We start from the raw sequence: 72,089 nt of genomic DNA on the forward strand, positions 1-72,089 counted from the left end.
TAAAAAGTGCCGCGTAAAGTGCAAAGTGCTGGAAAGGAGTATGTAAAATTAGACAGTTTTAGCAACCAACTGAAACTTCCGTTTGTCATATAACCGATACTGCTAATGGGTCGGAACAGACTCATATACATAAATCACATGGTATGTCTTACCACAGGTACTTCAGCTACAGAGGCGCGTATTCAGTAGTCAACTATTCCATTCTGACTGTTTGGGACAGCTGAAAGTATAGAAGAACATTCATTAAAGCCATTATTGATGGTTCTGTCAACAGTTGGACTATTTATACACAATTTGAGTACAGGACAAGGCGATTTCAAGGTGGTCACGCATGAGGTGATGTAGTAGTGATTCTACGCTATGAGACGCTATTTTAGTAGGACTACGCAACTGCTTTTTACAAAACTTATTGGCTAAGCAAACGATATGTATTGTTTTTAAATATTTTATGGATGTAGCCTATATGTATGTAGGCTTTTGAAAGGCAGCCATCTGTATGTACAATGCAAAATCTGTAATTGAGCAACAAATGTGATTTGTTTCATCGTACTTTGTATTACATGTGACTGGATAATACAGGCGCTGCGATACACCCTATTCGACGCGTCTCACTGTGGGGCCAAATCCTAACAAGCTGGCAAAAAGTCGAAAACTGAAATTCAAGTTCCGGTAATTTCTGGTCGTGAGTTAGATTGGGTGAGGGTCGAAGGTCAAATTCCGGTCGCCATAGCCCCCTAGCCTCTATACCTGCTGTTGAAGGGCAACCATCCAGCAAGTTAGACGCGTCGCGCAGTGAGCAAATATGAGCAAATATTTCAACGCTACATTCAACAGGGTGCCAAATCTCTAAAAATTAATCGACTTCAGTTCTTAAGGATGGAAGCAACAGCAGCTTGTAAGCAGAAAATCATTGTGTAACATAAAATTAATAATAATAGTCCAAGCGATAACAATAAATGATTCATTTATGGGTAAATAAACGAAAATTGCAACGGAAAATTTGAAACACGAAGAGAAAAGTTTAAAAGTTCTGCAGAGTTCAACCATCTGACAGATCCCACGTTGTAGATGGAACTATTACTGAATGAAAGAAAATTAAAACTAGCTGCATCTTGCTGCAACTGTCTCGTTGGTACGAATTCTTCCAACGTAAAACATAGCTTGCTGAATTTCGTACATCAACGATGCAGAATGTTGCTCTTTTTCTTGCATTTATCTGCGGTCTTCATTTGATTTCGTGTTCTATGATACGTAACTCGTTTTTCCGAATATACTTTTCTCCTTTTAAAATAATATTTTTGGAATGACTAATAGTAACGAGATAAAATATGGAATTATCCACCTATATAGATATTACATTTTCCAAAACAATGAAAGACATTTTTCATGCTTATTATTAATATCCGATCCATTTATTTCAAGTTCGCTCGAATTGCCTCGAAAAAAAAAAAAAAAACTCGAAGTCGTTGCTCCCAGAAGGAGTTTCATTGTTAGTTGTGTCACGTATACCACCAGCAAGTATAGTAAGCTCCAGCGATTCAAAAGATGGATCAACTGATTATGAATCAACTTATCCTTCGGATGTCGATCTGTGATCTTTGAATCAATCGAATGTATGTTTTATTGTATTATATAACATAAGTATATATTTTGTTTGTACTCTATAAAATTGATTAATACTAAATCCGCCATTTTGTTTTTATTTCAAATTGTGACTTTGAATTCATGATCAGTGACCCCGGAAACATCCTAGTACTAACTTTCAGCTGAATTTACAATGTTTTCGACTTTTGGCCAGCTTTTAGGGTTTTAGCCCCTCTGTGCGTCTATGGGCCGTGGACGCGCACTTGAACATGAAATTATTGTCGTCTCTAGAAATAAGAAAATTTGTATTTGTGTGATACCTGTACATTCGCTGTTGTCATTCACTGTATTGATGTCAATTTTAATAAAAGTGCTTAGACACATCCCGATTATAAAAGCAGGACACGCCCATTGGTTGGAGGGGCAATCTTGTACTTGAGGCACGACGCTAGCAGTGGCACCGAACGTTTCCTGGTACTGTTTTCTATGTTGAGTTTGATTTTGACTTGGTAACAGGCACGAGTGGACTGTGGTATTCATCCTGAAAACATTTGTTGAACATGTTTTGCCACTCAGTGTTTATTATTAAGATCAGACTGTCAGTGCAGATATGTTTGTACTCAGATAATTAATATATGTTACATTTTAACTTTTTATTGTAATTCCACTGTTCACTGACAACTACGTGTTGTTTTTGTAGCCTCTGGAGGACAGCCATGAAAATGAATCTGTGAGGGTTCGAAACTAGTTGCCTAATAAATACTACAAGTGTTGAAACAGCCATGAATAAGCGTTTTAAGGAATGTAAGTACAGCTGTTGTTGCCTGTCAACGAAATGTGGAAACTGAATAATAGAAAACGTTGCTGGTAAAAGAAAGAGATGAACGTTAACGTCGAAGAGAATATAGCGCTTCCAACAACAGGACCACATCGAGTAAACTGATGTGAAACACAGAGGTTTTTACCATTTTTACCAGCATATATCGAGAAGCTGCAAATGATAGCTATATTTTAAATTACACGCCTAATTTTGAAGTGCCAGTTGTATTTCACACTCTGATTCCTGTGCTAATGTTATAGATATGACCCCAAGCACACAAGTGGAACTGTACACTATAAAAAGGTGAAAATAGACACATAACTTGCTCTAAAAAAACCAGCAAACATGGAAAACTATAAATAATTTGCTAAGGCTATTTTATCACACAAGAATTTTAACATTAAATTTCCATTTATAGATTCTTGTGTATCTAACAGACGAATTCATTTAATTGGAGAGCAATTTGCCACAAACTGAAGCACTAAACTGAAGCACTAAAACTATGAATGAGACGGAATATCAAAGAATGCACGAACTGTACCATTTATATGATTCTAAGACGGGAGGCTCAGTATACATAATAATCGTGAAGTTCGCTCCGCTCTTCCATTACTCCCAGAAAAAATAATACCTTCGTCAAACAAGCCAGGAGTTTAAGACAATCTGATTTTACTGTATATGAATCACGAATGTTATTCACTGTAGGAATTTCAATCACTATTTGAGCAGCAATTTTGTTATTTTGTTAATTCGCAAGGTGTTATTATTCTATTAAGCTTTCTCGAAGAAAACATCCATCGAAAGAAATTCTAAAGAAAGCAATAAACCCGAAAAATTCTACAAAGAGTTTTTCTGACGGTAAAAGAATGGAGAACGTTCAATAAATGGGAAGCGCGAACCTAGTTACGAACAGGGAGGGTGGATATGAAGCTGGTATTTTGATTCCGAAATCTAGCGTCCAGTCAAGTGACATATTTAATGAGTATCTAGTTTCTGTTGAATTACGTAGACCTGAGGAATGGGTAGCTTTGAGGAATGAAATAATGAAGGCACCAGAGGATCAAGTGGGTAAAAAGAAGAGGGCTAAGCAGGGATTGCTAGAGGACAAGTGTAAGGATGTAGATGCTTATCTCACTAGGGGTAAGATAGCTACTGCCTACAGGAAAATTAAAGAGACCTTTGGAGAAAAGAGAACCACTTGCATGAATATCAAGAGCTCAGATGGGAACCCAGTTCTACGCAAAGAAGGGAAAGCAGAAAGGTGGAAGGAGTAAATAGAGGGTCTATACAAGGGCGATGTACTTGAGGATAATATTATGGAAATCGAAGAGAATGAAGATGAAATGGGAGATATGATACTGCGTGAAGAGTTTGACAGAGCACTGAAAGACCTAAGTCGAAACAAGCCCCCGGGAGTAGACAAGATTCCATTAGAACTACTGACAGCCTTGGGAGAGCCAGTCCTGACAAAACTCTATTATCTGGTGAGCAAGATGTATGAGACAGGCGAAATTCCCTCAGACTTCAAGAAGAATATAATAATTCCAATCCCAAAGAAAGCAGGTTTTGACAGATGTGAAAATTACCGAACTATCAGTTTAATAAGTGACAGCTGCAAAATACAAACGCGAATTCTTTACAGACGAATGGAAAAAATGGTAGAAGCCGACCTCGGGGAAGATCAGTTTGGATTCATCAGAATTGTTGGAACACGTTAGGCAATACTGACCCTACGACTCATCTTAGAAGAAAGATTAAGGAAAGGCAAATCTACGTTTCTAACATCTGTAAACTTAGAGAAAGCTTTTGACAATGTTGACTGGAATACTCTCTTTCAAATTCTGAAGGTGGCAGGGGTAAAATACAGGAAGCGAAAGGCTATTTACAATTTGCACAGAAACCAGATGGCAGTTACAAGTGTCGAGGGGCATAAAAGGGAAGCAGTGGTTGGGAATGGAGTGAGACAGGGTTGTAGCCTATCCCCGATGCTATTCAATCCGTACATTGAGCGAGCACTAAAGGAAACAAAAGAAAAGTTCGGAGTAGGTATTAAAATCAATGGACAAGAAATAAAACATTAAGGTTCGCCGATGACATTGTAATTCTGTCGAGACAGCAAAGGACTTGGAAGAGCAGTTGAACGGAATGGACAGTGTCTTGAAAGGAGGGTATAAGATGAACATCAACAAAAGCAAAACGAGGATAATGGAATGTAGTCGAGTTAACTCGGGTGATGCTGAGGGAATTAGATTAGGAAATGAGACACTTAAAGTAGTATAGGAGTTTTGCTATTTAGGGAGCAAAATAACTGAGAATATAAAATGTAGGCAGGCAATGGCAACGGAAGCGTTTCTGAAGAAGAGAAATTTGTTAACATCGAGTATTGATTTAAGTGTTAGGTAGTCGTTTCTGAAAGTATTTCTATGGAGTGTAGCCATGTATGGAAGTGAAACATGGGCGATAAATAGTTTAGACAAGAAGAGAATAGAAGCTTTCGAAATGTGGTGCTACAGAAGAATGCTGAAGGTTAGATGGGTAGATCACATAACTAAAGATGTGGTATTGCATAGAATTGGGGAAAAGAGGAGTTTGTGGCACAACTTGACTAGAAGAAGGGATCGGTTGGTAGGACATGTTCTGAGGCATCAAGGGATCACCAATTTAGTACTGGAGGGCAGTGTGGAGGGTAAAAATCGTAGAGGGAGACCAAGAGATGAATACACTAAGCAGATTCAGAAGGATGTAGGCAGCAGCAGGTACTGGGAGATGAAGCAGCTTGCACAGGATAGAGTAGCATGGAGAGCTGCATGAAACCAGCCTCAGGACTGAAGACCACAACAACAACAACAAATACTATACTGACGTGCAATACTTAGAAACGAAAGGTTCTTTCGTATTATGTGTCCATGCCAGGTAACATAGCTCGACGAATTTTCGGCCATACATAATGAGTGCTACAGTGTAGTACAGAATGGATGAAAATAAGCGGCAACATGGAACAGCGCAGTTGGAGGGTCTCTTGAAAGGAGAGTGTATTCAGCGAATGGAGTAGCCTGCTTCTCCCCCCAAACTCAATCCCATGAATCACGTGCGGGAGATGCGTTGGGGACACACATCACATCATGTCTGCATGCTTCAACGAACATCCTGCTGTTGTCAATCGGACCATCCAAAAACTGATTTCATACGTCAATGAAAACAAATTCTGTGCACTAAAGGTGAATTGTTAGGTGACTCTTTTACAGAAATCGGGTACAATGAACTGAGGAAAAATCTCAGTGCGCTTGAAGCTGAAACACACTGTCTAATGGGCAGAGTGAAAGATGAATAACAAACTTCGGTTGAAGTGTTGACTATATATATGAAGTGTTTGTTCTTTCGGTCATGTCCAGAAGAACACACATCATTTTGATCCTACAGCTACAATGAATCAAGATACGAACGAATTAAAGACATTAGCGTATTTATTTGTGCCAATGGGGCAAGTGAAAAATATATGCTGGACCAGGATATGAACCAGGTCTCCTGCTTATTAGGCCAATGTGTTGACCACTACACCAGCAGGATACACTAGTCAACACAACTGCGCATACACACACACACACACACACACACACACACACACACACAGTGATCCCTTCAGCGGAAATCCGCACCAAGATCGAACTCCTATGGGAATATGCCAGATGCTGCGAGTAATAAGGCTAATGAGCAGCAGAACATCAGTAGTGTGAGGATAACTCGAGATTTGGGTCTGGTGGGAGGCATGCTAGGACAGTCAGAAGTGTTGTCTTAGCCACTGTGCCCGGATGGCGTTGTGGTCAGTGTAACTGCCTAAAAAGCAGGAGGCCCGCCTACGATTCCCACTCCAGCACAAATTTTCTACTTCCCTCACTGATATAAATCAATACACTCTAGCAGCTGATATCTTTAATTTCTTTGTGTCTTGATTCATAGTAGCTGCAGGATCGAGATGGTGTTTTTGGATGTGACCAAAACAACAGATACCGTATAAACGATGACAGCCAATGATTCCTTCAGTGCAGATGCACAAGCTCGAAATCTTACGGAAATCGGCGAAATGCCGCAAGTAATGAAGCTAGGTAGAGAATTTTAGTCTGATGTGGGCTGTGCTAGGGTAGTCTGTGCCGTTGTGTTGACCACTGGTCCAGACGGTGAATTGGTCAGCGCACCTGCCTAGTAACCAGGATATCCAGGCTCGAATCTCGGTCTGGCACGAATTTTCATCGTTCTCCATTGGTATAATTCGATGCTCACTGGCAGCTAATGTCTTTAATTCCTTTGTGTCTTGATTAATGGTGGCTGCGGCATCAAAATAGTGTCAGTTCTTTCAGATATATTCGTAAGCACAGACACCACACATTCAGTACATAATTAAGGCGACGACGCCCAATGATACCTTCAGTGCAGACGCACACCAAGCTCAAACTCTTACGAGAATCGTCGAGATGCCACAAGTAATTAGGCTAATGAACGTGGACACCACATCAGTAGCGTGTGGCAAGGTTAGAATTTGCGTATGAGATGAGGCGTGCTGTGGTGGTCCGTGTAGTTATGTTCATCGCTCTGTCCGGATGGCGTAGTGGTCAGTGAATCTGCCTACTGAGCAGGAGATCTGGGTTCGAATGCCAGTCCGACACAGATTTTCATCTTGCCCCGTTGATATAACTCAAAGCAGCTAACATCTTTAATTCCTTTGTGTCTTAAAACGTTAACATGTGATGATTAATGAGGAACTGTATGTGTGGTGGGTGTAAAGGCGACTGTCTGATTAACAGTGCAGTCAAAGCAACATACTTTACAATATAAAACGGTACAAATTGACATTATCTGCAGTGAGACATGGTACTCACTGGAATTAAGGGAAACGTGGAAGAGAGGACCAACAGACCAACCAATATAACTTTCTTTTCATACAACCTGTTTATTTAACGATATATAACCACCATTGTTTTTTTACAGAATGAAAAAAATTGTAAAATGAATAAGCTTTTGCAAGAGAAATCAAAACACCAAACAATGTTACAATAGTTACAAGACGACCCGACCTGCAGCCCACCTGCAGGGGGTTGTGGCCGAGCGGTTCTAGGTGCTTCAACAAAGATGGGACTGGATCCCAACCCGTCCATTTTGACAGTCTTGTTTTACCTACAGCCCTGATGACAGTTACTGTTAATATTTTCCGAGTTAAGCTGATTGTCAGTTATTAAAATCGGTCTGAAGGAAGGTCTTAAAACGTTATTTGTGAACACTTATTACAAGAGAACTCACTCGGCGGAACCACAAGATCCAATAAAAATACACTAATAATGACCTGGTCTTTCAAAGACAGCAACGTAAAGCTTTGTACAAGAGCTTGTTCAGATTAAAATTAATGCAGCTACAATCAAAGAACTGAACCGGTTTACATCTAAGTCTAACCAAAAGATCGCTGTTTTGTTTAACGGCAACCTGTACCTTAGTACAGTTGTTACGGCTGTACTTAAGACCAGGAGCTATTCATTAGAACATTAACGATCGAGTATCAACCAGAAAGGAAAGGCAATATAATAGGTGGACAAATTTTTAAACCACAACTAGTGTCTTAGTGCAATACTACGGTCTATATTTACGACCAAAGAGCCAAACGATATTCCATATTTGGTTTGTTCAGTATGAGATACTACACATTATTCTTGACCATAGAAATGAATTTCACAACCTGACCGGTACAAGTCCATGCTACAACGCCATTGCCTTTCAGAAACAAAACTCCTACAAAATTGGTCGCAGATTTACATAGATGTTAAAGATTTTACTTTCACTACCATAAATGTTAATCTATAAATAAACTATTCAGAATCTAGAATCTTTTATGTCCTTAACCTGTATTCAAACGTATATAAACAAAAATGAGGTAATTATGCGAAACATTTTCATTTTACATTACAATTCGAAAAATGTAAGGAATATTGATTTTCGGTTCAAATGCCAAGGAGACGTAAACATAAACTTTACTTATTCAAACATTGCTTCCAAAGGTTATCTATTAAAATGCAACTGAATACATAAGAAAATAGAAAATGAACTGATTGGTACCACACTACGACACCAAATGAAGGACTCATACTCGACTAAATGAACTCCCATATCTCCACTAATTTTACAGATTCGGTAAAGACACAAATCTGAAGCACTCCTCTCATTTGTTTTCTGTCAAAATTGATAAACCAATTTCTTTCGGCCGAATTCAAGCATTGTCTGCAGGAAACTATTCATCACTCAGAAGATACGTTTTGCTGACTGTTGTTATAGCAGAAGGACACAGTTGAAGGTCGCAACACAGTAAGACATCAATACACAATGACAGACAATAACTGGTATTTTCAATTGTCTCGTTTTATGTGTCATACCTCGTAGACGATGTCTATTCTTCAGTATAAGTAAGTCATTTTCTCCGAGTATATTTGTGGCATGGTAATATGTGTAGGTAAGTTCTACAACCAAATAATGAAGAAAGTTGCCTTTCTTTATTGCGAATTGTTGTTCAGAATAGTTTGTTTTAACGTTTGTGTACCTTTCTACCGTATATAAGAATTGGCTTGAATAATAGATTAATTGATAGATGACCGATTTATTAAACATATCAGTCTTATTAGTAGTTGCGTATATTAAAATTTATCGGTATAAGATTTGCCTTTCAGGTATACCACCTGCATACTCCGGTGGTATTAGAAGTTGTGTATATTAAAATGAATTGGTATAAGATTGCCTTTCAGGTATACCACCTGCATATTCGATTTTCTTCTGTTTTCCCAACCCTTACTGTAAATAGGAACGTATTAATTACGTTTGTGTGTAAGGTCTTGTTCCTTGTCGTCGGCTATGTTAACGTTTATCCCCAACTCTTCTGAGATATTACTGTATATTGCGCTGTGTCAGCCATCCACGTTGTGTCGTTAGCGTACCTGAATATTGCAACAGGCACAGAAGTTTGTCATTCTCTGATTGCAGCACGCTCTTCATTATGCGGCGTTTGCCATTGTATTGCGATTGAGTTTACCGAAGCGCCAAGTCACGGTGTTCTGAAGGCAATACTGCAAGCGTCGCATGTTGATTTAACTGGGCCCGTATACATTTTCGAAACTTTCTCTGAGCTCAGATTTCTTACTTTAAGATATCCACGTGGACTCTAAATTTTGAGTATAAGCGGAACGTGTACAATAGTTTATAGTATATCGTACTTCTACAGCCTTAAGCGTTTTTTGTATTCGTAAATAGACGTTCATTGTGTATTGCACACGTCTATTAGCAAAATTCCCTAATGTTCTTCTTAGGCAGTTTATGTAATTTGCTGTCACATACAGGAGAAAATCACAGAAGACTCTTTGTAACGTGTGAAGTCAAAGTCACACTGGATAGTTTCGAAAACGCGTCAGATACAGTCATCTAAAAAGAACGTATAATATCAGTCACAGCGTCACTTGATACTAGGTATATTTGTAGTAATTTTTGGTGTTTCATAGTAATTTTGCATGTCATTTCTTTTCTAGAATTTTAGTTCCGATGACAACTCAACAGACTCAGGACCGGTTGTCTATAATATATCTAACAAATGTGAAGAAGGCATTTCTGAATAAAAGAGGATTTTGGGAAAGAAGTGTGTTTCCTTAGGCTGTGTACACAAGCGTGAAAAGCTATGCTGCATAATATGAATGAAGCAGCAAGTAACGTGGGCCAAAGAAGCGCAAATTTTGTTGTACGCTCAATAATCGTAATTTTTAATGCGCAGCATATCGATGAATGCGTTGTAATACAGTTAACCAAGGAGTATTAGAGGAGAAAATTCTGTAGTAAGAAATTTTGTATAGTGGTAGGAGGGAAGGCAATGAACAACATTCTAATAATCCTGACCGTCGGCGCGTGGACGTGAAGGTGTAAGGCGGTTTAAAGGCAACTTTTTTATTTTTCCTTAAATAACACGAAAACAGCGGTTTACAAAAATTACACTACATTAAAGATACTATTTATTTTTTCTCGAAGACTACTGGTTTTCGCATTACAGGAGATGGAAAAATCAACATAGCATAAAAACAGTTTTTAGTGATACAAAATTAATATATATAGGTAAATGAAGTACAAATGTCTAGTGTCTGTGGAACATCTAAATACAGTAGAGTCGCATAATTAAATGAAGTACAAATATCTAGAGTCTGTGGAACATCTAAATATAGTGGAGTCGCATAACGGGTAAAACCGTGTGCTAGGGGTGTAACATGGTTGAGGGGGGGGGGGGGGGAGGGGAGGAAGGGAGGGAGGTGGTGGAGGGTAAAAGCGTGAGTGAATGAAGGTCGCCGGATTGTGATAATCTATTTCCCTTCTTCACAGGTCTGCAAACTAAAGAGCGACGAGTTGATACCCCATTCTACCTACTCAAGTACGTCACGTGAAGCAACTAAAGGGTATTTCGCAAAGTTTAACGCAGTCTTTTATATTCAATTTTTAACTACTGGCAGGGTAATGAACAAGAGTTTTTGAACTGGAATTGTCTTCTGAATGTTAATTGCGACGTCATAAATGGAAGTTAATGAAATATTTTTACGGCTGGCTCCTGAATGGACGCCATGAAATACATTTCAAATAAACTTTCTAGGAAATTTAGTAGTATATGGTCTTAGTTGTATTTTTTTCTCAGTAGGAAACGTTACCTTTTTCTTTCTGCTCCGATAGCCGTCTGGAAAACAGCCGTCGTAGAAGTTGCTAATTGTTGACTGTATATCCTTATGAAGGAGTCTCATATATGGATGCGATGAGATGAAATGTTTCTGAAATAAATAGTCAGACACTGTAATTCACTTCATGTTATTTATGTTAATCTAAAATCCAATACTATTAACAAAACTGTTAAAATAAGAACAGCGTTAAAAATTTTGGCGTCCTCTCTTCATCAAGATACATCACAGACTCCTCTCTTTTTGCTGACTTTAAAAAAAGGGAGAGTCACATTACTATCACTTAACAGCATCTCTGCTGCAGAGCATCGCTTCATTTTTTTTCTTACGTATACCCCTTTGGAAACGTCTACCAAGTGTCATTACAACAGTGCACAGACATGCGCAGGGGGGTATTCATTTTCGGTAGAGTGCATCAACACAGCGTCGAATGCAGATGTGGGTTACAAATAATAATGACGCAAGAAACACATATGGACAGAATCTATATAAATGCCCGCAAACTGGTTTACACTATTATAAAGGAAATTAACTCTTAGGCGTCCTTTACTGCAGTTGTAACGTTCTTCCAGGGAAGGTGACTTTTCCCACTACGAGCGCTGCTTGCTTTTCAGTTTACAGATAGCCTGTACTTCGAGAGCATTCCCTGTCCAATTCTCTTACGCGATTAGGCCAAATAAGTACATGGAGCTCGAGCTTGTATAGTGATTTTCAGTTTATTAAATGAGTACTTATTTGCAATCGTTAAGTGAGGTGTTATGTAAAGGGAGCTCAACAACTGGCGCTGTTAGCTGTCTACCACACTGAGTAGCCTGACCCACTTGTTTTCAGAATGTATTCGACAATATCGTTTTCATTGTCTCCAGTACAAATATCTAAATACGTTTCACAGCATGAGGTGTATCGAGTTCATCTCCCCAACCTCAGCACTTCCAACACCTGAAGGAGCTACATGTCCCCCTCAGCAACAGATGCAGGTCATCTACTTGTTGAGGAAATCCATATACTTTAATGTAAGTCAAGCAATGGCCTAACGCAGGTTAATGTTGTAGATGTGAACAAGATCACTCCCATTCCATCACACATATTCACACACACCTGCGGATTTATGATAAGTGATTCGACTCAGTTCGTCCCACTCTACAAGTGCCAGGAATTCCTGAGCTGAAGAGACTGATGTCATCTACCAGTGACGCAATTAATAGTCACGAAAATGCTCTAATTTTTTGATAGTTCATCATTTCACCACCAAGTGACTAGGTTTCCGCAATATGCTGTCAACGATAGGCAACAGAATGTTGGCACATTTAATAATCCCATCCATTTCACGCCAACACTACATAAGTCATACTTACAAATTAAACACTTCCCAGCCATCGTTTATAGGGACTTATTTTAAACAAAATTTCACTTAATAATTGCAAATGAATACTGTATTAATAACCTGAAAATAATTTCTCTATGTATAAGTGAGCTAAGTGAAGCTATTTTCCCTATTCAAATAAGGGATCTGAACAGGAAATGCTGTCTGTAAACTGGAAAGTGAGCATCCGTAGAGGTGAGAGAGATCACATTTACTGGAAGAACGCTACACTTGCCGTACAGGATGACTAATAATCAACTTCCTGTTTAGCAGTTTAAAACATTGACTAGAGATGTACGTAGAACCTGTCCACATGCGTACCTGTGTTGACGTTATTAGTAACTCATACCCCTGTGTTCATTATCGGGTACATGCACTTAATTAAAAATAAACACACCAGGTGTGTAACCACACTGCGTAGCCAGTGTTTCAAGAGGCGAGATACAAAAGGCTTTGTATAACTTTGTGAAGTGGTAGGGTAGAGAAAGTGAGGAATCGTCTGCAAGTTCCTGCTATTGCAAACCTGCGAAGGAGGGAAGTACACGACCAAAATCCGGCGAACCACCTTCCCTCATGTGTCTATTCTCCATCTTGCTAGCCTACCACTCCCCCAGAACACAGTTCATTCCTTCAAACGGTTCTACTACACTTAGGTGTGTTACATATACTTAATATTTGCTCACAATCAACTCCAGTTAACAATAAACAATAAACTGAACAACATATTTGAAGTGAAAGTGTGTAAATTGCATGATTTTGAGTTAGTAATGTTTATTTCAGTATAAAGTGATGCAAAATCATCATCTTCTTAAATATTTACCTCTAGTTTTTTTAAAGAGTAATCTGCATTTTTGTATAAACAACTCACTAACTAGTATACCTGTTATCTGGTCGTAGTGCACAAGACAACATGGAGTCGCCAATCAACTCACTAACTATATATGCATTCATGTTCCAAGATTCAGCAGAACGTATTTTAAATGTATAATTTCTTGAATTATGTGTTATACAGTGATAAATTTCTGTGCCTTTCTGGAAGTAGAAAAGTAAAATTTTAAGAAAAAACTAAAATAATATTACATCAGTGAGAATACTTTCTAAGTCTACTTTGTACCAGAACTAATCACAAAATAAAATATATAAATTAACTGGTCACAAACATATATAAAGTAGTAGAAATGTTACATATCCATTCTATATGTACAGTATAAGCAATTACATATTTTGTTCAGAGATGAATTCAGGCATCACTTAAGTAAGGGAATTTTTGCCATAAGTACTTAATCGTATCACCACCTTTATTCTAAGAAAGTTTTTCATGAGACCCAACATGATGTGCAAGGGCAGGAGCAGAAACTTTATATGGTTTACTAGAGGTTCACTCTTAATGCTCTTTATACCTGGTTGAAGAGATTTTCTGGTGGGCCATTCATGTTTACTGTGATAAGATGCACGAGCTTGGCTATCCCATCCACAGAGAAAGCAGCAATATCTAGTACACCCTAACTGCATACCTAATAACAGTGCAACCACTTTCAAGTCTCCACAGATCTGCCATTGAGAGTCATTATACTTGAGGGCTTCTAGTAAAATATTCATCTTTTGGTATGACTCTCTCATATGCACCCTATTCCCAAATGGAATAGGGGAAAGCTCATTGACAGTATGTAAAAACACTGCTTTTAAGCTGAACTTTAATGAATCAATAAAGAATCTCCACTCATCAGCGTTGTAATTAATTCTGAGAGTCTTCATAGACCATTTATGTCTACACATATCACAAGACTATCTTGTACGTAAGGAAAGCGGTGAATTGTTCCTCTCTTCTGTGGTAGAATGAAACATTTACATTTCTTTCCAGAAATTTTGCGCCACTGCAATCTTGATGATAAAAGCTCAGGCTTATCTTTAGAGAGCTCCAAATTTCTAATGAGTTGACGTAACTCATTTCGAGACATTTTTTATGGATCATCAGTTGATGATTTATTTGAAAGAAACTCTGGATCTTGTGATGTACATGGTTCAGGACATTCAGAATCCCCATCAGAAGTAATCTCGTACTCTGTAGGTGATTCAGGTATTGGTAATCATTCCCCTTGTGGAACTGGACATATGGCAGATGGAATGTAAGGATAGATCACTGTCCGCTTTTCTTCTCAAATATTCCCTTCTTGATAGGAGGAGCCATACAAAACCATGAAAAAGTCACTGTCATGGTTAGTTGGCTCACGCCAGATCATGGGCACTGCAAAGGGCATTGAATGTCCTTCCCCATGCATCCAATTCCTGAGGTTGCTGGCACGAGTGTTGCAAATCAGATGTGGAGCCCAGGGTTTTTCCTGATCACCTACTTTTGTTTATTGTAGTACATTTATACACTCCTGGAAATGGAAAAAAGAACACATTGACACCGGTGTGTCAGACCCACCATACTTGCTCCGGACACTGCGAGAGGGCTGTACAAGCAATGATCACACGCACGGCACAGCGGACACACCAGGAACCGCGGTGTTGGCCGTCGAATGGCGCTAGTTACGGAGCATTTGTGCACCGCCGCCGTCAGTGTCAGCCAGTTTGCCGTGGCATACGGAGCTCCATCGCAGTCTTTAACACTGGTAGCATGCCGCGACAGCGTGGACGTGAACCGTATGTGCAGTTGACGGACTTTGAGCGAGGGCGTATAGTGGGCATGCGGGAGGCCGGGTGGACGTACCGCCGAATTGCTCAACACGTGGGGCGTGAGGTCTCCACCGTACATCGATGTTGTCGCCAGTGGTCGGCGGAAGGTGCACGTGCCCGTCGACCTGGGACCGGACCGCAGCGACGCACGGATGCACGCCAAGACCGTAGGATCCTACGCAGTGCCGTAGGGGACCGCACCGCCACTTCCCAGCAAATTAGGGACACTGTTGCTCCTGGGGTATCGGCGAGGACCATTCGCAACCGTCTCCATGAAGCTGGGCTACAGTCCCGCACACCGTTAGGCCGTCTTCCGCTCACGCCCCAACATCGTGCAGCCCGCCTCCAGTGGTGTCGCGACAGGCGTGAATGGAGGGACGAATGGAGACGTGTCGTCTTCAGCGATGAGAGTCGCTTCTGCCTTGGTGCCAATGATGGTCGTATGCGTGTTTGGCGCCGTGCAGGTGAGCGCCACAATCAGGACTGCATACGACCGAGGCACACAGGGCCAACACCCGGCATCATGGTGTGGGGAGCGATCTCCTACACTGGCCGTACACCACTGGTGATCGTCGAGGGGTCACTGAATAGTGCACGGTACATCCAAACCGTCATCGAACCCATCGTTCTACCATTCCTAGACCGGCAAGGGAACTTGCTGTTCCAACAGGACAATGCACGTCCGCATGTATCCCGTGCCACCCAACGTGCTCTAGAAGGTGTAAGTCAACTACCCTGGCCAGCAAGATCTCCGGATCTGTCCCCCATTGAGCATGTTTGGGACTGGATGAAGCGTCGTCTCACGCGGTCTGCACGTCCAGCACGAACGCTGGTCCAACTGAGGCGCCAGGTGGAAATGGCATGGCAAGCCGTTCCACAGGACTACATCCAGCATCTCTACTATCGTCTCCATGGGAGAATAGCAGCCTGCATTGCTGCGAAAGGTGGATATACACTGTACTAGTGCCGACATTGTGCATGCTCTGTTGCCTGTGTCTATGTGCCTGTGGTTCTGTCAGTGTGATCATGTGATGTATCTGATCCCAGGAATGTGTCAATAAAGTTTCCCCTTCCTGGGACAATGAATTCACGGTGTTCTTATTTCAATTTCCAGGAGTGTAGTTTCTGCTTAGCGTTTCATTTCTGCATATTCAAGTGGGAATTTGTGTGTTCTGGTTACTATTGATCAGTATGCGGCTTTTTTGAGCTGTGTGCTCTGATTATTGAGCAACTTTTCGAGCAGGGTTGTGTGTGTAGAGGAGATTGATGTATTGATCTCTGTAGAGGTAGGATACCTGTCAACACTGATAGACACTAGCTGGTTCCGTTTTGGTACTTACATGCACAGAAAAGTTATGTATTGGTCACGTCATTGTCAATGGTAAAATTGATAATTTTATGCAGAATAATCAAGTTATTAACAAGGTTTGTTACTTCATCAGCTCTTACACGAAATAGAATGAAGGTGTCATCCTTATGCCTCTTACAGAATACAACGTTGTTTATGACACTGCATTTTAGTGTCAACAATTTATTGTGTCTGTGATTCGTGAATAATTTATCTATTAGAGTCTAAGAAGTCATCCCATTGCCAATTCTAGGTCTTGATTCTAAATTTTGTTGGTGAGAGAGGAGTAACCAAGTGTGAGTACTAACTTAGCTACATCTACAAACTTCATTATTTCTGATCTGCTTATTGTCTTAATTTTCATGAGGTTCCTTCTTATTACGACAACTGTCTCATCTACAGTTATAATACCTCCAGCTATACTGCTGTGTAAATTTACATAGAGAATAAAATTTAGGTTGAGGTGATAAATTTATATTGGCAATTAAATTTAGCTTGAGGTGGTACAGTAACTCTTTTGCGCTGTTAACAAGCTATAACTACTTGTTGCAGAATAATAATATTTGAATGTGTATCTCATAACTAGTAAATCGTGTACTTCCATCAGTAATTTGTAGGCTGAACTATTAACTGAGTTCACAAGAAACTTAATAACAAGTGCTGAACTTACGAACATTTGACTTTCATCTAAATTTAGGGGTTGTGTAATACGTTTAATAAGACACTATACTTCATTCTTTGTGAAGAAGCTACTGTTGTTGAGGAAATTTCCTATTTCCGTTTAGAATTTTGCTGTGGAGACAACATAAACCTCTTGTATGTTGTTATATGAAAGGAATCCAGATATTTTCGGCATACAGTCATGTCAGAGTGTGGTTATGGATCATTTACCAGCTCTTATTGCTAGTGTATCATGTCTTTTTTTACTTTTTATTAGTGGATTTAAGTACAATTATTTCAGCATTCTTTGTTTTTGCTGCTTTAGTGGCAATATGTTTTCATGTAAACTTGTTATTCTTGTAGCCTGGTAGTTTTTGTTCAATTCTGTTAATTTCTGCATCATCTGCAGCTACCTGTAGTGGGAATATGTTGTCATCTTTATTATTTGGATTTAGATTGAGCTTCATGCCCTTACTTAGCAATGTGCATCTTTTTTATTGAACTGTATGTCAATCGTATTTACAACTTGTGGAAAATTTGTAAGGTACTGTCCTTGTTTACGTATGCTGTATGTGCTTTCTATTATATTTGTGAGTGTATCATGAAGTAATAAGATTTGTACTGGGTGTCCTACTAATATTAATTGCACGTAGTAGGCACAAGATAGAGATGTTATTTCTTCTTATGGAACCATTTTGCTCCACAACTGAGCCAGAATTTCTCAACCTGAAGTTAGCAATTAGTGCTAATGTTAAGTCTGCAGTTCAACTTTATGTTTACATCGAATAAACATCCGACTACTTGATGATATCCTTGAACTCATAATGCAAATTATAACTCTAATAAAAAGGATGTAGATAATCTGAGAAAGAAAAACATATACCTATAAATAAATGTGAATAGTAGCCCCACAAACATTTTCGCAAGAGCTGTAAAAGAAACCAACACTTCATTAAATTTGAATGACATGGCACTGCCAAATGAAGTTATGGGGCATAGTCTACAGCCACATAACCATCAGAATAAGGCAATACATGATCAATTAAGAGATCTGTAGATTTTGCAAATTTTAACATCGCTCAACAGACAGTACTCGGCCCAATGACTATTAACAATACACATAAACACATAGTCACTAATGTGACATAATTAAGCAATGGTGAAATACATGAATCCATTAACACATATCTACAAACCATGATGACCTAGCAGTAGAGCCGAGATAAGTTCCACAGGAGTTATTACGCTGTAAGATGATTATATAACAAAGCACTTCATTTCTTTACAAAGAATCACATACAAGAAGTTTAAGTTGACACCATCTAAAACTCCAAGAGAAGAAAATGCCTCAACAAAAGTGACTTCCTCTTAACTAAAAATGAAGTGGAGAAACTTATTGTAATGTGTTCCAAAACCCCTAAACTTAGAGCACAGCCAAAAGTTCATAGGATCAACTGACTGATCAGGACTATTTTGTACTCAAGCAATAGGCAAGTCTACAAATTAATGAGAGGCTATTCGAATTACTAGCTGAAAAATACGCATTCAAAATTTCTTATTTTGTAACAAATAGTGATGAACGTATAAACAGTGTGGATGGTATGAGTGTACCATCTCAAACTCAATTTCAATTCTTAGACTTTGTAATTTTATATAGCTGTATTCTGTAGGTGAACTAGTTGAGGTGATAAGAAGAAACCTAATATACAACAAGACAATGAGCAGACCAAAGCTAATAGAGTTTACAGGCCTACTTATGTTATTACTCTCGCACAGTTACTTCTCTTCCAACACCTTAAATTACGAGCAAGACCTTAGGCTTCCAATGGAAAAAATTCTAAGTTCTCTAATAGCTTAAATACTCATAAACGATACAGAGAATAAGCTGCTGACACTAAAATATAGTACCAAGAAACTACTCTAAGAGGTCTAATAGCTTAAATACTCATCAATGATATAGAGAATAAACTACTGATACTAAAATATAGTACCGAGAAACTAAGTTAAATTCTGTAAGGGGTATGTAGTTGATACCATCATTCAACTTGGTGGAACAGATGAAAACATAATGACCCATTTTAATAAACCAAACAGTCTGCATGAAATTATCCATTACCCCTTTGAAAATCAAAATAACTAGACTATACCCTTTCATCCTAGTTGTCCAGACACCACTGTACAAAACTCCTCAACACATCTCACCTCCCACAAGAAAGTACATGTGTATCATTGCTACACAGAGCCCACAAGTTTCCACTTTAACATGCAGAACTACAGCAAAAAAGAGAAACCATACAATGTATTTCAATAGATGATGTTTACCACCTTTCACGCATTAACATGTTGTCACAAGAGCTAAAAAAACGAATTGAACAAAAAAACAACTATTTACATTCACTTCTGACAGCACCACAGCTGTATGCTATGTAAAAATACCGTGAAGTAGTGCCTGATAAACTCCTACGTTATTCGGAACCAGAGACGTAAAAACCAGCATTAACACCATCAACTTCCTAAGTAGGAGACTTATTCATAACTTAAAACCGCTGGATACAAATGTTGAAGAATCTGGAATTTACAAAGTAGTCTGTAGTCAATGCAATAAGTGTTATATAGGTCTGACATGTAGAAATTTCAGAACTTGATTTATAGAGCATAGAGGTTGCTTCAAATCAGAGAAATGTAACATATCAGCAGTAGCAACGCGTAATAATTAAACAGACGACACAGTTTGTGATGTTACAAAATAGAAGTGATGTTGCTATTCAATGGAAAGTTGGAAATTGAGATTTAACTAACTGTTTTATCAATCACAATTGGCGTAAGAATCATGGATTGACCATTGTCATAAAATATTGCATTATGAGATGTGAATAGTTTTTACTTGCGGTTTCGCGTGGCTTGAGGCAGTCACAACTAGCGTGCTATTGATTAAGATGTTGCGTTATCGTCTTTCTAATTACTTCATGATCGTAGATACGATCATACCCGGTTGTGAAGTTATTCTTATGACAAAATAATTTCCTAAGGGACCAGAAAGTTCTTAAGGGCGCAAAAACATCTGTAACATCACACAAACGAGAAATTCAATATTAAAGCTGATGATGATGATGATGAGCGTTTGGCGTCATTGGCCGGGAGGCCCCTCGCGGGGCAGGTCCGGCCGCCATATCGCAGGTCTTATTACATTCGGCGCCACATTGGGCGACCTGCACGCCGGATGGGGATGAAATGATGATGAACACAACACAACACCCAGTCCCTGAGCGGAGAAAATCTCCGACCCAGCCGGGAATCGAACCCGGGCCCAGAGGACGGCAATCCGTCACGCTGACCACTCAGCTACTGGGGCGGACATTAAAGCTGATGCAAGAAGACGATAAAACAGTTTTCTTTTTATCGATGTAACACGCACATTGGACTGCTGATCTTGGAGTCTGTAATATTAGCAAAATGCATAATTAAAATGAAAATAATACTGAGGAGATAATAGGAATGAGCACTGCTAAATGATTCAGTATTCCCAGAACAAATATTTATTATAACTAAAACATATATCGTACCTTAAGCTTAATACTACAATGACGGTAGATTTTTATGTCCATATCATGTCTATTGAGCGCTCTTTTATATAGCCATTGTCCTCTTGAGTCGCTCGTGCTTCGTCACGGTAAGTTACAACAGTTCTTCTTCCTACACTTCACTCAAAACTTAGACGGAACACGTTTTTATTTATTTAGTAAAAATAATTAGATCAGACCGCCACAAATCTTACTCGAGAAAAACAGTAAAAGTCTTTTTAGCGCTCAAGGCTTCATTTGTTCTCCAGCGAACAAAATAGTGAAGGATCGCATATCCATCCGTACTTTTCTGTTTATATTGCCGCCCAAAGACGACAAATTACATCACTAGAAAATTCCACCGTCGCTATGCGACGCCTCATTATACATTAATCATTATTTACAAACAAGTATTTGCCTTCTGGCTGAATTTGCTGTTTTAATTAAGCCAAAAATAACGAATATCACATTGCCTCCCATGGGGAGAGAGGGAATGCCGAAGGATTACCTCGATCCTCATGTCCTCATGAGATATTCGTGATTTTTGGTGTGACATTTACATAACGTTACTGGCGTACAAAGTACATAAATTGAAATCACATTTATAAACATATATCAGATATTTATCATTTTTCAAAATAAAGATTTTCATTCTTTGTTCATCAGTCACTTCATTCCATAATACCAAGATTAACATTTATGTGCATATTTAAGTTTGGTCCATATTTGCTCATAACAATAAGTGAACGTTCATTTCGCACTTCAGGGGATAGAATTCAGGAATTACTTTCTCTTGCGCTTAACAACTAATACATGAGTACAGTGAGTGCTTATTTTCACTAAACTAGAGTGGACAATGTTCGGGCATCTGTTGACTCCTTGTGGTTCAATTACAGTTTAATAACGTAGCACTACACTTCGTGATGCTTTCACTTTCTGTGTTAGCTGTCTACGGCGTTCATCATGCAGTACATCTGTCCTTTCCACTGTGGTGCCAGGAATTCAAGTGGCTTCCCGGGTTTTTATTTACAATATGAAACAGAAGAAGTGGAAAATTATTAGTATGACTTACAAGCTACTGGATACATTTGTTAAGGATCGGGACTGGTCTGGAGTTTAGGGTCTTCCTATAGTGCACATTCATTTTCTTTGTCCATCAAGAGACAGGATTATAATTCATTTTAGCAGTGTTCAGGAGTGCCGGTATTAATGGCTTTAAGGCCTGAGTAATCTAACAATCTACTTCTCACTCATCTTAACTTCAACTCAAGAAAATTGCTTAATTTACATATGAAAATGTAGTCACACAAGTGTACAAATGTCTTTCCTCCAGTATGTACGATTGAAGTCATGGCGGTTAGCAGTTTCAAGTTTGGATTGTTTCGTCACCCACACGTCAGCCACTCACAGCGGCTGCACAGTGTTGCGTGAGCTCCAATACTTAGTATCCGTTCGCGCTCAGGCTGTAACAGAGCTGCTGGTCGTCGATTGCTCCCTTTTTTTTTTGTGAACTTCGTATCACACGAGTGCATCGATACAAACACCTCGCGCGCGTTTCCATCGGAGGAGCCAGACACTGAAGCTGCCTCCATACTTCTCTGTCAACTGCCTCCCATGAGGCTCACAGGTAAGTGACGACGAATGTTTTAGCTGTCGCTGCACTTAGAACAACACTGAACTTTTGCGTTGCACCTGTTGTCGTAGCCTTGACTTCTCTTTTTTGCACTTGCAGTACAACACTACCACAGTTATTTTTATTATGCACGTCGCACTTTAGTGTGCATCTTCACACAGCATTCGTGCTTAGTTCCTTCGCCGATGGAGTTCATTTACAAAACAATCAATTTTGCACGTTTCCTCCACTGGTATAGAAAGACTTATATTCTACTATTTACAAAATATCACTTACGAGCTAATATTTACAATTAATGGTCACTCCTTTTGTTAAGTCCAGTGAACAACTGCTTTATGAATGGACTCTTTATATCTCAAGATTTGCTTTCACTAGTGAACCTAAAAATATTCTTTCAAACTTTCTTTTAAGTGCTCATCTCCTCATTATGAAAACTACAGGTTTCGCAACACTCGTTGCATTTATTCTTTAGTGCACCCAAGATCATTTTCTACTGCCACGCAGCATATCTACTACATAACGAGTACACATTTAACGCTGAATCTTTTTTTTTCTTTTTGTGCTTTCCTTTGTGCTTGCCAAATTTTTTTTATATTTGAGGGCAGACTGGATAACAATAGTTCTCCCTCTTCGCTTCATGTACCCAGCAATCGTTCTCTGTTAAAAAAAAAATAGGGTAACGCGTGTCTACTTTTTTTTTTGCATGAATGGAATTACCGACAGTTCACTGGGTTTACGCAACCGGTCCATAACAAACATTACCAAAGCTAGCGAAGTTCATCACGCTACGTGTCTCATTTCTCATAAGCACTGCTTTGCTTCGAAGCACACGTGCCTTTTACAAGTCGACCCTTGGTCTGGGTTAATGAACCAGGATCAAAAGGAACGGGCACAAGGAAAATGGATTTCATAAGAGGAGTGTCTTAGGAGACATTTTTGCAATAAAATCTGCATGTAAATAAAATTATCTTAATAAACATAGGCACATATATAAACTTCAACCTCCTTCCTTACAGCATGCTTTGCTACTTCTACGTCTTACTCAGGTTATAGTCAATATTAAGTTTAAATATCACTGCATTGCTTGTTCTTTAGATTAGCCTTCAATTAGGGTATTGAATGGTCGCTAGATTACACTACAGATCTTCTGAAGATCTTTATTTGGACTTATTTATGATACAGGGGGCTTGCTGTGTGGTTATTTAGTACCTTTATTCTACTGAAATCAATTCGTCAGCTAACATTCCTCATATACTCTTTACATTGGGCTCAGATCACAGGGAAATAGTTTACTTTCATAGCAATTAGTGGCCTCGTGGAGTACTTACGCTACATTATTGATGCTTCATGGTTTGCCTCTATTTGTACTGTATTTCACCTAACTTAGTTTACTACAGCTTATTGTCTCCTTGCGTGAACACATGTGGGTTACCACTTGTTTTTCCATTTAACAGCACGCTTTAACTGAACTTTAAGCTATTTCTTCTACTCCTGTCCACTGTCTGGACTGTTTGAACATGTACCCTTTTTTTTAAGCAGGTAATGTGGGCTTTTACTACAGAACTTCAAGTACTTACATTACTAAAAATAAATCTATAAATATTCTTGTACCTTGAGAGAAGTGCTTATTTACGCATCCTCCTCCACTTCTCACCTTTACATATTTTATTTAGCTCCGGGCAATCACCTCGCTAGCACTTTTTTTTTCTTAATACTAACTTAAAATTAAATTGAAATTCTTGGTGCAACCCCAATTTCCTGCTTCAGCTTGTTGAAGAAATATCAGTTCAATGTCCATCACTATAAACAATTTTTCCATACTTAACATTTAATACTTAAAGTTTACAAGTAGTAGCCGTTACCATGTAGTCAGTGCGCTGTTCAACACAATACTTATCATTAACAGTTCACACAAGGAAATTTCCAGTACGCAAGAGGCAGGAAACCGAAATAGATTCTATCTGCAGTTGAAGCTGCGTCTGTAAACTAACTCTCTGTTTCAATGGACCAATCGCTCCCGATATGGAGCAACCCTGAATCGGCAATGATAAAACTTTTGAAACAGAAGACACCTGTCTGAAAAGACATGATGACATCACATTGATGTTTGCTCCTGTATCAACAATGGCTGTGACAGGAATGTTAGTAATAGAAATCTTAATCGAAGCCTGGACCTGTTCATCATAAATGTCATTAACGTCTTGAGCTTCTAGGTCAGGTGCAAGGTCATCTCGTAAGTCGGTCTCATGGTCGTACCGTATCGCATTAACATACTCAGAATCAAGAGTATTCGTTAGTACCCCCACTGGAACCGGCAGCGACCTCTAGGAGGCTGAAAGGCGCTGCCTCTAATATTCCGCAGGATGTTTAACCTGTTTGTCATTCATGGCCTTAAGTGTTTCTTCCGTTTCATATTGGTGCTGGTTATGTGGTACAAATGCCGGTGTAAAGGGGTAAAATCCACTGGGTGCATTCACTTGTGAATAAAATACTTGAGACGGCTGCTGTCGCTCGATCTTTTGGTTGCCGGCAGAACCATTTCCTTGTGAAGGAAAGTTCGCATTTGGTACCGTTTGAAAATTGTTCCGCGGTCCTCTATACTGTGAAAAGTTGTTCTGATGTGCTGGGTGGCCTCCGCCTTGCCCATGCCACTTGCTATTTTTCGACCTATAACTTTGATTGTACACTGGTCCATTTGAAAAATTACCAATCGTTTGTGGAGAATTTCCATACTGCTCAGGCGCAGAATTAAAGGGTGGGTTTCCGTACTGATGTTGTACCTGGTGGTTGTAAATTGGGTGGTATCTCTGCTGATTACTGTAATTGGTTTTCTGCTTCCGTTTAAAGTTATTGCCGTTTGCGTTTTGATAACCGCTGGCAGGTTGGTAACAGCGGTCGCAGTAGCTCGCTCTCTCCTTGGGCGCATTGTTGTCCGCGTGCGATGCATTCTGCTGGCTGCCAGGGAAGAATTTGCCGCTGCCAACCTTGGAGCGCACATCTTCGCTAATTAAATCTAAGGAATCCAGCACAGAAAGGAATACATCCGTGTCTTCTTCGGACACATTTACTAATTTCTCTCTAATAGACACAGGGAGTTTGCTTTTGAGAATCATAATTACGTCCTTGGAAGAAATCGGAGAATCCCAGAATTTAATTTTTGCTAGATACTTCTCAAAGTATCGCCGGAGACTTCCATGCTTCTCATTGAAAATTTCCGCACCATACACCTCCTTCCTTAATCTTTGCTGTACCCCATTACTCCAAAATTTTGCCAAGAACATTTTCTCAAACTCTTCATAATTCCTACACGTGTCTACCATTTCCGTTCCCCATAATGCTGCATCACCAGAAATAAAGCCAGTGACGAACTGAATACGCTGTCTGTCTGTCCAGCTCCTGGGAAATATGCCGGAAAAATTCTTTAGGAACACGATGGGGTGTATTTCTCGCTTCTGCGGATGAAAAACAGGAAAAGTGCGATGCTTAATCACACTTTCCTCTTGCATTAAACTCACGGTTGTGGGCGGATCATTTATTTTCCCTACTCGGGACTCAACAGGACTGTTGTTTTGCATGTAATCAGGCGGTGAACGATAAGGAGTTGACTGACATTCGTCACCATCTAAAGAGTTGTTCCCTATACTTTGCGTATGTGTGTGCGGATTTTCTACCCAGTTTCTCAGCATTCTGACTTCGTCCACTACTTGCTGCTTCCACTCAGGAAGATCCCGTGTAAGTGTCCTCCGAATCTGTCCCAATTCAGAATCTACTGTGTCTCCCGACTTACCAGGAGCAGCTAAGATTTCATAAGTTACATCCTTGACAGTCTCCCTAAGCTCCTCCCTGACCTTCTTTTCGATAAAAATATCTTTACCCTTTATCCATTCACTGTAGTGTTCCGACAATGCCTCCGCGTGTGCTTTCACGGTGCTCTTAACCTGTTCTTCGATATTGATTGAGTCTATCTGCCTCGACAGATCCTCTACTACACCTTCAATGTCAGGTACTGCATTTCTAACTGAGTTTATTTCTTTGGTAGCTGCCTGAATTTTTGTGTTTAATGTTCCAGATACTTCAGCTATTTCACTTTTCACCTGTTTCTGCATTTTCTGAATTTGATCACTGATCTTAGTTTGCACCTCACCCAAATGGGTATTTAATTCAGCCGTAATTTCTTTATGCAGATCTGTTTTGATTGTGCCTAGCTCTGTTTTTAATGATTCGCTTACAGCATCTAGTCGGGCGTTAACAGTCTCATTTTGTGTTTTTATAGTCTCATTTTGTGTTTTTATATTCTCATTTACTGCGTCAAACTGTTGTTTCAGCATTTCCATTAACGCACCGAGGTCATTTGTAGCTGCAGCGGGACGACTTTGGACTTCAGGGTCACTTTCCCCTGTTACAGACATGGTTAGTTCAGTTTCCACACGGGAACCTACCGTTCGCGATCGTAAAGGGTATGGAATACTATTAACGTCTTCACTCCCGTCTCCTGTTGTCACCTGTCTCTGTTTACTATCTGCCATTTTCGTCAGTAAATCAGGTGCTACGCAAGGCTTTCGTCGTTTGTCAGTGACGTGGTGAGTCCGCTAAGAGCACCGCCCTCGCGTGAGCAACAAATGAAATTCTATCTGGCAAGAAAACAAGATGGAACCTAACCGTTTCAGACAAATGAATGAAGATGCTCTTCACTGCAAATTGCGCACACTATCCACCATGTTGAAAATGCAATACAGGTATACTAACAATGGGGAGAAATAATTTCTATTATCAGACTACGAAGAATTTTACTTTGAAAGATAAAATAAAGCAGATTTTCTATAGCGGGAAGGAGATAGAAAGGATGTGGATCCACTTGGAAAAGCAACGTTGCTACTGAAGCACTACACTGCGTATGCAAAATTCTGACTTACTTTTTGATGGCTTGAATACCGCTATCTTGTCTCAGCAAATTCACGTCTCTTTTCTTTTCTTTTCTCTCGGTAATTAAACTGCATTATTGACCGTTATTCTCACAGAGAGACAATGTGTACATGAAACGACAGAACATTTATTAACACAAGCACATAGAAAATTTTCCAAGAAATTGAACTAGTTTTTGGTCAAGTCCCTGTTCGGGCGCCAAGTGTGATGTTACAAAATAGAAGTGATGTTGCTATTCAATGGAAAGTTGGAAATTGAGATTTAACTAACTGTTTTATCAATCACAATTGGCGTAAGAATCATGGATTGACCATTGTCATAAAATATTGCATTATGAGATGTGAATAGTTTTTACTTGCGGTTTCGCGTGGCTTGAGGCAGTCACAACTAGCGTGCTATTGATTAAGATGTTGCGTTATCGTCTTTCTAATTACTTCATGATCGTAGATACGATCATACCAGGTTGTGAAGTTATTGTTATGACAAAAAAATTTCCTAAGGGACCAGAAAGTTCTTAAGGGCGCAAAAACAACTGTAACATCACACAAAAGGGAAATTCAATATTAAAGCTGATGCAAGAAGACGATAAAACAGTTTTCTTTTTATCAATGTAACACGCACATTGGACTGCTGATCTTGGAGTCTGTAATATTAGCAAAATGCATAATTAAAATGAAAATAATACTGAGGAGATAATAGGAATGAGCACTGCTAAATGATTCAGTATTCCCAGAACAAATATTTATTATAACTAAAACATATATCGTACCTTAAGCTTAATACAACAATGACGGTAGATTTTTATGTCCGTATCATGTCCATTGAGCGCTCTTTTATATAGCCATTGTCTTCTTTGAGTCGCTCTTGCGTCGTCACGGTAAGTTATAACAGTTCTTTACACTTCACTCAAACTTAAACATACCACGTTTTGATACATTTAGTAAAAATTAGATCAGACTGCCACAAATCAGCGTCCGTCTTACTTCAGAAAAACAGTACTAGTCTTTTTAGAGCTCAAGGCTTCATTTGTTCTCCAGCGAACAAAATAGTGAAGGATCGCATATCCATCCGTACTTTTCTGTTTATATTGCCGCCCAAAGACGACGAATTACATTATTTAGAAAATTCCACCGTCGCTATGCGACGCCTCATTATACATTAATCATTATTTACAAACAAGTATTTGTCTTCTGGCTGAAAGTATTAACTACTCGTATTTGCTGTTTTAATTAAGCCAAAAATAGCGAATATCACATTAATGATTGTATCTACGATCATGAAGTAATTAGAAAGACGATAACGCAACATCTTAATCAATAGCACGCTAGTTGTGACTGCCTCAAGCCACGCGAAACCGCAAGTAAAAACTATTCACATCTCATAATGCAATATTTTATGACAATGGTCAATCCATGATTCTTACGCCAATTGTGATTGATAAAACAGTTAGTTAAATCTCAATTTCCAACTTTCCATTGAATAGCAACATCACTTCTATTTTGTAACATCACACTTGGCGCCCGAACAGGGACTTGACCAAAAATTAGTTCAAATTCTTGGAAAATTTTCTATGTGCTTGTGTTAATAAATGCTCTGTCGTTTCATGTACACATCGTCTCTCTGTGAGAATAACGGTCAATAATGCAGTTTAATTACCGAGAGAAAAGAAAAGAAAAGAGACGTGAATTTGCTGAGACAACATAGCGGTATTCAAGCCATCAAAAAGTAAGTCAGAATTTTGCATACGCAGTGTAGTGCTTCAGTAGCAACGTTGCTTTTCCAAGTGGATCCACATCCTTTCTATCTCCTTCCCGCTATAGAAAATCTGCTTTATTTTATCTTTCAAAGTAAAATTATTCGTAGTCTGATAATAGAAATTATTTTTCCCCATTGTTAGTATAGCTGGATTGCATTTTCAACATGGTGGATAGTGTGCGCAATTTGCAGTGAAGAGCATCTTCATTCATTTGTCTGAAACGTTTAGGTTCCATCTTGTCTTCTCGCCAGATAGAATTTCATTTGTTGCTCACGCGAGAGTGGTGCTCTTAGCGGACGCACCACGTCACTGACAAACGACGAAAGCCTTGCGTAGCACCTGATTTACTGACGAAAATGGCAGATAGTAAACAGAGACAGGTGACAACAGGAGACGGGAGTGAAGACGTTAATAGTATTCCATACCCTTTACGATCGCGAACGGTAGGTTCCCGTGTGGAAACTGAACTAACCATGTCTGTAACAGGGGAAAGTGACCCTGAAGTCCAAAGTCGTCCCGCTGCAGCTACAAATGACCTCGGTGCGTTAATGGAAATGCTGAAACAACAGTTTGACGCAGTAAATGAGAATATAAAAACACAAAATGAGACTATAAAAACACAAAATGAGACTGTTAACGCCCGACTAGATGCTGTAAGCGAATCATTAAAAACAGAGCTAGGCACAATCAAAACAGATCTGCATAAAGACATTAAGGCTGAATTAAATACCCATTTGGGTGAGGTGCAAACTAAGATCAGTGATCAAATTCAGAAAATGCAGAAACAGGTGAAAAGTGAAATAGCTGAAGTATCTGGAACATTAAACACAAAAATTCAGGCAGCTACCAAAGAAATAAACTCAGTTAGAAATGCAGTATCTGACATTGAAGGTGTAGTAGAGGATCTGTCGAGGCAGATAGACTCAATCAATATCGAAGAACAGGTTAAGAGCACCGTGAAAGCACACGCGGAGGCATTGTCGGAACACTACAGTGAATGGATAAAGGGTAAAGATATTTTTATCGAAAAGAAGGTCAGGGAGGAGCTTAGAGAGACTGTCAAGGATGTAACTTATGAAATCTTAGCTGCTCCTGGTAAGTCGGGAGACACAGTAGTTTCTGAATTGGGACAGATTCAGAGGACACTTACACGGGATCTTCCCGAGTGGAAGCAGCAAGTAGTGGACGAAGTCAGAATGCTGAGAAACTGGGTAGAAAATCCGCACACACATACGCAAAGTATAGGGAACAACTCTTTAGATGGTGACGAATGTCAGTCAACTCCTTATCGTTCACCGCCTGATTACATGCAAAACAACAGTCCTGTTGAGTCCCGAGTAGGGAAAATAAATGATCCGCCCACAATCGTGAGTTTAATGCAAGAGGAAAGTGTGATTAAGCATCGCACTTTTCCTGTTTTTCATCCGCAGAAGCGAGAAATACACCCCATCGTGTTCCTAAAGAATTTTTCCGGCATATTTCCCAGGAGCTGGACAGACAGACAGCGTATTCAGTTCGTCACTGGCTTTATTTCTGGTGATGCAGCATTATGGGGAACGGAAATGGTAGACACGTGTAGGAATTATGAAGAGTTTGAGAAAATGTTCTTGGCAAAATTTTGGAGTAATGGGGTACAGCAAAGATTAAGGAAGGAGGTGTATGGTGCGGAAATTTTCAATGAGAAGCATGGAAGTCTCCGGCGATACTTTGAGAAGTATCTAGCAAAAATTAAATTCTGGGATTCTCCGATTTCTTCCAAGGACGTAATTATGATTCTCAAAAGCAAACTCCCTGTGTCTATTAGAGAGAAATTAGTAAATGTGTCCGAAGAAGACACGGATGTATTCCTTTCTGTGCTGGATTCCTTAGATTTAATTAGCGAGGATGTGCGCTCCAAGGTTGGCAGCGGCAAATTCTTCCCTGGCAGCCAGCAGAATGCATCGCACGCGGACAACAATGCGCCCAAGGAGAGAGCGAGCTACTGCGACCGCTGTTACCAACCTGCCAGCGGTTATCAAAACGCAAACGGCAATAACTTTAAACGGAAGCAGAAAACCAATTACAGTAATCAGCAGAGATACCACCCAATTTACAACCACCAGGTACAACATCAGTACGGAAACCCACCCTTTAATTCTGCGCCTGAGCAGTATGGAAATTCTCCACAAACTAGTGGTAATTTTTCAAATGGGCCAGTGTACAATCAAAGTTATAGGTCGAAATATAGCAAGTGGCATGGGCAAGGCGGAGGCCACCCAGCACAACATAAGAACAACTATTCACAGGATAGAGGACCGCGGAACAATTTTCAAATGGCACCAAATGCGAACTTTCCTTCACAAGGAAATGGTTTTGCCGGCAACCAAAAGATCGGGCGACATCAGCCTTCTCAAGTATTCTATTCACAAGTGAATGCACCCAGTGGATTTTACCTCTTTACACCGGCATTTGTACCACATAACCAGCACCAATATGAAACGGAACAAACACTTAAGGCTATGAATGACAAACAGACTAAACATCCTACGGAAAATTAGAGGCAGCGCCTTTCAACCTCCAAGAGGTCGCTGCGGATTTTGAGTGGGGGCACTAACGAATACTCTGATTCTGAGTATGTTAATGCGATACGGTACGACCATGAGACCGACTTACGAGATGACCTTGCACGTGACAAAGAAGCTCAAGACATTAACAACATTTATGATGAACAGGTCCAGGCTGCGATTAAGATTTCTATTGCCAACATTCCTTTCACAGCCATTGTTGATGCAGGAGCAAACATCAATGTGATGTCATCATGTCTCTTCAGACAGGTGTCTTCTGTTTCAAAAGTTTTATCATTGCCGATTCAGGGCTGCTCCATATCGGGAGCGATTGGTCCATTGAAACAGAGAGTTGGTTTACAGACACAGCCTCAACTGCAGATAGAATCTGTTTTGGTTTCTTACCTCTTGCGTACTGGAAATTCCCTTGTGTGAACTGTTAATGATAAGTATTGTGTTGAACAGCGCACTGAGTACATGGTAACGGCTACTACATGTCATCTTTAAGTATTAAATGCTATGTATGGAAAAATTGTTTATAGTGATGGACATGAACTGATATTTCTTCAACAAGCTGAAGCAGGAAATTGAGGTTGCACCAAGAATTTCAATTTAATTTTAAGTTAGTAATAAGAAAAAAAGTGTTTGCGAGGTGATTGCCCGGAGCTAAATAAAATATGTAAAGGTGAGAAATGGAGGAGGATGCGTAAATAAGCACTTCTCTCAAGGTACAAGAATATTTATAGATTTATTTTTAGTAATGTAAGTACTTGAAGTTCTGTAGTAAAAGCCCACATTACCTGCTTAAAAAAAAGGGTACATGTTCAAACAGTCCAGACAGTGGACAGGAGTAGAAGAAATAGCTTAAAATTCAGTTAAAGCGTGCTGTTAAATGGAAAAACAAGTGGTAACCCACATGTGTTCACGCAAGGAGACAATAAGCTGTAGTAAACTAAGTTAGGTGAAATACAGTACAAATAGAGGCAAACCATGAAGCATCAATAATGTAGCGTAAGTACTCCACGAGGCCACTAATTGCTATGAAAGTAAACTATTTCCCTGTGATCTGAGCCCAATGTAAAGAGTATATGAGGAATGTTAGCTGGCGAATTGATTTCAGTAGAATCGAGGTACTAAATAACCACACAGCAAGCCACCTGTATCATAAATAAGTCCAAGTAAAGATCTTCAGAAGATTTGTAGTGTAATCTAGCGACCATTCAATACCCTAATTGAAGGCTAATCTAAAGAACAAGCAATGCAGTGATATTTAAACTTAATATTGACTATAACCTGAGTAAGACGTAGAAGTAGCAAAGCATGCTGTAAGGAAGGAGGTTGAAGTTTATATATGTGCCTATGTTTATTAAGATAATTTTATTTACATGCAGATTTTATTGCAAAAATGTCTCCTAAGACACTCCTCTTATGAAATCCATTTTCCTTGTGCCCGTTCCTTTTGATCCTGGTTCATTAACCCAGACCAAGGGTCGACTTGTAAAAGGCACGTGTGCTTCGAAGCAAAGCAGTGCTTATGAGAAATGAGACACGTAGCGTGATGAACTTCGCTAGCTTTGGTAATGTTTGTTATGGACCGGTTGCGTAAACCCAGTGAACTGTCGGTAATTCCATTCATGCAAAAAAAAAAAAAAAATAGTAGACACGCGTTACCCTATTTTTTTTTTAACAGAGAACGATTGCTGAGTACATGAAGCGAAGATGGAGAACTATTGTTATCCAGTCTGCCCTCAAATATAAAAAAAATTTGGCAAGCACAAAGGAAAGCACAAAAAGAAAAAAAAAGATCCAGCGTTAAATGTGTACTCGTTAAGTAGTAGATATGCTGCGTGGCAGTAGAAAATGATCTTGGGTGCACTAAAGAATAAATGCAACGAGTGTTGCGAAACCTGTAGTTTTCATAATGAGGAGATGAGCACTTAAAAGAAAGTTTGAAAGAATATTTTTAGGTTCACTAGTGAAAGCAGATCTTGAGATATAAAGAGTCCATTCATAAAGCAGTTGTTCACTGGACTTAACAAAAGGAGTGACCATTAATTGTAAATATTAGCTCGTAAGTGATATTTTGTAAATAGTAGAATATAAGTCTTTCTATACCAGTGGAGGAAACGTGCAAAATTGATTGTTTTGTAAATGAACTCCATCGGCGAAGGAACTAAGCACGAATGCTGTGTGAAGATGCACACTAAAGTGCGACGTGCATAATAAAAATAACTGTGGTAGTGTTGTACTGCAAGTGCAAAAAAGAGAAGTCAAGGCTACGACAACAGGTGCAACGCAAAGTTCAGTGTTGTTCTAAGTGCAGCGACAGCTAAAACATTCGTCGTCACTTACCTGTGAGCCTCATGGGAGGCAGTTGACAGAGAAGTATGGAGGCAGCTTCAGTGTCTGGCTCCTCCGATGGAAAACGCGCGCGAGGTGTTTGTATCGATGCACTCGTGTGATACGAAGTTCACAAAAAAAAAAAGGGAGCAATCGACGACCAGCAGCTCTGTTACAGCCTGAGCGCGAACGGATACTAAGTATTGGAGCTCACGCAACACTGTGCAGCCGCTGTGAGTGGCTGACGTGTGGGTGACGAAACAATCCAAACTTGAAACTGCTAACCGCCATGACTTCAATCGTACATACTGGAGGAAAGACATTTGTACACTTGTGTGACTACATTTTCATATGTAAATTAAGCAATTTCCTTGAGTTGAAGTTAAGATGAGTGAGAAGTAGATTGTTAGATTACTCAGGCCTTAAAGCCATTAATACCGGCACTCCTGAACACTGCTAAAATGAATTATAATCCTGTCTCTTGATGGACAAAGAAAATGAATGTGCACTATAGGAAGACCCTAAACTCCAGACCAGTCCCGATCCTTAACAAATGTATCCAGTAGCTTGTAAGTCATACTAATAATTTTCCACTTCTTCTGTTTCATATTGTAAATAAAAACCCGGGAAGCCACTTGAATTCCTGGCACCACAGTGGAAAGGACAGACGTACTGCATGATGAACGCCGTAGACAGCTAACACAGAAAGTGAAAGCATCACGAAGTGTAGTGCTACGTTATTAAACTGTAATTGAACCACAAGGAGTCAACAGATGCTCGAACATTGTCCACTCTAGTTTAGTGAAAATAAGCACTCACTGTACTTATGTATTAGTTGTTAAGCTCAAGAGAAAGTAATTCCTGAATTCTATCCCCTGAAGTGCGAAATGAACGTTCACTTATTGTTATAAGCAAATATGGACCAAACTTAAATATGCACATAAATGTTAATCTTGGTATTATGGAATGAAGTGACTGATGAACAAAGAATGAAAAACTTTATTTTGAAAAATGATAAATATCTGATATATGTTTATAAATGTGATTTCAATTTATGTACTTTGTACGCCAGTAACGTTATGTAAATGTCACACCAAAAATCACGAATATCTCATGAGGACATGAGGATCGAGGTAATCCTTCGGCATTCCCTCTCACCTCATGGGAGGCAATGTGATATTCGCTATTTTTGGCTTAATTAAAACAGCAAATACGAGTAGTTAATACTTTCAGCCAGAAGACAAATACTTGTTTGTAAATAATGATTAATGTATAATGAGGCGTCGCATAGCGACGGTGGAATTTTCTAAATAATGTAATTCGTCGTCTTTGGGCGGCAATATAAACAGAAAAGTACGGATGGATATGCGATCCTTCACTATTTTGTTCGCTGGAGAACAAATGAAGCCTTGAGCGCTAAAAAGACTAGTACTGTTTTTCTGAAGTAAGACGGACGCTGATTTGTGGCAGTCTGATCTAATTTTTACTAACTGTATCAAAACGTGTTATGTTTAAGTTTGAGTGAAGTGTAAAGAACTGTTATAACTTACCGTGACGACGCAAGAGCGACTCAAAGAAGACAATGGCTATATAAAAGAGCGCTCAATGGACATGATACGGACATAAAAATCTACCGTCATTGTTGTATTAAGCTTAAGGTACGATATATGTTTTAGTTATAATAAATATTTGTTCTGGGAATACTGAATCATTTAGCAGTGCTCATTCCTATTATCTCCTCAGTATTATTTTCATTTTAATTATGCATTTTGCTAATATTACAGACTCCAAGATCAGCAGTCCAATGTGCGTGTTACATTGATAAAAAGAAAACTGTTTTATCGTCTTCTTGCATCAGCTTTAATATTGAATTTCCCTTTTGTGTGATGTTACAGTTGTTTTTGCGCCCTTAAGAACTTTCTGGTCCCTTAGGAAATTTTTTTGTCATAACAATAACTTCACAACCGGGTATGATCGTATCTACGATCATGAAGTAATTAGAAAGACGATAACGGAACTTCTTAATCAATAGCACGCTAGTTGTGACTGCCTCAAGCCACGCGAAACCGCAAGTAAAATCTATTCACATCTCATAATGCAATATTTTATGACAATGGTCAATCCATGATTCTTACGCCAATTGTGATCGATAAAACAGTTAGTTAAATCTCAATTTCCAACTTTCCATTGAATAGCAACATCACTTCTATTTTGTAACATCACAAGTTCGACTTGAAAATCAAAGACAACCTCGAAATTTTGCCAAAAATCGGATAATAAAAGTTTTGATGACATGGAGGAAAAGGATTTTCCAGCATACGAAGAGCAGTGAGAATATTCTAAATGTGATATCTGAATTCAAAAAGTCAGAATTCCTTCATAGCCTTCAACCAGTATTAATAGAACAGATTTAAGATGTGCCACTGTGAAACAAAGGAGTACCAGACTGTCAGTATTGCGAATGTCTCTTGAAAGAAACGATAACTGATACACATTCATATGCTGCAGTACCACCGTATTCTATTTACGGCATACTCTTTATAGCTATGGAGAAACGATTGTGCAGTGAAAGTACGGAAAGAACAGTGTTTAACTAAGCAGTTCATTAATAATATTGAACAAAACCTCCGCCGTTTTTACAACGATGGAGATGAAGCTCGGAACATCGAAATCGTTAGTAAAGACTCAACATACAAAAAGTATATCAAACTATTATCACCCCATAAAGACTGAGCCAAAGCTGTTTGCATACGGCACAGGCTGTGTCAACAATTACAACAGTCAGGCACAGCTCCACACCTGCATAGGACAACACTATACACCGATTCCGTGCCCTCTGCCTACCCCTACGTACCCCGCCGCCAAAATACCCTCAAATACTCCAATAGCAGAACAGTGCACATAACAGTTGTACGTAAATTTATACTAAGACATTTTATCTGTAAGTTAGCATGTCTGTGTATAAAAACCTGATGATATGCAAAATATGCTTCAAACAATTTGCAATTCTTCCAATTAAAAATTAATTAAATAAATCTGAGTAGTAGCATAAATACACAAGTTCTCTGTATTTAGGGTTTGCCAGTCAGAAAGTCGGCATACAATGAAGGCTTTCGCGACCGGATGTTTCAGCTGCCGAGGATTCTTCCGGGTTGTATGGCCATGGTCCATGGAACTCTTCTATCCCTGACGTTTCGTCCAAGGCTGCGTTTGACATCCTCAGAGGTACTCCTGGTTTTGCTGAGTCGTGCTGACTGACTCAGCACAATGAGATAGAAATCAGGGATAGAAGAGTTCCATGGACCACGGCCATACAACCCGGAAGAATTCTCAGCAGCTGAAAGTCGGCATAAATAGTGTCATAAACAGTTGAAATCAGTGTAGCACTTTGTTGTTGAGAACCGGAAACGAGTGCACTGCGTCCACGGATTCAGCTTCGGAAAATGGCGGGTGAGTGATGGTCAGAAGCAGAATTCATAAAATGATATGATTGTGGAGCGATTTGCAAGAAGTTCGCTGTAACGTTGTATAATCCACGGCGCGATCGATATGTTTGTCACCCCACATTCAGCCGAAAGATTTGTTGAGTGAACAGGATTTAAGTGCCTCAGTTCAGAGAGCATACGTGTGTAGAGCATCAATGGGAAGGTAAAGTGAGGCTTTTGAGAATGGAATGCCTACGTAAAATCAAATGTGATGGTACCAATAATATAAAATTCCACGTTTCGCTACGATAAATTAAACTGCTGGTTACAGCGACGATATCTTTATGCATAACTGGCGCTGTTCCACTCTGGACATATGCAAATCCTCATCACTCCACTGGTAAGAAACCAATCCTGACAATGTACAAAGTGCTTATTGGCTTCCTGTAAAATATATCCCATCTGTTATTGCAAATCAGTTGGTAATTCGGTGATAGTTAACTGAAACAGAAAATTGGAAGTTATATTCACGACCCAAGTGGCAAAAGTGCTGGAATTGCGGAAGCTAATTTTCTCATCAAACTGCATACAAGACCCAGGCGACAGCAACTGCAAAGCATACAGAATTTACAAGATTATCAAAGTAATTTGAATTTCTGTGTTACAGTACACTGTACAGTATCAGTCCAAAAAGGTAAACAACGAAATTCATAACCAACAATTATTTTTTCAGCCCATTAGGTTACAAGAATTTTACACTGAAGAGGCAAAAAAAGTACGTTTATCTAATATTGTCTAGGGACCCTGCGAGTACCCAGAAGTGCTGCAACACGACATGGGATTGACTCGACTAATGTCTAAAGTAGTGCTGGAGGGAACTGACACCATGAATCCTTCAGTGCTGTAAGAGTACGAGGGGGTGGAGATCTCTTCTGAACAGTACGTTGCCAGGCATCCAAAATATGATCAACGATGTTTATGTCTGAGGAGTTTGTTAGCCAGCGGAAGAGTTTAAACTCGGAAGAGTTTTCCTGGAGCCACTCTGTAGCAGTTCTGGACGGTTGGGCTGTCGCACTGTCCTGCTGGAAATGCCGAATAATTTCGGAATTTTCAATGGATGTGAATGAATGCAGGTGATCAAACAGGATGCTTGCTTACATGTCACCTCTGAGAGTTGTGTCTAGGCGTATTAGGGGTCCCATATCATTCCAACTGCACATGCCCAACGCCATTACAGATCCTTCACCAGCTGTAAGAGACTCCTGTTGACATGCAGGGTCCATCGATACATAATGTTGTCTCCATACCCGTACACGTCCATCTGCTCGATGAAATTTGGAACGAGACTCGTCCGATCAGGCAACTTGTTTCAAGCCATCAACAGTCCAATGTCGGTGTTCACTGACCCAGGCGAGGCATAGAGCTTTGTGTCGTGCAGTCATCAAGGGTACATGAGACGTCCTTTAGCTCCGAAAGCGCATATAAATTGTGTTTGTTGAATGGTTCGCACGATGACACTTGTTGATGGCCCAGCATTGAAATCTGCAGCAGTTTGCGGAAGCGTTGCATTTCTTTCACCTTGAACGATTCTCTTCTGTCGTCGTGGGGACCGTTCTTGCAGGATCTTTTTCCGGCAGCAGCGATGTCGGAGATTCGATGTTTGACCGGATTCAAAAATTGTTCAAATGGCTATGAGCACTATGGGACTTAACATCTATGGTCATCAGTCCCCTAGAACTTAGAACTACTTAAACCTAACTAACCTAAGGACATCACACAACACCCAGTCATCAAGAGGCAGAGAAAATCCCTGACCCCGCCGGGAATTGATCGGATTCCTGATATTTACGGTACACTCTTGAGTCGGTCGTACGGGAAAATCCCCACCACATCGCTAGCTCAGAGATGATGTGTCCCATCGCTCGTGCGCCAAACTCACTTAAATCTTGATAACCTGCCATTGTGGCATCAGTGACCGATTTAACACCTGCGTCAGACTCTTGTTGTCTTAAATAGAGGCGTTGCCGACCGCAGCGCCGTATTCTGCTTGTTTACACACACTATGTGATCAAAAGTACCCAGACACCTGGCTCAAAATGGATTACAAGTTCGTGGCACACTCCATCGGTAATGCTGGAATTCAGTGTGGTATTGGACCACCCTTAGCCGTGATGACAGCTTCCGCTCTCGCAGTCATACGTTCAATCAGGTGCTGGAAGGTTTCTTGGGGAATAACCCATTCTTCGCGGAGTGTTGAACTGAGGAGAGGTAACGACATTGGTCGGTGAGACCTGGCACGAAGTCGGCGTTCCAAAACATCCCAAAGGTGTTCTACAGAATTCAGGTCAGGACTCTGTGCAGCCGGCCGGTGTGGTCGTGCGGGTCTAGGCGCTTCAGTCTGGAAGCACGTGACCGCTACGGTCGCAGGTTCGAATCCTGCCTCGGGCATGGATGTGTGTGAATTCCTTAGGTTAGTTAGGTTTAAGTAGTTCTAAGTTCTAGGGGACTGATGACCACAGATGTTAAGTCCCATAGTGCTCAGAGCCATTTGAACCATTGTTTGACTGTGCAGGCCAGTCCATTACAGGGGTGTTACTGTCGTGTAACCACTCCGCCACAGTCCGCGATTTATGAACAGGTGCTCGATCGTGTTGAAAGATGCAATCGCCATCCTCGAACTGCTCTTCAACAGTGGGAAGCCAGAATGACCTTAAAACATCAATGTAGTCCTATGCTGTGATAGTAACAGGCAGAACAACAAGAGGTACAAGCACTCTCCATGAAAAACACGACCACAACATAGCGCCACCGCCTCTGAATTTTACTGTTGGCAATACACACGCTGGCAGATGTTCACCAGGCATTCGCTACACCCACACCCTGCCATCGGATCGCCACATTGTGTACCGTGTTTCGTCACTCCACACAACTTTTTTTCACTGTTCAGTCGACCACTGTTTACGCTACTTACACCAAGCGACGCGTCGTTTGACATTTACTGGCGTGATGTGTTGTTTATGAGAAGTGGTCGACCATGAAATCCAAGTTTTCTCACATCCCGCGTAACTCTCTATGTACTTGCAGTGGATCCTGATGTAATTTGGAATTCCTGTGTAATAGTGTGAATAGATGTCTGCCTATTACACATTACGACCCTCTTCAACTGCTGGCGGTCCCTGTCAGTCAACAGACGAGGTCAGCCTCTACGTTTTTGTGCTGTACGTGTCCCTTGATGTTTCCACTTCACTATCACATAGGAAACAGTGGACATAGGGATGTTTCGGAGTGTGGAAATCTCGTGTACAGACGTATGACACAAGTGACACCCAATCACCTGACCGTGTTCGTAGTCCGTGAGTTCCACAGAGCGCCCCATTCTGCTCTCTCACAATGTCTAATGACTACTGAGGCCGCAGATACGGAGTACCTGGCAGTAGGTGGCAGCAGAAATGCACCTAATGTGAAAAACGTTTTTTTTCTGGGTGTCAGGATACTTTTGATCACATAGTATATCTCTTTACTTGAATAAGCATGCCTATATCATTTTCATTGGCGCTTCAGTGTACGTGGCACAGCTGTAGAAAAATGAAAACCCTGCCATTGGTATCACAAGAGCCTCTTGGAAAAGGGTCAGACCATGGACAAACAGATCAGGAGCGACCTGTCGATAAAACAAGTACTGGCAAACTGGCGCTGAGAAATTAGCACCTAGACGTACGTAGCAGAGCATCGAGTGGCTAAATCATCGAGACAGCAGGTAGGCAGAGCGGCTGTGGCATGTGTGACGTCATTGCTACGTGTCCGAGTTGAGATTCGTTTTTGGCCTACTTCGCAGGAACTGATACCTTGGCAAAACATGGAAGGGCCAAGCCTACATAAAAGCTATTTATTTTTAGACAGGGTTGTTGCATCTGACAGATACCAGCTCCAGGGAATGGGAACGGGGAAGGAAAGCAGGGAGACACCTACACCATTTTGCGAGTCAGCATTAATATACTAGATGCCCCTCGAGATTCTATCGCCGGTAGCTGTGGCTCTGCTATTCACAATGTGTCTGATGTTGCTGAAGTAACAGCCTCTAGAGCAGGGATGGCCGAGATCTCAGTTATGTGTCCATGCTCAAGCCAAGTGCCAAATCAGTCAATCTCACTTCACATTTGCCCCACCATTATGCCCTGCTGTCTGAATTCAAGGAGGGGAAAGAGGTGATATCTGGGAATGTGCAGCAATTAAATCGCAGTGCAGCTGCACTGTGCGCTAGTTGGCTTTATGTTTCACATTTATCAGAATCATAGGATGAAAGTATCATGGATAAAATTTTCTTTAAAAGTGAAAGTATCTAACCCAAAATTGTTTCTTTTTTAATCAGTGAAAGTATCAAAGATAAAATTGTTCCAAATTAATTATTCAACAAACCTGCATCTGACTGTGTCTTTGAACTTGGCTGTTGCAGTCCTCCGTTTTTGTCGGTAATGAAACATATATTGAACTCATCTATCAAGTTTAATAGAATAATGCCATTTGTGCAATCGCATTAAGATGGTACTGAAATATAAACTTTTTGCCCTGATGTTTACTTAATGAAATTATATCTTGCCTTGGATAATACCAGTTGTGCAATGGCATAAAATAAGTTATTTGAAATAACTTTGCTCTGATAACATTAGTTATACCAAAATCCATTTCAAACCGTGAACTGCACATCTATATGGCATAGAGGCCTCATTTTCTTTACATTCTTTCATTGGCAGGTAACTTTACTTTACAAATCATTTTTATATTGAATATTATTCAGGCTGTTAGATTTAAACACAATTGTTGGTCTCTTTCTCTCTCTCTCTCTCTCTCTCTCTCTCTATATATATATATATATATATATATATATATATAGTCAAAATTATAAGTCATACACAAAAACTACCATTTCCAACATTTTTGTAGCATGAATGACTCTTACAAAAAAAATTATAAAACGCTTACTGCGTCAAACCTTGGACATACAAATCCTAACTCTGAACAATACCTAACAAAAAGCATTTTGAAGTCATTATATAGCTCAGTGTAAACTGTGCAGCGCGAATCCTACGTTAAAGCTGTCACCACATGTCAGCTTCCTCCGGGCACCCAGCTCGACCCCCGAGTTTTTTACTGCTCTCGGCCGGGTCTCTTAACCATCAAAGATCCTCCTACTCAAAGATATACTCATTCCACCTTGCGGTTGGCAACTATCAACTTTATTTTCTGGATCTACCCTGATCAGACATTAGCACACACCTTTCAATGTCACAAAGAAACAAAAATTATTTCAGTATTATTCAATTATTTTTGGCCTTCTGAAGACGTAATATACTTCTTATCTCCTACAAACTGCTAGCATACGGACAGAAACAGACAGTTTGACAGCATTTCACACTCACATTGCCACATAGTCGTGATTTGTTTAGTTTCATAACACAAAAAAGGTCTTATATATCGATCGAAATATTGTAGCACTTCTGAAATGTCAGTAGCAAGATGTGGAAACTCTACCTGAGGAAAGAAAGGTGGACGCCTGGACAGTTGAAACAATAATATTTTTCATTGGTGGAATGAACTTGCAGGCTAATCAGTTACATCTGCACATTCACAGGGGCTCTTTCAATTGAAGTGGCAAATAGTCTCGAAAGCAACTAGGAAATAGATGTAACATTGACCGTGTCCTCGAAATTTCTATAAAACTATGCTTCTAATTCTTTCTAGCCTACATTCAGTTTTTCGAACTTCACATTTTCTTTAACGACAGTGACCTTGGGGAACTGGACTGCCTTTGACGTAATGTGTCCCTTCTACAACGCGGTTTACCTTGTAAATGCATCCCATCAAACCAGAAAGACGTTACTTGCAATGTCTTACTGTGGGCAGTGTGCAGTCAAGTCCACTTAAAATGTGAAGTCTGCATTCCATTCCAATTTTATAATTTACGTTCTTGCATTCCTTTTTCCTTCAAAAAGCAAACAGTGTCCGGTTTTAAATGGAAATATTGTTCAAGGCATGCCCCTTAACTTAACCTACGTACTTTTCAGTAATATACAGAGTGTCCTTAAAAGGACTCCCTGATTTAAAAATTAAATATCTCGAAAACAAAGATCGATAGAGGAATGCAGTAAACGGTATGTTTATTTTGAAAGCTGTAAGAAGTTTATACAGCAGTTTGAAATAATAGTTACAAAAGCTGCTAACAGATGGCGCTGTAATCGCCATACGCAATGCCTAGTATAAATATTGATCCGAAGCCCAGGGCGATCAGTTCCACTATTGAAACGTGAAAGGAGGTTAGCGTACCGAAGGAAGGGATTAAAACCATGTACTCCATTGAACAACGCGTTTTTCTGGTGCTAGAGTACCACAGGCTAGAAGAGAGTCCTACGGTAACAAGGCGAAGTTTTCAAGCACGATTTAATGTTCCAAAAGGACCCGATGCGAAAACCATTCGTACGGTCTTCGCAAAATTTCAACGAACAGGCAGCGTAACTGCTGATCTAGTGGGGCATGTTGGCCGCAAGCAAACCGCAGTTACGCCTGAAAATATCGCTGCAGTTTCTGGAATTATTCAGCGAAATCCAATGCTATCCGTCCGTAGAATTGCATCTGTGACTGGTTTGAAGCGTTCCAGCACGCAGAAAATACTGAGAAAGAGCCTACACATGTTTCCATTCAAAATTCAAACGCACCAGGCCATACCCGTACGAGCTGTGCAACAAAGGGTTGCATTTGCTAATCAGATGCTCACAATGATTGATAGTGAAGGATTTGATGTTGGCTGCATCTGGTTTACAGATGAAGCACACTTCCACCTGAATGGATACGTGAATAAGCAGACCTGGCGATTTTGGGGTTCCGAAAAGCCATATTGGTGTGAAGCGAAACCCCTGTATTCTCCTGAAGTTACTGCACGTTACGTTGCAATTTTGGAACAATTTGTCGCCGCACAGCAAGCGTTAGAGGATCGACCAGGTACTGAATAGTTTATGCAGATGGAGCCCGACCACATCGGACCGAACAAGTGTTTCGCTTTCTTGTGGAATACTTCGGGAATCGAGTCACTGCTTTGGAATGTCCCAAATTTACTGGTGCAGGCATGGATTGGCCTCGATATTCGCCGGATTTGACTCCCTGTGACTTTTTTTTGTGGGGCACAGTGAAAGACATGGTCTACCCGAAGTATCCCACCACAATGGACGAGCTTGAATCGGCGGTGTCTGTGGCATGTGAATCCATTTAGGTTGAGACACTACGAAATGTGATGGCGAATTTCATTCTTAGTTTGCGCCACCTCTGTAGTGCCAATGGTGAACATTTTGAAAACATTGTGATGTGATTGTTTGCAAAGATTGTTTTCATATGATCATTTCACTTATGTATGCTGATATGAGCTGTGCAGCGTACAGCGCCATCTGTTTGCAGTTTTTGTAACTATTATTTCAAACTGCTGTATAAACTTCTTACAGCTTTCACAAGAAACATACCGTTTACTGTATTCCTCTATCGATCTTTGTTTTCGAGATATTTAATTTTGAAATCAGGGAGCCCTTTTTTGGACACCCTGTATGAAGTTTCCATACTCTACATTGAGTCCCACTGAAAACTGTTGCTACTGACAATGCGTGTCACTTCAGAAATTTTATTATCGGTACCACCAAGTCCTTCACGTGCTCCAGGCCTGCAAATTTAGCACAAAGTGCTTTTTCATGTACAGAACAATGAACCCTATCTATCGGTCTTCGTATTTTTTTGCTCTTTCATTCTAATCTGAATCTTTAAATTGTTGCTGCTTGGTACTGTAATGTACTTTTATAGAAAATACACATTACGTGTCACTAACACGAACTGCGAATTCTGATCCATCTCTCCTGTCATTGCCATTCATTTTAAAAGATTCCGGGGGTAAGTCCCCAGACTGCCTCCTTAATGCAGACTGAACCACTGAAAATCCTTCAGAACACGAACAAATAACAAAGATTAATCAGCTCTGACAGCACTATTCTGCCGAACTGGACTTGTGCCGACGAAGGATGCCACACTGCAGTGCTAAGTGAAGTGTCGACCTGTTCCGGGTACTTCCGAGAAGGACCAAGGAAAGCCGAGTAACAGGCCGGACGTGCCCCGCCCATGGCCCGTACACATGGTAGGTGTGAAGTTTGGCATGCCATGACCAGCCTTGCTGTAAACGGTGGGCCTCCTGAGGGCCTACTTCAGCTGCTACAGGCCTCCTGAGTGCCTACTTCAGCTGCTGCAGGCCTCCTTCCCCACTGATCTACAGTTCGTGCCAGATACCACGTAGCCATTCAGCTGCCGTTGCATTTTTGGGCAAACTCCATGATGTCTGCCTCCGTTTGAGTGAGCAGCCACTGCTGCTGAGACCAACCCCACCGCTTTCACGTTGAGTCCATGGTATGTTTCTGCGAGACTTGACGCGCACTGCCCCCAGTTGCGTGGTTGCTTCTAACTCATGTGGTCGTTGTGTTGGGATGCTGTCCAGTGCTTGAGTCAGTGCCTTTGCTGAGTCGCTGCAGTCATTAGTTCGCAGCTGTGTGCTGCTGCGGATGGCCAAAGACAACAGTCTGCTCGCGAACTGCAACATTTTACCGTTTATCATGTAAGGGTTATGCTTTGGGGGCGTTGTTTTCTCTGCGGATCGTCACGACAATTGTAGTTTGATGAGCAATAAATGAATGCCTTAATAATGCTGATTTCTTGCCGAAAGTGGGACGACGGCCAAGGTTCACTCACCGTTGCACCCTTATGTAACCTTGGCTTTCTGACCTTTGACAACCCAGCTCCACGAACCACCACTGAGTCTACCCGCTCCGCCTCCTAGAGGATAGTTTGACAGTTCTATTAATAAAATAAGAAAAAATACGTTTCTTAAAAAACTCATGTCACTTCTCTACATAGTTCCCTTTGGGGGATAAGCACATGGTTCATCAATTTTCCAGTTTTTTCATCCCATCAGAATATCAAACTCTGCAAAACACTTTATGACTGCAACTATCATTTCCTCATTTGATGAAAAGTTCTTCCAGCAAGCCAAAGCTTCAAATTACAGTCACTTGAAGGTATGCCTGGTAAACAGGTGAGCGAGGAAACAATTCAAAGCCAAATTCATGCACTTTCGCCATTGTTATTGCTGATGTGTGCAATGGTGCATTATCCTAGTGTAGGAGCAAATTTTGTGTGCCAACCTTGCTTCTTTTTCAGCCGACGTACGTCTCAAATGATCCAACAATGAAGCGTAATAGGGTGCACTTACGGCTCTGCCTCTTTCCATGTAATCTATGAGGATTATTCTTTCGCAATCCCAAAAAACAGTGGCCATCACCATACCAGCTGATGAAATGGCCTCTGCCTTCTTCAGTGCATTGTCATCAGCATTTTTCTATTATTTTGATTGACAGTTTGACTCCAGTGAGTAATGATGAATCAAGATTTCATCAACAGTCATAAATAGACGAGAAAAGTCCTTCGAGTTGCAGCTGGACATCAGCAGACATTGTGTTGAAGGATTGTGCCAGATACGCAGTTGAGATGCGTACAGTACAGTATCAAGAGTTCCACGAGTTTTTATTCGGCGGTTTTTCATTACTATCACACGGATTTTGTCGATGTTTTCATCTGTGGTGACCTCAACTGGACAGCCAGAGCACACTTCATTTTTTGTGCTTGTTCGACCACGTTTAAGTTAAATAAGCCAAAAAAATGGTCTTCAATGACGATCGTCCAGTAGATCAAATGAAAATGTTTAGTAACAGCATGAAATTAGGTTTTATTCACCTTCAATCACAGTCGACACGCTGCCGAATTCAGCTGACTGTCAAGAATAATAAGTACACTGGTGCAGTTTAGAAATTCTTTTACTACCCTTGGAATAATCAAGATTACCAACCACGAAGGCACAAAAAATGTTCCCTTTTTTCATGGAAAGTTACCAGACTTATCAAATCACCCTTGTAAATTATGTGGCAGAAGCGGCTAGTAGAAATGGAATCAGGACTTCTTTTCCAGCAGTAATGTGATGTTTCAACGGTGTTAGTTTGCTGAACGAGTTTTTTTTAACTTTTGTGTAATATTTTTTTCTTTTGTAAACAACGAAGGTGGATAGAACTGATGCAGACGGAAACATAAAGCTACCATTTGTGGAACCAGTGGGATTTGCAGATACGTCACGGCTTAAGAGACGCTGCAGTGAGTCAGATGAGATGCCAGCAGTGTAACGTGACAGGATGTGAACCACCTTGTATGCAATCGGTACCAGCTGTGCATAGTACTAGCCCGCATTATGACGTGAATAATTCTGAATCTAAATGAGCAAGAATCAGAGGTAGAAATTTATATGGTTCCTTGTTCTTAAGCCTGAGAGTTAATAAATGGCTCTTAGCACTATGGGACTTAACTGCTGTGGTCATCAGTCCCCTAGAACTTAGAACTACTTAAACCTAACTAACCTAAAGACATTACACACATCCATGTCCGAGGCAGGATTCGAACCTGCAACCGTATCGGTCACGCGATTCCAGACTGTAGCGCCTAGAACCGCACGGCCACACCGGCCGGCTGACAGTTAATAGTTGCTGTCCTTATTTCATTAATTTGCGATACTGAGACGCCCGCTGAACCCAATGAGCAGAACAGGTGATTAGGATTGTGGAAAGGGCCAGATAAGGTTGGGGTCAGTTTCACGTTAAAATTGTAATTTATTGTAATTTAATAACACATTTACAACCAAAGCAACACATAGCCGAACTTTTACAACTACGAGTTCAAACTCCACTGCTGGAAGTCCTACAAACACGAAATCTTAAAGATCAACAAGGTAAATTTCAAGTGACTAAAGACACGCAGCTACAACTACAAATAAAACAATATATATATATATATATATATATATATATATATATATATATATATATATATATATCACAGCTAGGCTGACAGTCTCAAGGCAAAAGTGTATAGACAAACGTAAACAAGATGCAATACAAACTGCTGAAGGCCCGCAATAAAATTTTCAAGATTTTAAAATAAATTACCATAACCTTTCAAAGGCAAAAGGCCGCAATATTTTTGCTTGTAGGGTAATTTTAAGAATAAGGTTCCAAGGCGCAATGTTTAAGATTGAAAGGTAATTTTAAGAATAAGGTTGCAAGTGGCTGAAAGCACACAATTAATATTCCAAAATTTTTAAAGAATATAACCATAGTTTATGGTGGACACATGGGCACATGTGTTGGGAACAAGTCTGGACCTTTTGTGTAGCAAGATAATTCTCCATGATATAGAGTATGTGGAGTATGGGACAAGACGTGGCACCATTGGGGGTCACTGTCGCTTAATTTCCGTATTGGAGCAGCTACTTTTCAATAATATATACAAGTAGTGCGTCATAATGGTGATGGCAATGGCAGAGTGTCGTTTAGTGGGAACAGTAAATGGAATGGAACAGAAGTTTATGGTGGACACATGGGCACATGTGTTGGGAACAAGTCTGGACCTTTTGTGTAGCAAGATAATTCTCCATGATATAGAGTATGTGGAGTATGGGACAAGACGTGGCACCATTGGGGGTCACTGTCGCTTAATTTCCGTATTGGAGCAGCTACTTTTCAATAATATATACAAGTAGTGCGTCATAATGGTGATGGCAATGGCAGAGTGTCGTTTAGTGGGAACAGTAAATGGAATGGAACAGAAGTTTATGGTGGACACATGGGCACATGTGTTGGGAACAAGTCTGGACCTTTTGTGTAGCAAGATAATTCTCCATGATATAGAGTATGTGGAGTATGGGACAAGACGTGGCACCATTGGGGGTCACTGTCGCTTAATTTCCGTATTGGAGCAGCTACTTTTCAATAATATATACAAGTAGTGCGTCATGATGGTGATGGCAATGGCAGAGTGTCGTTTAGTGGGAACAGTAAATGGAATGGAACAGAAGTTTATGGTGGACACATGGGCACATGTGTTGGGAACAAGTCTGGACCTTTTGTGTAGCAAGATAATTCTCCATGATATAGAGTATGTGGAGTATGGGACAAGACGTGGCACCATTGGGGGTCACTGTCGCTTAATTTCCGTATTGGAGCAGCTACTTTTCAATAATATATACAAGTAGTGCGTCATAATGGTGATGGCAATGGCAGAGTGTCGTTTAGTGGCAACAGTAAATGGAATGGAACAGAAGTTTATGGTGGACACATGGGCACATGTGTTGGGAACAAGTCTGGACCTTTTGTGTAGCAAGATAATTCTCCATGATATAGAGTATGTGGAGTATGGGACAAGACGTGGCACCATTGGGGGTCACTGTCGCTTAATTTCCGTATTGGAGCAGCTACTTTTCAATAATATATACAAGTAGTGCGTCATAATGGTGATGGCAATGGCAGAGTGTCGTTTAGTGGGAACAGTAAATGGAATGGAACAGAAGTTTATGGTGGACACATGGGCACATGTGTTGGGAACAAGTCTGGACCTTTTGTGTAGCAAGATAATTCTCCATGATATAGAGTATGTGGAGTATGGGACAAGACGTGGCACCATTGGGGGTCACTGTCGCTTAATTTCCGTATTGGAGCAGCTACTTTTCAATAATATATACAAGTAGTGCGTCATAATGGTGATGGCAATGGCAGAGTGTCGTTTAGTGGGAACAGTAAATGGAATGGAACAGAAGTTTATGGTGGACACATGGGCACATGTGTTGGGAACAAGTCTGGACCTTTTGTGTAGCAAGATAATTCTCCATGATATAGAGTATGTGGAGTATGGGACAAGACGTGGCACCATTGGGGGTCACTGTCGCTTAATTTCCGTATTGGAGCAGCTACTTTTCAATAATATATACAAGTAGTGCGTCATAATGGTGATGGCAATGGCAGAGTGTCGTTTAGTGGGAACAGTAAATGGAATGGAACAGAAGTTTATGGTGGACACATGGGCACATGTGTTGGGAACAAGTCTGGACCTTTTGTGTAGCAAGATAATTCTCCATGATATAGAGTATGTGGAGTATGGAACAAGACGTGGCACCATTGGGGGTCACTGTCGCTTAATTTCCGTATTGGAGCAGCTACTTTTCAATAATATATACAAGTAGTGCGTCATGATGGTGATGGCAATGGCAGAGTGTCGTTTAGTGGGAACAGTAAATGGAATGGAACAGAAGTTTATGGTGGACACATGGGCACATGTGTTGGGAACAAGTCTGGACCTTTTGTGTAGCAAGATAATTCTCCATGATATAGAGTATGTGGAGTATGGGACAAGACGTGGCACCATTGGGGGTCACTGTCGCTTAATTTCCGTATTGGAGCAGCTACTTTTCAATAATATATACAAGTAGTGCGTCATAATGGTGATGGCAATGGCAGAGTGTCGTTTAGTGGGAACAGTAAATGGAATGGAACAGAAGTTTATGGTGGACACATGGGCACATGTGTTGGGAACAAGTCTGGACCTTTTGTGTAGCAAGATAATTCTCCATGATATAGAGTATGTGGAGTATGGGACAAGACGTGGCACCATTGGGGGTCACTGTCGCTTAATTTCCGTATTGGAGCAGCTACTTTTCAATAATATATACAAGTAGTGCGTCATAATGGTGATGGCAATGGCAGAGTGTCGTTTAGTGGGAACAGTAAATGGAATGGAACAGAAGTTTATGGTGGACACATGGGCACATGTGTTGGGAACAAGTCTGGACCTTTTGTGTAGCAAGATAATTCTCCATGATATAGAGTATGTGGAGTATGGGACAAGACGTGGCACCATTGGGGGTCACTGTCGCTTAATTTCCGTATTGGAGCAGCTACTTTTCAATAATATATACAAGTAGTGCGTCATAATGGTGATGGCAATGGCAGAGTGTCGTTTAGTGGGAACAGTAAATGGAATGGAACAGAAGTTTATGGTGGACACATGGGCACATGTGTTGGGAACAAGTCTGGACCTTTTGTGTAGCAAGATAATTCTCCATGATATAGAGTATGTGGAGTATGGGACAAGACGTGGCACCATTGGGGGTCACTGTCGCTTAATTTCCGTATTGGAGCAGCTACTTTTCAATAATATATACAAGTAGTGCGTCGTAATGGTGATGGCAATGGCAGAGTGTCGTTTAGTGGGAACAGTAAATGGAATGGAACAGAAGTTTATGGTGGACACATGGGCACATGTGTTGGGAACAAGTCTGGACCTTTTGTGTAGCAAGATAATTCTCCATGATATAGAGTATGTGGAGTATGGGACAAGACGTGGCACCATTGGGGGTCACTGTCGCTTAATTTCCGTATTGGAGCAGCTACTTTTCAATAATATATACAAGTAGTGCGTCATGATGGTGATGGCAATGGCAGAGTGTCGTTTAGTGGGAACAGTAAATGGAATGGAACAGAAGTTTATGGTGGACACATGGGCACATGTGTTGGGAACAAGTCTGGACCTTTTGTGTAGCAAGATAATTCTCCATGATGTAGAGTATGTGGAGTATGGGACAAGACGTGGCACCATTGGGGGTCACTGTCGCTTAATTTCCGTATTGGAGCAGCTACTTTTCAATAATATATACAAGTAGTGCGTCATAATGGTGATGGCAATGGCAGAGTGTCGTTTAGTGGGAACAGTAAATGGAATGGAACAGAAGTTTATGGTGGACACATGGGCACATGTGTTGGGAACAAGTCTGGACCTTTTGTGTAGCAAGATAATTCTCCATGATATAGAGTATGTGGAGTATGGGACAAGACGTGGCACCATTGGGGGTCACTGTCGCTTAATTTCCGTATTGGAGCAGCTACTTTTCAATAATATACACAAGTAGTGCGTCATGATGGTGATGGCAATGGCAGAGTGTCGTTTAGTGGGAACAGTAAATGGAATGGAACAGAAGTTTATGGTGGACACATGGGCACATGTGTTGGGAGCAAGTCTGGACCTTTTGTGTAGCAAGATAATTCTCCATGATATAGAGTATGTGGAGTATGGGACGAGACGTGGCACCATTGGGGGTCACTGTCGCTAATTTCCGTATTGGAGCAGCTACTTTTCAATAATATATACAAGTAGTGCGTCATAATGGTGATGGCAATGGCAGAGTGTCGTTTAGTGGGAACAGTAAATGGAATGGAACAGAAGTTTATGGTGGACACATGGGCACATGTGTTGGGAACAAGTCTGGACCTTTTGTGTAGCAAGATAATTCTCCATGATATAGAGTATGTGGAGTATGGGACAAGACGTGGCACCATTGGGGGTCACTGTCGCTTAATTTCCGTATTGGAGCAGCTACTTTTCAATAATATATACAAGTAGTGCGTCATAATGGTGATGGCAATGGCAGAGTGTCGTTTAGTGGGAACAGTAAATGGAATGGAACAGAAGTTTATGGTGGACACATGGGCACATGTGTTGGGAACAAGTCTGGACCTTTTGTGTAGCAAGATAATTCTCCATGATATAGAGTATGTGGAGTATGGGACAAGACGTGGCACCATTGGGGGTCACTGTCGCTTAATTTCCGTATTGGAGCAGCTACTTTTCAATAATATATACAAGTAGTGCGTCATAATGGTGATGGCAATGGCAGAGTGTCGTTTAGTGGGAACAGTAAATGGAATGGAACAGAAGTTTATGGTGGACACATGGGCACATGTGTTGGGAACAAGTCTGGACCTTTTGTGTAGCAAGATAATTCTCCATGATATAGAGTATGTGGAGTATGGGACAAGACGTGGCACCATTGGGGGTCACTGTCGCTTAATTTCCGTATTGGAGCAGCTACTTTTCAATAATATATACAAGTAGTGCGTCATGATGGTGATGGCAATGGCAGAGTGTCGTTTAGTGGGAACAGTAAATGGAATGGAACAGAAGTTTATGGTGGACACATGGGCACATGTGTTGGGAACAAGTCTGGACCTTTTGTGTAGCAAGATAATTCTCCATGATGTAGAGTATGTGGAGTATGGGACAAGACGTGGCACCATTGGGGGTCACTGTCGCTTAATTTCCGTATTGGAGCAGCTACTTTTCAATAATATATACAAGTAGTGCGTCATAATGGTGATGGCAATGGCAGAGTGTCGTTTAGTGGGAACAGTAAATGGAATGGAACAGAAGTTTATGGTGGACACATGGGCACATGTGTTGGGAACAAGTCTGGACCTTTTGTGTAGCAAGATAATTCTCCATGATATAGAGTATGTGGAGTATGGGACAAGACGTGGCACCATTGGGGGTCACTGTCGCTTAATTTCCGTATTGGAGCAGCTACTTTTCAATAATATACACAAGTAGTGCGTCATGATGGTGATGGCAATGGCAGAGTGTCGTTTAGTGGGAACAGTAAATGGAATGGAACAGAAGTTTATGGTGGACACATGGGCACATGTGTTGGGAGCAAGTCTGGACCTTTTGTGTAGCAAGATAATTCTCCATGATATAGAGTATGTGGAGTATGGGACGAGACGTGGCACCATTGGGGGTCACTGTCGCTAATTTCCGTATTGGAGCAGCTACTTTTCAATAATATATACAAGTAGTGCGTCATAATGGTGATGGCAATGGCAGAGTGTCGTTTAGTGGGAACAGTAAATGGAATGGAACAGAAGTTTATGGTGGACACATGGGCACATGTGGTGGGAACAAGTCTGGACCTTTTGTGTAGCAAGATAATTCTCCATGATATAGAGTATGTGGAGTATGGGACGAGACGTGGCACCATTGGGGGTCACTGTCGCTAATTTCCGTATTGGAGCAGCTACTTTTCAATAATATATACAAGTAGTGCGTCATAATGGTGATGGCAATGGCAGAGTGTCGTTTAGTGGGAACAGTAAATGGAATGGAACAGAAGTTTATGGTGGACACATGGGCACATGTGTTGGGAACAAGTCTGGACCTTTTGTGTAGCAAGATAATTCTCCATGATATAGAGTATGTGGAGTATGGGACAAGACGTGGCACCATTGGGGGTCACTGTCGCTTAATTTCCGTATTGGAGCAGCTACTTTTCAATAATATATACAAGTAGTGCGTCATAATGGTGATGGCAATGGCAGAGTGTCGTTTAGTGGGAACAGTAAATGGAATGGAACAGAAGTTTATGGTGGACACATGGGCACATGTGTTGGGAACAAGTCTGGACCTTTTGTGTAGCAAGATAATTCTCCATGATATAGAGTATGTGGAGTATGGGACAAGACGTGGCACCATTGGGGGTCACTGTCGCTTAATTTCCGTATTGGAGCAGCTACTTTTCAATAATATATACAAGTAGTGCGTCATAATGGTGATGGCAATGGCAGAGTGTCGTTTAGTGGGAACAGTAAATGGAATGGAACAGAAGTTTATGGTGGACACATGGGCACATGTGTTGGGAACAAGTCTGGACCTTTTGTGTAGCAAGATAATTCTCCATGATATAGAGTATGTGGAGTATGGGACAAGACGTGGCACCATTGGGGGTCACTGTCGCTTAATTTCCGTATTGGAGCAGCTACTTTTCAATAATATATACAAGTAGTGCGTCATGATGGTGATGGCAATGGCAGAGTGTCGTTTAGTGGGAACAGTAAATGGAATGGAACAGAAGTTTATGGTGGACACATGGGCACATGTGTTGGGAACAAGTCTGGACCTTTTGTGTAGCAAGATAATTCTCCATGATGTAGAGTATGTGGAGTATGGGACAAGACGTGGCACCATTGGGGGTCACTGTCGCTTAATTTCCGTATTGGAGCAGCTACTTTTCAATAATATATACAAGTAGTGCGTCATAATGGTGATGGCAATGGCAGAGTGTCGTTTAGTGGGAACAGTAAATGGAATGGAACAGAAGTTTATGGTGGACACATGGGCACATGTGTTGGGAACAAGTCTGGACCTTTTGTGTAGCAAGATAATTCTCCATGATATAGAGTATGTGGAGTATGGGACAAGACGTGGCACCATTGGGGGTCACTGTCGCTTAATTTCCGTATTGGAGCAGCTACTTTTCAATAATATACACAAGTAGTGCGTCATGATGGTGATGGCAATGGCAGAGTGTCGTTTAGTGGGAACAGTAAATGGAATGGAACAGAAGTTTATGGTGGACACATGGGCACATGTGTTGGGAGCAAGTCTGGACCTTTTGTGTAGCAAGATAATTCTCCATGATATAGAGTATGTGGAGTATGGGACAAGACGTGGCACCATTGGGGGTCACTGTCGCTAATTTCCGTATTGGAGCAGCTACTTTTCAATAATATATACAAGTAGTGCGTCATAATGGTGATGGCAATGGCAGAGTGTCGTTTAGTGGGAACAGTAAATGGAATGGAACAGAAGTTTATGGTGGACACATGGGCACATGTGTTGGGAACAAGTCTGGACCTTTTGTGTAGCAAGATAATTCTCCATGATATAGAGTATGTGGAGTATGGGACAAGACGTGGCACCATTGGGGGTCACTGTCGCTTAATTTCCGTATTGGAGCAGCTACTTTTCAATAATATATACAAGTAGTGCGTCATGATGGTGATGGCAATGGCAGAGTGTCGTTTAGTGGGAACAGTAAATGGAATGGAACAGAAGTTTATGGTGGACACATGGGCACATGTGTTGGGAACAAGTCTGGACCTTTTGTGTAGCAAGATAATTCTCCATGATATAGAGTATGTGGAGTATGGGACAAGACGTGGCACCATTGGGGGTCACTGTCGCTTAATTTCCGTATTGGAGCAGCTACTTTTCAATAATATATACAAGTAGTGCGTCATAATGGTGATGGCAATGGCAGAGTGTCGTTTAGTGGGAACAGTAAATGGAATGGAACAGAAGTTTATGGTGGACACATGGGCACATGTGTTGGGAACAAGTCTGGACCTTTTGTGTAGCAAGATAATTCTCCATGATATAGAGTATGTGGAGTATGGGACAAGACGTGGCACCATTGGGGGTCACTGTCGCTTAATTTCCGTATTGGAGCAGCTACTTTTCAATAATATATACAAGTAGTGCGTCATAATGGTGATGGCAATGGCAGAGTGTCGTTTAGTGGGAACAGTAAATGGAATGGAACAGAAGTTTATGGTGGACACATGGGCACATGTGTTGGGAACAAGTCTGGACCTTTTGTGTAGCAAGATAATTCTCCATGATATAGAGTATGTGGAGTATGGGACAAGACGTGGCACCATTGGGGGTCACTGTCGCTTAATTTCCGTATTGGAGCAGCTACTTTTCAATAATATATACAAGTAGTGCGTCATAATGGTGATGGCAATGGCAGAGTGTCGTTTAGTGGGAACAGTAAATGGAATGGAACAGAAGTTTATGGTGGACACATGGGCACATGTGTTGGGAACAAGTCTGGACCTTTTGTGTAGCAAGATAATTCTCCATGATATAGAGTATGTGGAGTATGGGACAAGACGTGGCACCATTGGGGGTCACTGTCGCTTAATTTCCGTATTGGAGCAGCTACTTTTCAATAATATATACAAGTAGTGCGTCATGATGGTGATGGCAATGGCAGAGTGTCGTTTAGTGGGAACAGTAAATGGAATGGAACAGAAGTTTATGGTGGACACATGGGCACATGTGTTGGGAACAAGTCTGGACCTTTTGTGTAGCAAGATAATTCTCCATGATGTAGAGTATGTGGAGTATGGGACAAGACGTGGCACCATTGGGGGTCACTGTCGCTTAATTTCCGTATTGGAGCAGCTACTTTTCAATAATATATACAAGTAGTGCGTCATAATGGTGATGGCAATGGCAGAGTGTCGTTTAGTGGGAACAGTAAATGGAATGGAACAGAAGTTTATGGTGGACACATGGGCACATGTGTTGGGAACAAGTCTGGACCTTTTGTGTAGCAAGATAATTCTCCATGATATAGAGTATGTGGAGTATGGGACAAGACGTGGCACCATTGGGGGTCACTGTCGCTTAATTTCCGTATTGGAGCAGCTACTTTTCAATAATATACACAAGTAGTGCGTCATGATGGTGATGGCAATGGCAGAGTGTCGTTTAGTGGGAACAGTAAATGGAATGGAACAGAAGTTTATGGTGGACACATGGGCACATGTGTTGGGAGCAAGTCTGGACCTTTTGTGTAGCAAGATAATTCTCCATGATATAGAGTATGTGGAGTATGGGACGAGACGTGGCACCATTGGGGGTCACTGTCGCTAATTTCCGTATTGGAGCAGCTACTTTTCAATAATATATACAAGTAGTGCGTCATAATGGTGATGGCAATGGCAGAGTGTCGTTTAGTGGGAACAGTAAATGGAATGGAACAGAAGTTTATGGTGGACACATGGGCACATGTGGTGGGAACAAGTCTGGACCTTTTGTGTAGCAAGATAATTCTCCATGATATAGAGTATGTGGAGTATGGGACAAGACGTGGCACCATTGGGGGTCACTGTCGCTTAATTTCCGTATTGGAGCAGCTACTTTTCAATAATATATACAAGTAGTGCGTCATAATGGTGATGGCAATGGCAGAGTGTCGTTTAGTGGGAACAGTAAATGGAATGGAACAGAAGTTTATGGTGGACACATGGGCACATGTGTTGGGAACAAGTCTGGACCTTTTGTGTAGCAAGATAATTCTCCATGATATAGAGTATGTGGAGTATGGGACGAGACGTGGCACCATTGGGGGTCACTGTCGCTTAATTTCCGTATTGGAGCAGCTACTTTTCAATAATATATACAAGTAGTGCGTCATAATGGTGATGGCAATGGCAGAGTGTCGTTTAGTGGGAACAGTAAATGGAATGGAACAGAAGTTTATGGTGGACACATGGGCACATGTGTTGGGAACAAGTCTGGACCTTTTGTGTAGCAAGATAATTCTCCATGATATAGAGTATGTGGAGTATGGGACGAGACGTGGCACCATTGGGGGTCACTGTCGCTTAATTTCCGTATTGGAGCAGCTACTTTTCAATAATGTATACAAGTAGTGCGTCATAATGGTGATGGCAATGGCAGAGTGTCGTTTAGTGGGAACAGTAAATGGAATGGAACAGAAGTTTATGGTGGACACATGGGCACATGTGTTGGGAACAAGTCTGGACCTTTTGTGTAGCAAGATAATTCTCCATGATATAGAGTATGTGGAGTATGGGACAAGACGTGGCACCATTGGGGGTCACTGTCGCTTAATTTCCGTATTGGAGCAGCTACTTTTCAATAATATATACAAGTAGTGCGTCATAATGGTGATGGCAATGGCAGAGTGTCGTTTAGTGGGAACAGTAAATGGAATGGAACAGAAGTTTATGGTGGACACATGGGCACATGTGTTGGGAACAAGTCTGGACCTTTTGTGTAGCAAGGTAATTCTCCATGATATAGAGTATGTGGAGTATGGGACAAGACGTGGCACCATTGGGGGTCACTGTCACTTAATTTCCGTATTGGAGCAGCTACTTTTCAATAATATATACAAGTAGTGCGTCATAATGGTGATGGCAATGGCAGAGTGTCGTTTAGTGGGAACAGTAAATGGAATGGAACAGAAGTTTATGGAGGACACATGGGCACATGTGTTGGGAACAAGTCTGGACCTTTTGTGTAGCAAGATAATTCTCCATGATATAGAGTATGTGGAGTATGGGACAAGATGTGGCACCATTGGGGGTCACTGTCGCTTAATTTCCGTATTGGAGCAGCTACTTTTCAATAATATATACAAGTAGTGCGTCATAATGGTGATGGCAATGGCAGAGTGTCGTTTAGTGGGAACAGTAAATGGAATGGAACAGAAGTTTATGGTGGACACATGGGCACATGTGTTGGGAACAAGTCTGGACCTTTTGTGTAGCAAGATAATTCTCCATGATATAGAGTATGTGGAGTATGGGACAAGACGTGGCACCATTGGGGGTCACTGTCGCTTAATTTCCGTATTGGAGCAGCTACTTTTCAATAATATATACAGGTAGTGCGTCATAATGGTGATGGCAATGGCAGAGTGTCGTTTAGTGGGAACAGTAAATGGAATGGAACAGAAGTTTATGGTGGACACATGGGCACATGTGTTGGGGACAAGTCTGGACCTTTTGTGTAGCAAGATAATTCTCCATGATATAGAGTATGTCGAGTATGGGACAAGACGTGGCACCATTGAGGGTCACTGTCGCTTAATTTCCGTATTGGAGCAGCTACTTTTCAATAATATATACAAGTAGTGCGTCATGATGGTGATGGCAATGGCAGAGTGTCGTTTAGTGGGAACAGTAAATGGAATGGAACAGAAGTTTATGGTGGACACATGGGCACATGTGTTGGGAACAAGTCTGGACCTTTTGTGTAGCAAGATAATTCTCCATGATATAGAGTATGTGGAGTATGGGACAAGACGTGGCACCATTGGGGGTCACTGTCGCTTAATTTCCGTATTGGAGCAGCTACTTTTCAATAATATATACAAGTAGTGCGTCATAATGGTGATGGCAATGGCAGAGTGTCGTTTAGTGGGAACAGTAAATGGAATGGAACAGAAGTTTATGGTGGACACATGGGCACATGTGTTGGGAACAAGTCTGGACCTTTTGTGTAGCAAGATAATTCTCCATGATATAGAGTATGTGGAGTATGGGACAAGACGTGGCACCACTGGGGGTCACTGTCGCTTAATTTCCGTATTGGAGCAGCTACTTTTCAATAATATATACAAGTAGTGCGTCATGATGGTGATGGCAATGGCAGAGTGTCGTTTAGTGGGAACAGTAAATGGAATGGAACAGAAGTTTATGGTGGACACATGGGCACATGTGTTGGGAACAAGTCTGGACCTTTTGTGTAGCAAGATAATTCTCCATGATATAGAGTATGTGGAGTATGGGACAAGACGTGGCACCATTGGGGGTCACTGTCGCTTAATTTCCGTATTGGAGCAGCTACTTTTCAATAATATATACAAGTAGTGCGTCATAATGGTGATGGCAATGGCAGAGTGTCGTTTAGTGGGAACAGTAAATGGAATGGAACAGAAGTTTATGGTGGACACATTTGCACATGTGTTGGGAACAAGTCTGGACCTTTTGTGTAGCAAGATAATTCTCCATGATATAGAGTATGTGGAGTATGGGACAAGACGTGGCACCATTGGGGGTCACTGTCGCTTAATTTCCGTATTGGAGCAGCTACTTTTCAATAATATATACAAGTAGTGCGTCATAATGGTGATGGCAATGGCAGAGTGTCGTTTAGTGGGAACAGTAAATGGAATGGAACAGAAGTTTATGGTGGACACATGGGCACATGTGTTGGGAACAAGTCTGGACCTTTTGTGTAGCAAGATAATTCTCCATGATATAGAGTATGTGGAGTATGGGACAAGACGTGGCACCATTGGGGGTCACTGTCGCTTAATTTCCGTATTGGAGCAGCTACTTTTCAATAATATATACAAGTAGTGCGTCATAATGGTGATGGCAATGGCAGAGTGTCGTTTAGTGGGAACAGTAAATGGAATGGAACAGAAGTTTATGGTGGACACATGGGCACATGTGTTGGGAACAAGTCTGGACCTTTTGTGTAGCAAGATAATTCTCCATGATATAGAGTATGTGGAGTATGGGACAAGACGTGGCACCATTGGGGGTCACTGTCGCTTAATTTCCGTATTGGAGCAGCTACTTTTCAATAATATATACAAGTAGTGCGTCATGATGGTGATGGCAATGGCAGAGTGTCGTTTAGTGGGAACAGTAAATGGAATGGAACAGAAGTTTATGGTGGACACATGGGCACATGTGTTGGGAACAAGTCTGGACCTTTTGTGTAGCAAGATAATTCTCCATGATGTAGAGTATGTGGAGTATGGGACAAGACGTGGCACCATTGGGGGTCACTGTCGCTTAATTTCCGTATTGGAGCAGCTACTTTTCAATAATATATACAAGTAGTGCGTCATAATGGTGATGGCAATGGCAGAGTGTCGTTTAGTGGGAACAGTAAATGGAATGGAACAGAAGTTTATGGTGGACACATGGGCACATGTGTTGGGAACAAGTCTGGACCTTTTGTGTAGCAAGATAATTCTCCATGATATAGAGTATGTGGAGTATGGGACAAGACGTGGCACCATTGGGGGTCACTGTCGCTTAATTTCCGTATTGGAGCAGCTACTTTTCAATAATATATACAAGTAGTGCGTCATGATGGTGATGGCAATGGCAGAGTGTCGTTTAGTGGGAACAGTAAATGGAATGGAACAGAAGTTTATGGTGGACACATGGGCACATGTGTTGGGAACAAGTCTGGACCTTTTGTGTAGCAAGATAATTCTCCATGATATAGAGTATGTGGAGTATGGGACGAGACGTGGCACCATTGGGGGTCACTGTCGCTTAATTTCCGTATTGGAGCAGCTACTTTTCAATAATATATACAAGTAGTGCGTCATAATGGTGATGGCAATGGCAGAGTGTCGTTTAGTGGGAACAGTAAATGGAATGGAACAGAAGTTTATGGTGGACACATGGGCACATGTGTTGGGAACAAGTCTGGACCTTTTGTGTAGCAAGATAATTCTCCATGATATAGAGTATGTGGAGTATGGGACAAGATGTGGCACCATTGGGGGTCACTGTCGCTTAATTTCCGTATTGGAGCAGCTACTTTTCAATAATATATACAAGTAGTGCGTCATAATGGTGATGGCAATGGCAGAGTGTCGTTTAGTGGGAACAGTAAATGGAATGGAACAGAAGTATATGGTGGACACATGGGCACATGTGTTGGGAACAAGTCTGGACCTTTTGTGTAGCAAGATAATTCTCCATGATATAGAGTATGTGGAGTATGGGACAAGACGTGGCACCATTGGGGGTCACTGTCGCTTAATTTCCGTATTGGAGCAGCTACTTTTCAATAATATATACAAGTAGTGCGTCATAATGGTGATGGCAATGGCAGAGTGTCGTTTAGTGGGAACAGTAAATGGAATGGAACAGAAGTTTATGGTGGACACATGGGCACATGTGGTGGGAACAAGTCTGGACCTTTTGTGTAGCAAGATAATTCTCCATGATATAGAGTATGTGGAGTATGGGACAAGACGTGGCACCATTGGGGGTCACTGTCGCTTAATTTCCGTATTGGAGCAGCTACTTTTCAATAATATATACAAGTAGTGCGTCATAATGGTGATGGCAATGGCAGAGTGTCGTTTAGTGGGAACAGTAAATGGAATGGAACAGAAGTTTATGGTGGACACATGGGCACATGTGTTGGGAACAAGTCTGGACCTTTTGTGTAGCAAGATAATTCTCCATGATATAGAGTATGTGGAGTATGGGACAAGACGTGGCACCATTGGGGGTCACTGTCGCTTAATTTCCGTATTGGAGCAGCTACTTTTCAATAATATATACAAGTAGTGCGTCATAATGGTGATGGCAATGGCAGAGTGTCGTTTAGTGGGAACAGTAAATGGAATGGAACAGAAGTATATGGTGGACACATGGGCACATGTGTTGGGAACAAGTCTGGACCTTTTGTGTAGCAAGATAATTCTCCATGATATAGAGTATGTGGAGTATGGGACAAGACGTGGCACCATTGGGGGTCACTGTCGCTTAATTTCCGTATTGGAGCAGCTACTTTTCAATAATATATACAAGTAGTGCGTCATAATGGTGATGGCAATGGCAGAGTGTCGTTTAGTGGGAACAGTAAATGGAATGGAACAGAAGTATATGGTGGACACATGGGCACATGTGTTGGGAACAAGTCTGGACCTTTTGTGTGGCAAGATAATTCTCCATGATATAGAGTATGTGGAGTATGGGACAAGACGTGGCACCATTGGGGGTCACTGTCGCTTAATTTCCGTATTGGAGCAGCTACTTTTCAATTATATATACAAGTAGTGCGTCATAATGGTGATGGCAATGGCAGAGTGTCGTTTAGTGGGAACAGTAAATGGAATGGAACAGAAGTTTATGGTGGACACATGGGCACATGTGTTGGGAACAAGTCTGGACCTTTTGTGTAGCAAGATAATTCTCCATGATATAGAGTATGTGGAGTATGGGACAAGACGTGGCACCATTGGGGGTCACTGTCGCTTAATTTCCGTATTGGAGCAGCTACTTTTCAATAATATATACAAGTAGTGCGTCATAATGGTGATGGCAATGGCAGAGTGTCGTTTAGTGGGAACAGTAAATGGAATGGAACAGAAGTTTATGGTGGACACATGGGCACATGTGTTGGGAACAAGTCTGGACCTTTTGTGTAGCAAGATAATTCTCCATGATATAGAGTATGTGGAGTATGGGACAAGACGTGGCACCATTGGGGGTCACTGTCGCTTAATTTCCGTATTGGAGCAGCTACTTTTCAATAATATATACAAGTAGTGCGTCATAATGGTGATGGCAATGGCAGAGTGTCGTTTAGTGGGAACAGTAAATGGAATGGAACAGAAGTTTATGGTGGACACATGGGCACATGTGTTGGGAACAAGTCTGGACCTTTTGTGTAGCAAGATAATTCTCCATGATATAGAGTATGTGGAGTATGGGACAAGACGTGGCACCATTGGGGGTCACTGTCGCTTAATTTCCGTATTGGAGCAGCTACTTTTCAATAATATATACAAGTAGTGCGTCATAATGGTGATGGCAATGGCAGAGTGTCGTTTAGTGGGAACAGTAAATGGAATGGAACAGAAGTTTATGGTGGACACATGGGCACATGTGTTGGGAACAAGTCTGGACCTTTTGTGTAGCAAGATAATTCTCCATGATATAGAGTATGTGGAGTATGGGACAAGACGTGGCACCATTGGGGGTCACTGTCGCTTAATTTCCGTATTGGAGCAGCTACTTTTCAATTATATATACAAGTAGTGCGTCATAATGGTGATGGCAATGGCAGAGTGTCGTTTAGTGGGAACAGTAAATGGAATGGAACAGAAGTTTATGGTGGACACATGGGCACATGTGTTGGGAACAAGTCTGGACCTTTTGTGTAGCAAGATAATTCTCCATGATATAGAGTATGTGGAGTATGGGACAAGACGTGGCACCATAGGGGGTCACTGTCGCTTAATTTCCGTATTGGAGCAGCTACTTTTCAATAATATATACAAGTAGTGCGTCATAATGGTGATGGCAATGGCAGAGTGTCGTTTAGTGGGAACAGTAAATGGAATGGAACAGAAGTTTATGGTGGACACATGGGCACATGTGTTGGGAACAAGTCTGGACCTTTTGTGTAGCAAGATAATTCTCCATGATATAGAGTATGTGGAGTATGGAACAAGACGTGGCACCATTGGGGGTCACTGTCGCTTAATTTCCGTATTGGAGCAGCTACTTTTCAATAATATATACAAGTAGTGCGTCATGATGGTGATGGCAATGGCAGAGTGTCGTTTAGTGGGAACAGTAAATGGAATGGAACAGAAGTTTATGGTGGACACATGGGCACATGTGTTGGGAACAAGTCTGGACCTTTTGTGTAGCAAGATAATTCTCCATGATATAGAGTATGTGGAGTATGGGACAAGACGTGGCACCATTGGGGGTCACTGTCGCTTAATTTCCGTATTGGAGCAGCTACTTTTCAATAATATATACAAGTAGTGCGTCATAATGGTGATGGCAATGGCAGAGTGTCGTTTAGTGGGAACAGTAAATGGAATGGAACAGAAGTTTATGGTGGACACATGGGCACATGTGTTGGGAACAAGTCTGGACCTTTTGTGTAGCAAGATAATTCTCCATGATATAGAGTATTTGGAGTATGGGACAAGACGTGGCACCATTGGGGGTCACTGTCGCTTAATTTCCGTATTGGAGCAGCTACTTTTCAATAATATATACAAGTAGTGCGTCATAATGGTGATGGCAATGGCAGAGTGTCGTTTAGTGGGAACAGTAAATGGAATGGAACAGAAGTTTATGGTGGACACATGGGCACATGTGTTGGGAACAAGTCTGGACCTTTTGTGTAGCAAGATAATTCTCCATGATATAGAGTATGTGGAGTATGGGACAAGACGTGGCACCATTGGGGGTCACTGTCGCTTAATTTCCGTATTGGAGCAGCTACTTTTCAATAATATATACAAGTAGTGCGTCATGATGGTGATGGCAATGGCAGAGTGTCGTTTAGTGGGAACAGTAAATGGAATGGAACAGAAGTTTATGGTGGACACATGGGCACATGTGTTGGGAACAAGTCTGGACCTTTTGTGTAGCAAGATAATTCTCCATGATATAGAGTATGTGGAGTATGGGACGAGACGTGGCACCATTGGGGGTCACTGTCGCTTAATTTCCGTATTGGAGCAGCTACTTTTCAATAATATATACAAGTAGTGCGTCATAATGGTGATGGCAATGGCAGAGTGTCGTTTAGTGGGAACAGTAAATGGAATGGAACAGAAGTTTATGGTGGACACATGGGCACATGTGTTGGGAACAAGTCTGGACCTTTTGTGTAGCAAGATAATTCTCCATGATATAGAGTATGTGGAGTATGGGACAAGACGTGGCACCATTGGGGGTCACTGTCGCTTAATTTCCGTATTGGAGCAGCTACTTTTCAATAATATATACAAGTAGTGCGTCATAATGGTGATGGCAATGGCAGAGTGTCGTTTAGTGGGAACAGTAAATGGAATGGAACAGAAGTTTATGGTGGACACATGGGCACATGTGTTGGGAACAAGTCTGGACCTTTTGTGTAGCAAGGTAATTCTCCATGATATAGAGTATGTGGAGTATGGGACAAGACGTGGCACCATTGGGGGTCACTGTCGCTTAATTTCCGTATTGGAGCAGCTACTTTTCAATAATATATACAAGTAGTGCGTCATAATGGTGATGGCAATGGCAGAGTGTCGTTTAGTGGGAACAGTAAATGGAATGGAACAGAAGTTTATGGTGGACACATGGGCACATGTGTTGGGAACAAGTCTGGACCTTTTGTGTTACAAGATAATTCTCCATGATATAGAGTATGTGGAGTATGGGACAAGATGTGGCACCATTGGGGGTCACTGTCGCTTAATTTCCGTATTGGAGCAGCTACTTTTCAATAATATATACAAGTAGTGCGTCATAATGGTGATGGCAATGGCAGAGTGTCGTTTAGTGGGAACAGTAAATGGAATGGAACAGAAGTTTATGGTGGACACATGGGCACATGTGTTGGGAACAAGTCTGGACCTTTTGTGTAGCAAGATAATTCTCCATGATATAGAGTATGTGGAGTATGGGACAAGACGTGGCACCATTGGGGGTCACTGTCGCTTAATTTCCGTATTGGAGCAGCTACTTTTCAATAATATATACAAGTAGTGCGTCATAATGGTGATGGCAATGGCAGAGTGTCGTTTAGTGGGAACAGTAAATGGAATGGAACAGAAGTTTATGGTGGACACATGGGCACATGTGTTGGGGACAAGTCTGGACCTTTTGTGTAGCAAGATAATTCTCCATGATATAGAGTATGTCGAGTATGGGACAAGACGTGGCACCATTGAGGGTCACTGTCGCTTAATTTCCGTATTGGAGCAGCTACTTTTCAATAATATATACAAGTAGTGCGTCATGATGGTGTTGGCAATGGCAGAGTGTCGTTTAGTGGGAACAGTAAATGGAATGGAACAGAAGTTTATGGTGGACACATGGGCACATGTGTTGGGAACAAGTCTGGACCTTTTGTGTAGCAAGATAATTCTCCATGATATAGAGTATGTGGAGTATGGGACAAGACGTGGCACCATTGGGGGTCACTGTCGCTTAATTTCCGTATTGGAGCAGCTACTTTTCAATAATATATACAAGTAGTGCGTCATGATGGTGATGGCAATGGCAGAGTGTCGTTTAGTGGGAACAGTAAATGGAATGGAACAGAAGTTTATGGTGGACACATGGGCACATGTGTTGGGAACAAGTCTGGACCTTTTGTGTAGCAAGATAATTCTCCATGATATAGAGTATGTGGAGTATGGGACAAGACGTGGCACCATTGGGGGTCACTGTCGCTTAATTTCCGTATTGGAGCAGCTACTTTTCAATAATATATACAAGTAGTGCGTCATAATGGTGATGGCAATGGCAGAGTGTCGTTTAGTGGGAACAGTAAATGGAATGGAACAGAAGTTTATGGTGGACACATGGGCACATGTGTTGGGAACAAGTCTGGACCTTTTGTGTAGCAAGATAATTCTCCATGATATAGAGTATGTGGAGTATGGGACAAGACGTGGCACCATTGGGGGTCACTGTCGCTTAATTTCCGTATTGGAGCAGCTACTTTTCAATAATATATACAAGTAGTGCGTCATAATGGTGATGGCAATGGCAGAGTGTCGTTTAGTGGGAACAGTAAATGGAATGGAACAGAAGTTTATGGTGGACACATGGGCACATGTGTTGGGAACAAGTCTGGACCTTTTGTGTAGCAAGATAATTCTCCATGATATAGAGTATGTGGAGTATGGGACAAGACGTGGCACCATTGGGGGTCACTGTCGCTTAATTTCCGTATTGGAGCAGCTACTTTTCAATAATATACACAAGTAGTGCGTCATGATGGTGATGGCAATGGCAGAGTGTCGTTTAGTGGGAACAGTAAATGGAATGGAACAGAAGTTTATGGTGGACACATGGGCACATGTGTTGGGAGCAAGTCTGGACCTTTTGTGTAGCAAGATAATTCTCCATGATATAGAGTATGTGGAGTATGGGACGAGACGTGGCACCATTGGGGGTCACTGTCGCTAATTTCCGTATTGGAGCAGCTACTTTTCAATAATATATACAAGTAGTGCGTCATAATGGTGATGGCAATGGCAGAGTGTCGTTTAGTGGGAACAGTAAATGGAATGGAACAGAAGTTTATGGTGGACACATGGGCACATGTGTTGGGAACAAGTCTGGACCTTTTGTGTAGCAAGATAATTCTCCATGATATAGAGTATGTGGAGTATGGGACAAGATGTGGCACCATTGGGGGTCACTGTCGCTTAATTTCCGTATTGGAGCAGCTACTTTTCAATAATATATACAAGTAGTGCGTCATAATGGTGATGGCAATGGCAGAGTGTCGTTTAGTGGGAACAGTAAATGGAATGGAACAGAAGTATATGGTGGACACATGGGCACATGTGTTGGGAACAAGTCTGGACCTTTTGTGTAGCAAGATAATTCTCCATGATATAGAGTATGTGGAGTATGGGACAAGACGTGGCACCATTGGGGGTCACTGTCGCTTAATTTCCGTATTGGAGCAGCTACTTTTCAATAATATATACAAGTAGTGCGTCATAATGGTGATGGCAATGGCAGAGTGTCGTTTAGTGGGAACAGTAAATGGAATGGAACAGAAGTTTATGGTGGACACATGGGCACATGTGGTGGGAACAAGTCTGGACCTTTTGTGTAGCAAGATAATTCTCCATGATATAGAGTATGTGGAGTATGGGACAAGACGTGGCACCATTGGGGGTCACTGTCGCTTAATTTCCGTATTGGAGCAGCTACTTTTCAATAATATATACAAGTAGTGCGTCATAATGGTGATGGCAATGGCAGAGTGTCGTTTAGTGGGAACAGTAAATGGAATGGAACAGAAGTTTATGGTGGACACATGGGCACATGTGTTGGGAACAAGTCTGGACCTTTTGTGTAGCAAGATAATTCTCCATGATATAGAGTATGTGGAGTATGGGACGAGACGTGGCACCATTGGGGGTCACTGTCGCTTAATTTCCGTATTGGAGCAGCTACTTTTCAATAATATATACAAGTAGTGCGTCATAATGGTGATGGCAATGGCAGAGTGTCGTTTAGTGGGAACAGTAAATGGAATGGAACAGAAGTTTATGGTGGACACATGGGCACATGTGTTGGGAACAAGTCTGGACCTTTTGTGTAGCAAGATAATTCTCCATGATATAGAGTATGTGGAGTATGGGACGAGACGTGGCACCATTGGGGGTCACTGTCGCTTAATTTCCGTATTGGAGCAGCTACTTTTCAATAATATATACAAGTAGTGCGTCATAATGGTGATGGCAATGGCAGAGTGTCGTTTAGTGGGAACAGTAAATGGAATGGAACAGAAGTTTATGGTGGACACATGGGCACATGTGTTGGGAACAAGTCTGGACCTTTTGTGTAGCAAGATAATTCTCCATGATATAGAGTATGTGGAGTATGGGACAAGACGTGGCACCATTGGGGGTCACTGTCGCTTAATTTCCGTATTGGAGCAGCTACTTTTCAATAATATATACAAGTAGTGCGTCATGATGGTGATGGCAATGGCAGAGTGTCGTTTAGTGGGAACAGTAAATGGAATGGAACAGAAGTTTATGGTGGACACATGGGCACATGTGTTGGGAACAAGTCTGGACCTTTTGTGTAGCAAGGTAATTCTCCATGATATAGAGTATGTGGAGTATGGGACAAGACGTGGCACCATTGGGGGTCACTGTCGCTTAATTTCCGTATTGGAGCAGCTACTTTTCAATAATATATACAAGTAGTGCGTCATAATGGTGATGGCAATGGCAGAGTGTCGTTTAGTGGGAACAGTAAATGGAATGGAACAGAAGTTTATGGAGGACACATGGGCACATGTGTTGGGAACAAGTCTGGACCTTTTGTGTAGCAAGATAATTCTCCATGATATAGAGTATGTGGAGTATGGGACAAGATGTGGCACCATTGGGGGTCACTGTCGCTTAATTTCCGTATTGGAGCAGCTACTTTTCAATAATATATACAAGTAGTGCGTCATAATGGTGATGGCAATGGCAGAGTGTCGTTTAGTGGGAACAGTAAATGGAATGGAACAGAAGTTTATGGTGGACACATGGGCACATGTGTTGGGAACAAGTCTGGACCTTTTGTGTAGCAAGATAATTCTCCATGATATAGAGTATGTGGAGTATGGGACAAGACGTGGCACCATTGGGGGTCACTGTCGCTTAATTTCCGTATTGGAGCAGCTACTTTTCAATAATATATACAAGTAGTGCGTCATAATGGTGATGGCAATGGCAGAGTGTCGTTTAGTGGGAACAGTAAATGGAATGGAACAGAAGTTTATGGTGGACACATGGGCACATGTGTTGGGGACAAGTCTGGACCTTTTGTGTAGCAAGATAGTTCTCCATGATATAGAGTATGTCGAGTATGGGACAAGACGTGGCACCATTGAGGGTCACTGTCGCTTAATTTCCGTATTGGAGCAGCTACTTTTCAATAATATATACAAGTAGTGCGTCATGATGGTGATGGCAATGGCAGAGTGTCGTTTAGTGGGAACAGTAAATGGAATGGAACAGAAGTTTATGGTGGACACATGGGCACATGTGTTGGGAACAAGTCTGGACCTTTTGTGTAGCAAGATAATTCTCCATGATATAGAGTATGTGGAGTATGGGACAAGACGTGGCACCATTGGGGGTCACTGTCGCTTAATTTCCGTATTGGAGCAGCTACTTTTCAATAATATATACAAGTAGTGCGTCATAATGGTGATGGCAATGGCAGAGTGTCGTTTAGTGGGAACAGTAAATGGAATGGAACAGAAGTTTATGGTGGACACATGGGCACATGTGTTGGGAACAAGTCTGGACCTTTTGTGTAGCAAGATAATTCTCCATGATATAGAGTATGTGGAGTATGGGACAAGACGTGGCACCACTGGGGGTCACTGTCGCTTAATTTCCGTATTGGAGCAGCTACTTTTCAATAATATATACAAGTAGTGCGTCATGATGGTGATGGCAATGGCAGAGTGTCGTTTAGTGGGAACAGTAAATGGAATGGAACAGAAGTTTATGGTGGACACATGGGCACATGTGTTGGGAACAAGTCTGGACCTTTTGTGTAGCAAGATAATTCTCCATGATATAGAGTATGTGGAGTATGGGACAAGACGTGGCACCATTGGGGGTCACTGTCGCTTAATTTCCGTATTGGAGCAGCTACTTTTCAATAATATATACAAGTAGTGCGTCATAATGGTGATGGCAATGGCAGAGTGTCGTTTAGTGGGAACAGTAAATGGAATGAAACAGAAGTTTATGGTGGACACATGGGCACATGTGTTGGGAACAAGTCTGGACCTTTTGTGTAGCAAGATAATTCTCCATGATATAGAGTATGTGGAGTATGGGACAAGACGTGGCACCATTGGGGGTCACTGTCGCTTAATTTCCGTATTGGAGCAGCTACTTTTCAATAATATATACAAGTAGTGCGTCATAATGGTGATGGCAATGGCAGAGTGTCGTTTAGTGGGAACAGTAAATGGAATGGAACAGAAGTTTATGGTGGACACATGGGCACATGTGTTGGGAACAAGTCTGGACCTTTTGTGTAGCAAGATAATTCTCCATGATATAGAGTATGTGGAGTATGGGACAAGACGTGGCACCATTGGGGGTCACTGTCGCTTAATTTCCGTATTGGAGCAGCTACTTTTCAATAATATATACAAGTAGTGCGTCATAATGGTGATGGCAATGGCAGAGTGTCGTTTAGTGGGAACAGTAAATGGAATGGAACAGAAGTTTATGGTGGACACATGGGCACATGTGTTGGGAACAAGTCTGGACCTTTTGTGTAGCAAGATAATTCTCCATGATATAGAGTATGTGGAGTATGGGACAAGACGTGGCACCATTGGGGGTCAC

The sequence above is a fragment of the Schistocerca americana genome, chromosome 7, assembly GCF_021461395.2.
Source record: "Schistocerca americana isolate TAMUIC-IGC-003095 chromosome 7, iqSchAmer2.1, whole genome shotgun sequence".
Taxonomy (NCBI): domain Eukaryota; kingdom Metazoa; phylum Arthropoda; class Insecta; order Orthoptera; family Acrididae; genus Schistocerca; species Schistocerca americana.